The sequence below is a fragment of the Lycorma delicatula genome, chromosome 3 (genome assembly GCF_047948215.1).
Source record: "Lycorma delicatula isolate Av1 chromosome 3, ASM4794821v1, whole genome shotgun sequence".
Taxonomy (NCBI): Eukaryota; Metazoa; Arthropoda; class Insecta; order Hemiptera; family Fulgoridae; genus Lycorma; species Lycorma delicatula.
Window position 1 is genome coordinate 16,154,480 of NC_134457.1, and position 72,089 is coordinate 16,226,568.

General features: G+C 30.7%; 1 protein-coding gene across 1 annotated transcript; it reads right to left on the bottom strand.

Moving 5' to 3' along the window:
* Nucleotides 1-2,044: 2,044 nt before the first annotated feature.
* LOC142320807 (tripeptidyl-peptidase 2-like) lies at nt 2,045-52,194 on the bottom strand (the record flags this gene model as incomplete). The annotated part of the gene is made up of 10 exons (XM_075358786.1): nt 2,045-2,212; nt 11,479-11,584; nt 22,700-22,917; nt 26,985-27,151; nt 29,033-29,217; nt 30,929-30,933; nt 36,707-36,837; nt 47,139-47,269; nt 50,366-50,504; nt 52,083-52,194. Coding segments are annotated over 10 exons (1,362 nt in total), but the record flags the coding sequence as incomplete, so codon positions are not given.
* Between the last annotated feature and the right edge of the window lie 19,895 nt (nt 52,195-72,089).

Sequence of the window (72,089 nt, forward strand, 5' to 3'; positions counted from 1 at the left end):
AATAAAGTAATGAAAAAAAATCGCATTGTCGAAGCATTGCAGAGAGCTACACTACTGGCTACAGCCAGAATTGTATTTAAGGTAGTCGCCAGAGATGTATATACATAATCTACAGCCTTGGTCACAGAAGTATATCCACTGTAGATAAAATCCTGCCTGTTACCAGGGTGTGCAATGGGGAAATAATAATAATACAAGTTTACTGCCTTGAGACATTTAAAATTCTACAACTGAGGTTACTATGGTTTTTTATAGTGTTATTTTAATAACTCTTCTTACAATTAATCATGAAAGAACAGAGTAAGATATACTTTTGTTAGGTCTAATGTAAAGAAGGAATGCTTAGAAAGAATTTAAAAAAAATAATTTGCTTAAGATTTTTAATTATTATACTTATCTATCATTAAAATTTAAAAAAAAAAGATGATCCCATTTGACATAATTGAATGTTTTCTGTAAATCTTTAAATTCCAAGCAGGCAAACTACATTTTCTTTAGCCCCCCTTCCAAGATTAATCACAGTTAACTTATTTCCCTTGTACTATGATTTTTCAAAACTCAAATTAGTTTTCAACTAGTATAATTTCCATTTCATAATCTATTTCTTTATAAATTAATATTTTGGATATATTAGACATCAAAGTTAGACTGCAGTAACTTTTGCAAATGTCTTTCTGCTTTCGTTAGGATTGCAATAACGTCATCTTTTTTTTAAATTTGAGATCACTTCTACAATTAATACATTTTGATATTTTGAATACTAACTTTTAAGCTTGTTTTATCCTGTTTTACCTAAACTGCACTAAATACAGCCAATAAAGAATTGTAATTAAAATAATCTGCATATACTACTTTATTTAAATTCATTCAATCATTCATCAAATTCAGACCTTGCAACTGAATCTCTTTTCAATTATCAATTGTTTTTTTTTCTTCCTTTAACAAGTTATCAAGTAGCTTTTACATTCTGCATAATTCTTCTATCTATTCTAAACACCTTTAGCTCCTTTACTTTCTAATAACAGTGGCTTTCTCTCTGCACTTACGATACGACTTCCTTATGTTTCACTTCTCTGTGGAATGTTCACTAACTTTCTTTAACCCACGTCAAACTTTTTTGAAAGAACTTTTTCATTTACATAAAACATTTCAAACTATGCTTTTCAGCTTTTATAACTTATCACTAACCATCAGTAATTTTTTTCCTGCTTTGATAATTTCCTTGTTTAGTTTGACCCATTCATTTTCTATAAAACCTGTTTTTGCAGTAATTAAAGTTACGTAAAATGAAATTTTCATTTTACAAATATTATGGATTATCTCAATGACATTTAACAAATCTGATTTACGTTTAAAAAATAATTTTTTTAATTATTATGAATGTAAACCTTATCTTAAAAAAATTACAAAAATAAATCTAGGTAACTGCAGTTTACTAATAATACCACCATGCAAATAAAAAGAAGTTTTGTTTATGTTGTACATATTATTATGTATGATTTTTCTAAAGTCAATCTTTTCAAGACCCATATCCCACTGTACTAATATACTGTACATATAATCCAATTTGATCCATATATATATAGAAAGTAAAAAGTAAATAAGATGCCACTTACCTTATTTTTTTATAACTTTACAATAGCGTTTTTGTGGCAACCCACATCTTCAGTTGTAATTTTTGTTTTTTTAATTTTTATACAAAAATACATATTAAACTCAAAGACATTTAAAATATATATAAAATTTTTTTGATAATATATGTAATTTCATTTTTTTATAAAATTAAAATTGTAAGTTAAAAATTAAAATATAAACATTTTTTTCTTATTTTCATTTAAAAAAATCACATTTAGAACTTTTTTTAATAAAAATTAAATGTGTCATGGCTAGCCAATATTACAGTACTGTATGGATTTATGTATTACCATTGTTTTTATTTGAATAGGTGCTGCCATCTGCTGCAGACTTTTTAAGTGTCATCTTCATATTCTGTATGCAAGTTGATAAAGTTGAATTTTCTCTTATATTTATACATATAATATTTCTAAAAATAAAAGAAAAAAAAGTTAATGTATATGCTCACAGATATCTGAGAGGGTAGTTTCTGGCTCAGCAACATAGGAAGATCATTCAGTTTTTCTAGTAGGTCTTTCCTTTCATGTCGTATTTGTAACTTTAATGTATAATCACCTTTCTCCAATTTTACATTATACTGAAAAATAAAAAAATAGAAGCATTACTTATTTATAAATTTAATAATATAAAATATAATAAATAATAATTATATAGTATAATAAAACAGTTTATTATACTAAATAATTTAGTATAATTATATACTAGAAAATAACTATGTAATAATGTATATATAAGTATTATTATAAAACCAGCAACAATATCATACAATGTTAAAATTGGACAAATTTTTCTACATAATTTTATAAAACAGTTATAACTATATAACTATAAAAACTAAAACATTAGCTTTCAACATATCAAATCCAGTCCCCAAAGATTCCATGCTGAATATGAAAAGAATTTCTTGTACCAACATTAGAAGAAAAAGAAATGACTTACAGTGATGAGTATAATATGAAAATTATTAACACATCATCTGAATTATTTATTTACTTTGTAGCAACATGACAATATTTAGGTGAAATGAAAACAATATTGATTAAATATAATATGTCAAATTAAATCGAATCTACATAAAGAGAAAAGTCTCTTCTGTTGAAGATATATTTATCAAAAAGGAGCTAGGAAAAGCAATAATGAAGAATTGTGTGGGCTGATCTTTTGGAAGTGAAACTTAACTTTTATAACGGATCCAAAGAGCATTGAAGCTTTTGATAACGGCTGTTAGACAAAGTAGTTGATATTGACAAGGTAACAAACTAAATGTTCTATGAAGAATAGAAAAGAAGGTTTAACATGTTTTGTGCTATGGATGTTAATTAACAATCACTATTCCTATTAATAATGATTATCGACATTAACAGCCACTGACTAACTTGATATATACGGAATGGTCCAAAAAAAATGTACTCAAGTGTTTGTAATAACATAATATCTAAATAAAATGAATTACACTCATTCATCTAATGTGTAGTGTAGTGTAAGGTATTAGATTCGTCATGGTAGATAAAGCTGGCAATTTATGCCACGCATGTGTGGGTGGTGGGTGGTAGAACGAGCCAGTGCAGCAGAAGACAGTTGAGTAGCAACAATGGCTGAGGTTTGCTTATCGTACCGCCACCAACATGTTGAACAATTGCTCGCATTCGTGATAAATTTGAAGCCGTCGGAACTGTTAAAGATGTGCACAAGGAAAGATCCGGCCGACCACAAACAGCTACAAGTTCAACGTCCATTGCTGTGGTGTCTGATCACTGCAAAAATCAGAGAACCAGGGAGCTTGTGTAAGTGGGGTGAGCCGGTCAAGTGTAAGAGAATTATGAAGAGTGCAAAGTAGAAAGTGTACATTCCAAGACTGCTACATGCAATGAATGAGAACGACCCAGATCGAAGGATGGAGTGGTTTCAGCACATGGTTGGCAGGGATGAGGAATTTACAGGGAAGTTTGTGTGGACTAATGAGGCGCAATTCAAACGTAACAGTACTGTGAACCGCCACAATTGTGTCTACTGGGCTCCTCAAAATCCTCACACTCATGTGGACAAGGCAGTGATTCTACTGGGAGGTTGTTTATCATCAGTGTGTGGTTTGACTGGTCCCTTTTTCTGTGAAGGTACCATAGTAACTGGTGAGGCACATCTTGATATGCTTCAGACAAGGATTTTACCTGCCATCCAAAACCTGTACGGTGATTAACTATTTTAGTGTAATAAGACAGAGTCCCATCTCACTACCAGCAAGATGTCAGGTTTCACCTTGATAAAACTCTACCTGGATGACGGGTGGACCACAGAGGTGTTGTTGAGTACCCACCTCACCACCTGATTAGACACCTTTGGACTTCTACCTCTGTGGGATTGTCAAGAATGATGTGTACCGAAAAAAAAAGTAACAATTGACAAGCTACATTAAAAAATCGTAGTCATGTGCTGCCATTACGCCAGATACACTAACAGCCGTAGTTCAGTGTGCAGTTCGGCACAATGGGCGTTGTATGGAAGCTGCTGGTGGTCATTTCAAAAACGTACCATAACCCCTCTCTCAGTGCCAAAAATTGTTACATCAAGTCAAATTTGACATGAGATATGTACTAGCAACTACATTTTTTTGGACTAATCTGTATATGTTTTTGTTAGTTTATCATCAATTTTAAAGCGATATAAACTTTTCTTAGTAATTCTAAAGGGCACATTTTGTTACACAGCACATTCAGGTTTTGTTAACAAAGACAGCTCTTGCTGACCTGTCTTTCTTGAAATTCACCCTTTTCATATATTGTATTGGCACAAGTCTTTTAAGAAAATAAAAATTTCTTATTTCACCTACATTTTTTATTTGTAATAGGATGGTAGAAGTGTCATTAGTGTTATAAATGACATATATTTCTTTTTTAATCATAAAATAATTAATACTGTAATATTTAGTTTTTATTCAGTTAATCAATTACATGATTTTCTTTATTTGATTTTTCTTAATGTGTAATCATGGTATATTTTGTACAGTAGCAGTTCTAAAAAATTATTTTATTTCTGCATTTATTCAGAAACTAAATTTTATGATGCATGTTTTTATTACGGAGTTTTGTCAATAATTCTCTGCATTTGAAAGTTTTTCCCTTCAGAAATATAAAAAAAATTTTTCTTTACATTATTTAAGTGTATTATTTTAATTTTATTTTGGATATATTTTTCAATTCTTATGTAAGAATTATGTAATAAAAAAATACTGCATTTGAAAATTTAGGTGTAATTTATTCAGTAGTTTTTGCTTATTATTTTCTTTATTTATTATAATGTACATAAACTTTGCTTGTATACAGTATCATTAACAAACTTATTAAAAAAATAAATAAATAAACATTAACAACTAAATTCATAGAAAAATCTGAAAAGTTGCCTTTAGAGAAGTACAACAGAAAAAAAAAATTATTCATATAGTACAAGGTATGGCAGCATAATTTGCTAATTTGAATTAGGTGCCAGGAAGCAAGGTTTGGCCATTAGAGGGTGTGGATGGTCTCATTTGAACACGTGGGTCGGAAGCTTTTTCTCCCTTCCACTTCAGTACCAAGAATGCGGTGACGCATTTACCACAGAGGCTTACTTTTCTAATGGTTGCTCAATCGTTGCCACCTGCAAGCATTCTGCGCACACATTCTGCTCGGATTGCCATCTGAGCTTGTGTTCCTGGTTGGCAATCAATTGTTACATGGGCAAACACATTCAGGAGAAATGGGAGTGTTGAAAAGAGAAGATCAGGGGAATGGTCCGTGAGATCAACCCAAAGCATCAAGGCAGTCTTTTTTGCAATCTCCTCAGCACTCGGCATGCAAGCATGCAGCTGCCCTTTTTTTTCCAAAGCTTGATGAAATGGATGTTGGGGGATGTGTGGTTTCAGCAGGATGGAGCCACAGCTTACATGGTGTCAACTGCAATGCAAGTTTTACAGGAAAACTTACCTGAGCGCCTGATCTTTTTGAGGGGCGATCTTCAGTGGCCCGTGTGATCAACTGATTTAGCCTCTTATGACTATTTTTATGGGAGTATCTGAAATCCCTCGTGTACACTGATCGTCCAAGGACCCTTGATGAACTGAAGGTTTGCCAAGAAATAGCCAACATATCCTTGCTATACTGGAAAGTCGACCGATGCTTCCGAATTATGGTAAATCTGTATATCGCCAATGGGGGGAGCCACTTGTTGGTTACAATTTTTAAAACAGTGTAAAGTAGCAGCATATAGTGAAAAAATAATTACATCTTTGGTTTTATTGACCCTTCATCAGAAAATTATGCTGCCGCACCTGTTTATAAGCAGTAAGCACACAAACTAATCCAAAAATGTATCTTACCTACCACGTGCATACACAGACAAGTTATGTACATTTGTTTAGTACTCTAGTTTATTTAAAAATTTATATTTAGTGTATTTCTATTCAATATTATGATGCAATATTTGTGCAATGTACAATTTGGTTAAACATAATAAGCTACAGATTTTGTTCTTATGATGAAGTAACTCTTGTAGAAAATTCTAAGTGTTACAACATTTTGTTATGAATTTTATTACATACAAAGTAAAATAATAAATAGTTAATAAAGAGTAGATAGGGTGTAATGTTTAGGATCAGACTTTGCAACTTTTCTCCTAATTAACTTTAACAAATGTCGATTGAGCCTCCACAAGGTGCACCTGGATGTAAAAAAGTTTGTCCAGAACAAATAAAAGTTTGTCTGGTGAACTGTATCTAAACAAACTTCACAGCTTCATTTATCATCAAATCACATCACACTAGACCACATCTAGAGTTGTAACTCAGGACCTAGTCCCACCACAGGTGACTCCTTGACAATCATGAAAGGTCTTGTAAGGAATACTCTACCATCTGAACCAAGCAACACTAGATTTTAGAGAAGGCAGCATTCGGATATAGTGGGCTGCCACTTTAAAAAATAACACGCAATTGAAAGCATTGGAATGCCCCAACACTACATACACGAACAAGAAAAATTCAAAGTCCTAAATCAAATCAAAGCAAATCACCTACATTTTCACACAATGTAATTTGCTCATGCAGATTTCTCATCATGAGTCTGCAGAAAATAAGAAACACTGACCAGGACACCATGGAATCTCAAGGCTCTACAAAGGTACACCTGGGAAGAGAGTGATGGAAAATGCCCACAGTTTGGAACAGGCCTTTTTAATATAACAAGCCTCAAGATAATAAACTCCATGCAAGAATTCAAGTCACAATCCCCAAGAATCTCAACACTCATCCTAAAACCATCTAATAAAATCTACACTACAATAAATGCCCATGCACTGACTAGTTTTATAACTCTGCAAAAGACTGTACAAAATAGAAAAGTCTGGGATGTACTCGATTTGACCATAAATAACATCCCCAAAAACCTTGTTAAACAACTAATCGGAGACTTTAATACTCAACTAGGCAGAGAAAGAAGATATTGCAACATCATCAATAAATGGCCTGCCCAAAAGAAAACAAATAAAAACAGATAAGAGACTCACTAAAGGAGAATGGCAATCAGACCATGTCTTCATGGATATACACCACCACGAGACCTACAATGTAAAAGTCCTCCAAGAAGTAGCCACAGGCTCAGACGACTTTGTAGTCAAACCTAAAATTAAATTTACTTCCCAAAGTAACGCAACAATACCAAACCCCTAAAAAATTAAAAGAATAATGGACCCTACCCAACTAATCAAGAACGAAAATTACCAAAAAATAACAATCACAGATAAACTTGAAGATGTCAACTACCTTAAACAAATTTAGAAGAATTAACCCCAATAAAATCCTGTAAAAAAAACACCAATGGTGGAACAGCATATGTAATGAAACAGTGCAACAAAGACATCAAAAGTATGGCTATTTCACCAATCCTAAAAATCAGAAACATTCTTCCAAAATCTAGTAAAACAAAGAAAAGAAACCACCTAAACCTTAAGGAGAATAAAAAGACAACACCATAAAGACAAACCTGAAGTCAATGATTCAATAAAACACATTTGAAAAATTATTACAAAACCTTCAAAAATCAGTTCCAGAAATACAAACCCCCAACCCTAATAATAAAGAATGAAAACAGTAAACTGGCCCATAACAATAAAGTCAATGCAGAAATCCTAGCTAAATATTTCAACAAACTGCTAAATTGCAAAAATCCAACAAAACTCCTACACTTCAACACCAACACTCAATAACTACACCATCATAAAAAGAAAACATCAACTCTCCTACAATAAAAGAAATCTACCAAGCAGTGGGTGAGATAAAGAATTACAAAGCAGCAGGAGATCAGACATTTGTAGAGATCTGGAAACATGCAGGAAGATCAGCAAAAATTGTCCTTAATCAACAGCTTGTCAATATCTGGATCAAAGAAAAACTACCAGAGCATTGGACAACAACCCCATCCGCTGTACAAAAAAGGGGACAAAACACACCCAAATAATGACAGGTGAATCACAATCCTACACACAACATACAAAATTCTTTCCTGTATCATCTTCAACAGAATCAGTTCACAACTAAAGTAATAACTAGAATACCGTGGAGGTTTCAGACCAGATCATGAGTCTCAAGCTAATAATGGATTACAACAGGAGAAGAAACAGAGATCCTCACAAAATATGATAAAACTGACCCTCACATACTAAGTTGAAGGTAAAATTCAGAGGTGAGCTCTCTGAACCATTTGAGATCAAAACAGGACTGTACTAAGACGATGGGCTCTAATTGTTATTATTCAATTGAGCTCTAGAAATGGTAATGAAAGAGTGGCTCAAAAGGTGCCCCCCAAAAGTAAAAATACATCGAAAAATCAAAACAAACTATCTTGGTTTTGCCAACGACTTGGCACTGCTAGCAAACAACATCAACAAAGCTAAATCACAGATATTAAAACTTCAAAACATGCAAATAAAATTGGTCTCAAAATATCATTTGAAAAAACTGAAATTATGTCCCAAAAACCAACTCAATTAAAAGAAATAAACATAAAGGGTAATAAAATCAAAATAGTAACCCAAATTAAATACCTCAGAGAAATAATAACAAACAACCTAAACAAAAAAAATCCTTGATCCAAATAAGAAGAAACAAACAAGCTAAACCTCAAAATTAACCTGGTACACTTACAATAAAAAATACCCATCAATAAATGAAAAAATGAGATACTGCAACACAGTTATATAAAACCAGAAGCCACTTATGCAGCAGAAACATTCTTCCACCTGAACAAAAAATGAAAAACAGACAGACTCCAGAAAACTGAAAGAAGAATTGGAAGAACCTGCATCAATAAAAAGAACCAGAAAGTCGGGCAGTGGTGAACTGGGCCCAACAAAGTCTTGTACAAAGAGTAAGACCCTTACTCCAAGCATAAGAGAAGACTAGGATTCTTTGAACATATCATGAGGATGCAAGATTCAAGACTTCTAAAACAGCTAATACAGTATAATCTCGACTCAAAAAACAACAAAACAGGTTGCAGATGGATCAGAGAAATAAGATCTGAGGGAAACTGGCCTTACACAAGAAGACACCAGAGATAAGATAAAATTAAACAACAAAAACAATTGCTTCACACTCACAAGAACATTTTCAAGATTAGAAAAGGCACACAGATTGGAAAAATGAAAAATATTGGAAGGACCGCAAAGTTCAACCAGTCCCATCGAAGAGACTTAGATAATTGGACTGACTAAAGGTAGTTAGAAGTAAAATAGGGCACAGAATGTTAAAAATTTTGTTTTATCTGAAAGTATTTTTAAATTTATGTTCAACAAACATTTTTTACTTGATAGGCACAAAGGTATTTGGTTACCAACTCAAATACATTAATATTCACTATGATACTCATTTAAAGTGTTTTAGTGGGATTAAAATATATAAAAGTATTGAGACATTTTTTAATATTCATTGAGATGCCTTTTTTCTACTTTATCATTCTTTGCTTGTTACATATTTATTCTTATACATTATTTGCTTTTTTAGAGCAGACCTAATAACATTTTTATAATGAAGGTTATTTTCATTTCTTTTTTTATCTGTAAATTTAGGTTTTATAAATATAGTTGTAATAATAAAGTTTTTGTGAAGAATTGATTCATTTCCAAACTCATTGTTTGGAAATGCAAACATTTTATTATCAAACATGCTTCAAATAGAAAAATTACAGATTTATACTCTAAATCAAAGTATACATTCAAGCATAATAGAAAGGGACTCATACTTAAAATAAAAAGGTATTTATACTTAAAATTATTATTAAACTTAATAAATTATTTAAAAAAAATAATAATAGTAATGCAACTTGTAAGATAGTACGTATAAAACTAAGAGTAAAAACAAGGAAGCAATCATCATAACAAAAAAATTTTTATTTTTTTTTAAGAGTACAATAATAAATGCACAAAACATACAACAAATAAGAAAAAATTAGAACTAATTTTATTCAAAAATAAATAAATATAAAAAAATTATATATATACACACACGAGGGAGGGTAAGTCAATTATTATCCGCAATTTAGTTATATTTTTGTTTATGTTGGTAGTACTGTCGTGTTGCATAGATGACGCATGAGTGGTTTAATTGTTGTTATGTCTGTGCAGGTTTGATGCTGCTAGGTTACTTCCATTATCGCTGCCCTGCCGTTAACCATGACTGTTCCGCTTTCTGTTTGCACCAAAGAAGAGCAACGTTCAGTGATCCGTTTTTTGTGGTCGAAGGTGTATCAGGGGCCGAAATTCATCAAAGACTTTCAGTACAGTATGGGAACAGTGTGTTACTGCAACAGAGTGTCTAAGAATTAATTGAAAAATTAAAAAAATTATCGCACAAGTGTTACGCACGACGAAGGAGTTGGACGACCGTTTACCGCCACAAATGAGGAAAACATTGAGAGTGCACATGACATGGTTTCTTAAGGTAGACGAATAACTATTGATGAAGTGGCACATCATCTACAAATTAGTCACAGTTCTGCCTACGAAATCATCCACTACAGACTTGAGTTTCATAAAGTCTGTGCAAGATGGGTCCCAAAACAACTCACACAGTTGCATAAACAAACACGCTTGGACATCTGTCAAAAACATTTGGATCGCTACGGTCTTCTTAGAGAGAATCATCACTGGTGATGAAACACGGATCCATCATTACGAGCCGGAGAGTAAACAGCAGAGTTTGGAATGGAAATATCCAAATTCGCCCTGCAAAAAAAAGTTCAAGACCAACCATCTGCAGGAAAACTGATGCTTATGGTTTTTTGGGACATAAGGCCCAGTACTGCAGCATTATGAGAAAGGGGCATGACAATAAACAGTGCGTGTTACAGTGAGATGCTTACTGCCAAGAGGAAGCCTGCAATTTGAAGCAAACACCAAGGACAGCTGTCAAAAGGTATTGTGTTGTTGCATGACAATGCCCATCCACATCCTGCTGCCCACACTGCTGAAATGCTCCAAAAACTCAACTTTGAAGTACTGGCTCATCCTCCGTAGTCCTGATCTTGCCCCTTCTGACTACCACTTGTTTGGTCCACTCAAAGAGGCATTAAGGGACCATCGATTTACCTCGGACGAAACAGTGAAAGAAGCGGAGCATTCCTGGCTTGCAGCTCAATCGAAAACCTTCTTTTATGAGGGCATCAGGAAGCTTGTGCAACGATGGACCAAGTGCGTTCAAATGCAAGGGGACTATGTTGAAAAATGATTACATGTAAGTTTCCTATTTGTATTGCAATAAAATTTATAACTACATAGTGGGTAATAATTGACTTACCCTTTTATATATATATAAAGTACCTTGGAAGGATAGGCATCTCCAGCTGCCAGAAATTGTTTATTGCTGTCATATAGTAGCCAAAGTTGTGATTCATACTCAGATTCATAAAGGAATGGACTAAGAGGACTAATGTTATACAGGTACCAGCATTAGAAAAAACTGGACTAAGAGAACATGCTAGGAGATGTATTATTTTATAGCAAATTCACACTATGAATTACTATGGATTGGCAAAAATGATTAACAGAAAAAATACACACAACTTTCATTATGTTTCAATAATTAGTAATAACCAGGATTATATGAGCAAAAGAAAATGATCATCATATCATTCACCAATTTACTGATAATTCGAGGTTAACTTATCATTTCCTACTAGGCCTTAACTGACATGTGAGAAGACTAGTTGATTACAGTCAATGTATCTGTGTATTAATACATAATTTTAGTAGGTAAGGTGAAGATCATTCATTAGTCATCAATAACGAGGGAAGATCATTCATGTAGAAGCAAGCACCTGTAAGGTTAGTTTGAGTAGCCTGCATCCCTCAAGAATGATTTTTCATTAATATAGTACAGTCCTGTTAAAACAAACTTCGTTAAGGTTATCTGTAGACAATCTTTGCAGTCCTTTTATTACATTTTTTTATATCTATCAAATCTACATAAAATTAACAACTCCTTTAGTAGAACTTTCATGAAAATAATAAATCTCATCACCGCAACATTTTCCATAAAATTTAATACTTTAGTCCTGTATTTTACCAAATTGATCACTCCTTTAAAATTATGCAGTGCTGATTTATTACAATGCTTCCCACTGTCTTTTTTGCAGAGAGTAAGGTGGCAAGTTCTTACTTCTGCAGTTACTACTTTGTCTTAGATATCACAGATTTAAAAAAATTTTGTTTTAGCATGTCTTGTTGGGAAATCTTTTTCGCATATCTAGTATAAAAATCAGTCAACAGATTTAAATATTTGGAACATATATGTTAAAATAGTTTGTTAACATTTATAAATAAATGTTACCAAATTCTATTTAAGAATTTATACTGATCATGTTTATGGATTATACAACAGTGCTGTTACAGGGCCAGATAATGAACTGTTTACACGTCCAATCTGGTGAATAGGATATTGGTGTTGTGAATGAATGGTTTCAAGTAACAATGGATTACTACTTAATATCCACAAAATGCACAAATTAAATTTTATTAAACCACAAAACTGATGTATTTATTGCAAATTTTTCATTCACAAGTAATTATAATTTATCAACTACTGTAACATTCTTAAGACTTGTACTGACACTAACATGGAAGGTTCTTGTAAACACTTGTAATAAACAGGGCATACTGATACAGTTCTGAATAATGGAGAGGAAAACTGTGAATAAGTGATGTATTATGTCTCTGTATATCCACTGATGAATTCCAGAATTACTTATCTTTTGTTGAGATTTTGTAGAGCAAAAAATATTTATTATGCGAAAGAAAATTATTCATGTTAATTTTCCTACATTAAAAATACAGCATTAGTAGCATAATAATTAGTCTTTTAATTGAGGTCTGGAATGAATGGTTTGACGAAAATTATACTTTATTTTTGAAATCTGTTCTTTTTTCAACATGGAGGTCCACTTCATTATTTCAAATCTAAACTCATGTTTTTACTGCATTTTTGGATACGAAATAATATTTTAAGGCTTTTTTATTGTTTGTATTTTTCTCTAAACATAGTGGTTATAAAGCTACATGGGCTGACAATTATAAATTTACAAAAACAATAAATATAGTTTTAATGCTAAATAATTTTATCAGCTGTTTTTTTTTTTAATTGTTGAAAATTTCTTGAATTTAACAGTACATTCAGTAATGTATTGGAAAAATGTGTATGCATGAAATTAATTTTTAACAAAAATTCAACAATAGTGAGAAAAACATAAGTATAATGATAACGTGATTCTACCTCTCACTGTAAACTAACATGCGTTCAGAGAGTTGCTGTGCATTTAATTGTGGAAGTGTAATGACAAAACTTTTCTAATTATTACTTGTATTTTTACTTCATTACTTTATAAAAATGGATGGATATTAACTAGTAATATTAACTCCAACATCAATACAACACAGCACATTTTTCAATTTGTTTCCAAAAACTTTAACCAGCTGATGTACAGGAATGTCTCTTACATATGCCATTATTGTGGTTTTTAGTTTATCAATCACATGTGATCTATTGCAATACACTGCTTGTTTCGCTGCCCCCCCACAGAAAGCAATCTGGAGGAATCAAATCAGGCAATTATAAAGGCCACAAACCCCTCAAAATGATTTGTTCACAAAGACATTTTGTAATCATTGACCTGTTAGCCGTGTGCAATGTGGAACAATCTTGTTAAAACCAACGGTGATTGATTTTCATTTCTGTTAACTGACTAATGAAGTTTGTTAAAACAGCATAATAACAATCACTATTAATTGTATTTTTAAAAAAAACTAAACCGTAACATGCGTCCTACTCACACCAACCCAGACTCCAATTTTAGCTTTATGTAAAGATTGTGCAATTCATGGGGATTAGTGTCAACTACAGTATTGTATTTTGTTAATTAATATACCATCTTAGATGAAATCACGCTTTATCTGCAAAAAAATGTAATGTCAATGATATATACAGAATTATGGTCAATAAAATGTTTAAACCATTGACAATAATTTAGTTTTTGGGCATGATCTGTAGGTTTCAGTTCTTGGACACAAATTACTTTGTACAGGAAAATTTTTAGTTCTTTTCTTATAGTTTTATATGCGGTAGCAAGTTCAATATCTTGTTGCTGTGCTATCTTATGCATTGACTTTGGTGGGTTTTTGGCCTCAGCATCCGAAATATCAGGCGCTTCTGTTTGTTTACTTTAGGTGCTCTTCTACTTCGATCAGGGTCTTCAACAGAACCTGTTGCCTGAAATTTTTCAATAAGAGTTCAAACTGCAAGGTGGTGAGAAACAGGAATATTTGGAAACTTTTCAGAAAATTTGTGCTTCATTAAATCAATATACTAGTCACCTTCACGAAAGATGTGTTCCTGTACCGAAAGAACCATTATGTTTCTCGCAACTACCGATTCTAATAAACAAAACAAAGCAGGTTCAATCACATCTCAATAACTGACGTCTTGGTTTATTAATGAGCAATGACCAAAGAATCCACACGGCAACCGACCTAATGCTGAAAGAACTCAATGCACCACATAATTCTAAAGCATGTTGCACAGTGACTTTCCCAATGTATTATTGCAAGATTAGTTGGAAATATGTGGAATAATGAATGGGTCATTTCAGAAAAAAATACATTGCCAGAACCGATGTGTTATTAAAAATATTGAGACCGATATTTTGGCCTTATTACACAGCTTCCATAAAGGAAGCAGTGCAATTGCTACTCTACCTTATGACTCCATAGCAAATGTATATTGCAAAAGCACAGTTACCAGGATTAAAACTTCACATGATGCCTGGTGATGAAAGAAGAAGGCTTGAATTCAGTAGCTGGATTGCAGAACTGGTTGTAAATTATACTAATTTTTTGTCTAATATTATTTGGTGAAATGAAACCAATTTCTCCAATAATGGAATGCACAACTGAAAAAACAACCTAATCGTCAAGAGAAAATCCATTAATTGTCAGAGAAGGACACAATCAAGTGAAATTTTCCATAAACTTCTGGTGTGCCATCACCAACAATCAAATTTTGGCAGTGAATTTCTACGAGAGAAATCTTATAGGAACTTGATAATGTCAATTGCTGGATGAGGTTCTACTGCCATCTATTGATGACTTGCCACTTGTCTATTGACTTGCCTCATCATCTAGTGATGATCCACCAAAGCCAAGTTGGCCACCATATTGGAAAAAGGGCAAAGATTTAAAAAATGGTAATGCTATATTTTTCATGTATGAAAAATCTAGGGGAAAATCTCCATTTAAAATTTTTCATAAAATTTATAATGACTAAAATTCCAATGATGGGCATCTTGAGTAGATCACCTGTAACTATGGAGTGTTCATAAAAACCATTTTAAAAATTCAGGAGTCCCCATTGAAATAAAGAAAAAAAATTTATATCAACAAATGTCTGCTGGAAACACTTAGTTTACACTTTCCACCATTTTGTATTTTTAACAAAAAATATATTTCTCAGGAATGGTTAATTATATCAAGCTGAAATTTTGTACACTGCTAGGGTACCTACAGATTTACTTATATAAAAATAATGAACCTAAACTTTCAACCCACTTTAAAATGGCTGCCATGTAAACTTTCTAATTGTTAATATCTTTGCAACCATTAGTTTTTTTAAATGTAATGTTAAATATAAATGTTATAGAAAAAGTTAAACATTATGTGACAAAGAAAGTGACACCTTATTTATTGAAATCCATTTATAAATAACAAAGTTTCAGCAAAAATTCTTTAAGTGAGTCACTTTAGATTAAAAAACCAGTTTTCATTTCCTCCTAAATAAAATTAAATAACTTGAAACCACCTGAACTGGAATAATTTTATTAATGTTATCATGTAATAACTTATAATATTGAAAATATTAAAATAAAATAAAATATTACTGAAATCAAAATATTATAATATTAATATAGAAAAACTTAAATTGCTTAATAACAATTATTGTAATTAACAAGTCAATATTGTAAATGTAAACTAGTACCCAGTTTTTCTTTTGCTATTGACCAAGTGAATAACCTGTGCTGTACGAGTTAATTAATTATCTTTTTTGCCATTATCTTATTCACCATGGCAGGTAATGTGAATCGTATTTATACTAACTTAGAAATGGCTGATATGCATTTAATATAAGGTCTTGCAAGTTGCAACACCCTTGAGGCTGTATCAGGAACACTTTTTCAATCAAGTGTTACCTTCTCACACAATGTTTTCATCAATTTATAGACACGGTTATTAAACAAACTGTTGTTTATTTTTAAGATTTATTTAATAATAGATTATCATATCAGATAATAAAATATTAACAAAAGAAATACAGTCGCTGTTTAAATTGGTGGTCCTCCTTCAAAATACATGCATCCAGACATTTTTCATTGACTGCCAAACTCTTCAAAGGCCAGGTGTCTGAAGAATCCACTCAATTCCATTTAGAATTCTTGTCTGCAATTCTTCTATGGAATCCAGAGTGGTGTCATAAACAAGTGTTTATACACTTGTATTACACTAATATTACTAATACTATAATATTAATATATTATAATAGTATTAGTGTAATACTAATATTAATTATATTAATCATTGTGTAAATTCTGTTTTCTGCTTTAATTGTTAGGGTTGCTGTTCTTGCGGAGTTTGATGAGAAATCCTTAACTGAGTTTATTACATTGTTATGAACCAGGAATCCCATTCCAAATTGAGCACATTTTTCATTGCTTTTTTCTGAAGGTTCTTTGCAGATATGATACCCTCCCCAATTCCACTGGGTCTTGATCCATGTTCCATAGTTCTTAGGGCTCTGTTATTAGAATTTTGTGTTGGTCAAGCATGTCTGTTAGGTGTTTTAGTTTGCCGATTTTCTTTAGCGAGTTTATAGTGTTTGTTGCAAATTGCAAAAACTTATTTGGTTTGTTGAATTTTAGTCTTTTATTTGTCCATTGTTTGTCATGTATCTTCTGTTGGGCTTCCAAGGCTCTGATTTGCTGTGATCTTCTAAGTGATACCTCGCATCCAAGTGCTGTCTTTCCTTGAATCTTTGGTGTTGTGTGTCCAAGTTGGTGGATTCTATTGTTAGAAGACTTTCCATGTTTGGTTAATTGTCTGTTCTGATGATCAAAATGTTTCTGGCTGAAGCCAGATTTTACAATTTCAAATTTGATTTGTTCAGATGACTGATGAGGTATGAATTGAATTTCAATTTAGTTCATCAAATGAGATTCTCCATACTTCATTTGACTATCCAGAGCACCACTGGATGCTAAATCCAAATTTATGATTTTAATTTTGGAGAAAAATTTTAATTTAGATCCGAAATCAATTGAGGTAACCGTCTGTAATTAAAAATTTTTTTCTTGATTGTTTTTTTGTGGTATTTTTCATATGAAAAATGCCACGCCTGACTGGGATTCAAACCCGGTACCTCCAGATGAAAGGCCGAGATGCTACCACAAGTGCCACAGAAGCCAGCAATTCTGATGTTAATCAAAATATTATGTTATAATAAGATTGTTTACTGAAAAAAACAAGCAGGATACATTTTTTAATACTTGTTCTTTCTTATGATAAAATTATTCTGACTGAACATATAAAACTATAATTAAGGAAATAAAAATCAAATGTAAGTTCAGTTTTAAAGATTTGTAATTAAAATATGAAAATATACTTGGTTTGAGGCAATAGTCACCAGTTTACCATACCGCATAGCCATAGTTAATTTAGAAAATCATAAAATAATAAGCGGCTTTTAATAATGAAATAACAAAATTTTGTAAAAGGTTTTTTGAAAGTATATCTTATCGAAAACTTACATGGAAATTATAACAGCAATTTTGATCAGTTAAGAGTGGGGAAATTTCATAGTTTGATGAAGAAGCACAGGAATGCCTGATAATCAAAACTAGCACATTTAAGAAGTTTAAACACACAAATGTGTATGAATATAAAAACTGTATGAATATTATACTTTTCAGTACTGCAAACTTGAGAAAATATCTCATTTAAATACTGTAAAATACTGTTTAATATATGTGTTTATTTTTATAATTATAAATACAATTACACTATGCTTTTATTACAATTTGACTATATAAAATTCCACTCATACTGAAAAAGCACTATAAAACCATAAAAGATGTTTTGATTAAATATTAAAATTGAGAAAAACTGCACTTAAATTAGTTCCATACATAAATAATTAAAAAATATTTTAATTATGGTCATGTTAAAATTCATCTGCTAAATTAGCAGAATAGTATTGATGCTGCATACAATACATAAAAAAAAAAGAATTAGAAAAGATAGCTGTGATAGAATTAAATTTACTCTTCTGCTAGGATTAGCGACTAAATAATAATGTATTTGGATACAACAGAACAATTTTATATGATTATTTTCTATGCTTGATAATTTTCATAGTACAACATAACAGTACTTACTGAAAACAAGACATTAAAAATTAAAAAAAAATATTTTGCATTAGTCAATCTTTTATAAAATTATGCTAATATGTGTTATAATAATTTTTATTAAGAAAGATGATGAAGAAAACCAATTGATTTATGATGGTGGGATTTTGTAGCAAGGTAATGATTATGGGAATTTCATGAATACACATTACATTTTTAAAATTTACAGACTTTAATCAATATCCATATCATATTTTTTTAATTTTATTTATAACATCAAATAATTTTTTTGGTTTTTTCAGTAAAAATTTTAAACTATTTCTTTAAAATGATCTAGAAATTCAATGTAAATTATCTCATGTTTATATTAGTTTTCATAAACATTAATTTATTTAATGATGTAAAAACTCATATTTATGTTAATAAACTCATGATTAATTTGTAATAAATTTATAAATATTAGCTTTTATAATATTTTTCATACAAAATGTAACAAAACCTACTAAGATACCACAATCATAAATAATAAGGTAAAACGCTAATAAAAAGGGGATTTACATGTACATCCTCTTTTTAACCACTTTCTTATTTGGAAAACAAAATTTATCACTCTCCTACTGGTGTATTCTGGTAAAAAAAATAAATAAATAAAAAACAAGTTATGATGGGTAAACTCAAAATTGCTTTGTTCAAAATACAGTAAGAACAAACATACTTCCTGCTTTAAAACTGTACTATGACAGGTTGCTGTAATGTAATAATGCACAGTCACTCATTACTTGTAAATGAAATGGATTGTAAAATGAAACAATATGGCATATAAGTACATTTTATTTACTTCAAAAACATATTATATATTTTTCCAAGTAGTCACCATTTACAGCTACACATTTCTCCCAACGGTGAACCAGTTTTGTCATTGTCAATAAAAAATGTTGTTAAGTCTTTCCTTGATCCATGATCTCTACTATCCTTAATTCAACATTCATCATGAAATGATTATCCTTAATATCTCTTTTTAATTCCGGAAAGAGGTGAAAATCCCAGGGCACCAAATCTGGTGATTATAGAGGGTGTGGAATGGGTTCAAATTGCAACTTCACAAAAGCCTCCAGTTGTATGCGACGTTAGTAACTAGAGCACTGCTATCATCCAGAATTATCAGCTCTGTAGATTGTCAAATAAACATGTGTCTCTTAAGGTGTATTAACACATCTATGTATACATAGAATTTAGAGTTAACCCAGCTTCAAGGCAATCAATCACATACACATTTGGAATCCCAAAAAACTGTCAAGAGAATTTTTTACTGAAGGATGTGTTTTGAATTTTTTGATTGTGGCAAATCATAATGCAAATATTCCATCTTCTGATGTTTTCCTTCTGAATTGTAATGATGCATCATAGTTTCACCTTCCATCGCAATTTTGAAAAGGAAGTCATCTCCCTCGTCATGATACATTTCAGAAGTTGTTTCCAATAGCCCTTTGTTGTTTGTTCTTTTCTGTGAGTCGCATGGCACCCGATACTAACAAATTTTACAGTAGCCTAATTGTAAAATAATGTGTATTACTCTTTTTTCAATATATATTTTATGCGGATGGCGACGCATTGTTGTATATGTGAACTAATTTTGAATCAATTCATCCATTTTTGATGCTTCTCATCGGTCACAAAAATTAACAGATTCACTCAGAGACAGAACTGTAAGATTCATCCTCATTATTTGCTTAATCAGCTTCTGATGCACAAAGTTCTACTGACTACCCGCTCACAGTGCTTTGATAAACAGTTTCATCACCATTAACAGCTTTTAGAGAACAATGAGAATGTCACTAGCATTCACTTTTTCTGCTGTTAAATATAAATGCTGAATGTCGTTTCAGATGCGTTAACATAACAGCTGTATTCAACTCCATAACAATGGCAACTGACAGAAATCAGGAATCAATGGGTTTTTAGAACAATAGTAAAAAAGGGATGAAATTTCAATATGGCAGTACCTGTCACTTTGTGCGACATTTTATTCTCCTATTATAGTCCAGTGTGCATTAAAATTCAGCTACTCTTGTAGAAATGATCTATTTATGATGTATATCTGTAAAACAACTGCCATTAGGGTATTCAAATAAAAAATGAATTTATTATTAATCTTCATGCTTTTCTCTGCGAGACATATTTTAAAGCTACTTTAGCTTCCAATATTAGAGACATTAACAGTAGTTGTACCATTTCTTATACTCCCATCATATAAAAAAATTGACTGTAAAAATCAATTCTGTACAACTGACTTAACATTAACATTGTCATTGAAAATTCTAACCAGAAAGGAATCTCTAAAGATTCAAAAACAGATGAAAATCACTTGGTACTATGTCTGAGTTGTACAGAGGACAATATACTTTTACTTGGACAAATGAGTTGTAGGATTCATGCAGCCTTACGTGGCAAAGCATTATTTCAAAACAATATAAATCTTGTTTGTTTTGTTCTCAATCATGCGATGCCATACTTCAAGGTCTCACAGTAGGAGATAACATTTAGAACTGAGCATTAACAAAATTATGTAAAAAGCATAACTCTTATCCATCCCAAAAAATAATAGGCACTACATTATGAATAACACTGTCTGCTTGAATTTGTACTTCTTTGGCAACACCAGTGTGCCTCCATAGGCTGTTTTGACTCATGTCATGTTAAGACACTCAGAACTCAATACCAATGACAATATGGCCTAAAACATCTTAACTTTCTCCTTATACTGTATCACAATGTTGGTCAAGTACTATCAGCTCATTCAGTTTTGATTTCCTCAGAAAGTATCTTTGGGATCTAGTATGATCACGAATTTCTAGTTTAGATGAACTGAAAAATTTGATAAAGAACTGGCATTTGTGAACAATTTACTCATACAAAGTTTAGAATGCATTACAAGAATTAAATCCTCACTTATCACAGACAGCTGCCCATAACAAATATAATTATCATGTCATAAGTGTTTAAATCAACTCCTAGACCAAATATTACACTATTCATCAATCACACATTTCGACTAAACACTTATCCGATGATAAATTTCAACTACCTTCATATTTCCTTCATTTAAAAAAAAAAAGTAGACACACTTTATTTTATAGTCGTCAAGCTACCAAACTGACCTCAATCAAGCACAAAATGAGATGTAAAAAGGACTTATTCTTCTCATAACGATTCAGCAGTTTGATAAAACACGAGGGTCATCAACATAAAATAATGACTGCAGAGGAAATGTTCTCAAATAATGCCTTCTGAATTTGCCTTGTAAAAACAAAATACATTAAGTGCAATGATCACATGTTCAAAATACTAAAATTAATAACAGTTATCTATTTTTTTTCTTAATGAAGAAAAACCTTACGTAATTGTATTAATCTAGCCGATACAACCTGTACAAGCTTGAGTACTTTAGATGGAATCTGTCTTATACAAGTCAGAAGTACTCTAGCTATATGATACTATTTCAGTTATTAGCCAAAAAAGGATTTTATAACAAATCACCTCACTTACTTAAATTTTATTACTTTAAGCAATATTATCATTAAAATGAATAAATCTGAACATATAGAATAAATGTAGAATATGAATGTGAAGAATTAATCTCAAGCACAGCTAGTAAAAGAACACATATAACAGTGAATATCACATCCGGTTGTAAACCATCAATCAATAGAGGAAGTAAAACCAATAATCATTAAAAATATATATAATTTTATACTAGAGTGCAGTTTCATTACTTCTAATAAAAAACAGGTTGCAAACACAAAATAGTGCATGAAGTGGGTAAAACTAAAGGCAGTGATACACAACGTAGTGCTTTTATGATTTTCAATATAATTATTAAATTGGAAAAGATGATAACATTAATAACTTTTCTTCAGTTATTTTCTCCTTTTAACAACAGGAAAATATAAAACCCCCAAAATGTACATTTTTATTCGGTTAACATTAAAGGTATAAAAAATGTAATAACTATAGCGGAAATAAATTGCCAATAAAAAACAGCTAAAAAAGATGTTATGTTAAAATTCAGTATTAAATATATTAGCTGTGAGCTACATTACCTTAAGATCTGAACGTTGTTCTTCAACTGAATTGAAGGGAAAACTTCTTCAGGATGTATTCCGCTATACAACTCAATTATATGAACACCATCTGCATGATGCATCGTAACAGATGGACAATTAGGTCTAACTCCATGGAATGTCAGATCATAGTCTAATTTAATATCACCAAGATTAGCCCAGTACTTAGCAACAACAAATTCTAATACTAAACCTCCCTGATAATAAAAACATAAGAGAAATGTAAATAAGTACGGATAAAATACTAATAATATCAAATGTATTCAAAAAGGCTGATTTAGCACAGACAAAAATATTCTTGTAGAAAAAATCAATCTATTAAATCTAAATGACTGCGTAAACAAGCTAAATAAACTTATGTGCATAAAAACTTTTATTCAGATTTGAATGCTAGATCATGGATAGTGGTGTTCTTTGGTAGTTGGGTTTCAATTAACCACACATCTCAGGAATGGTTGATCTGAGACTGTACAAGACTACACTTCATTTACATTCATTCATATCATCCTCTGAAGTAATACCTTATGGTGGTTCCAGAAGCTAAATAGACAAAGAAAGTGCTAAAAGGGACAAAACTGTTTTATTCTTCCAGCATCACAGTCAAATCAATGTTAATGAGAAAATGGAAAGATGTTTATCCTCCTAGCTATATTGTTTCATCCTACAACCTAATACCTATAATACCTCCTGGTCTGGCTTACTCAGGATGTAGACAATGGGAATGCAGAATAAATTCATACAACCAAAGCTATTTAAATTAAAAAATGTTATACTAACTCTTCAACAAAACATCGGGAGAAATTTTCCTTACGACGGGTAAATGCTAGATTTTGATGTACTGGTGACAATTGTGAAAGCAGTCATGCATTGTATAAACAGTAATACAACTAGAAAAACAAAATCAAGAAAAACTACAAAAAATCAAATATGAAACATCGGTTAAAAATAGGTAAAAGCGCAGACGACAGTACAGTGCAATATTTAATATGTACAAATATAAACACCAGGGTTCTAACTAAATATTAATATAGTACATAATGACAATACACAACATCGTCCAAATAGGTTTTAACATAAAACTGCACAAGTAGGCAGGTAATTAATAATTACCTACCCTATGGATTGGAATCCTTAGCTGTGGGCATCAGATGCATCCTCAGGTTATGGATAGAGACAACTCATCGGTATGACGGTTAGCTGTGAATATGGGGCAACCTGAATAAGCAGTCACAGACAGGCAGTGGCAAGGCCTGAGATGTGGTGGGATACTGTCAAGAAGGACAGTGCACCTAAAAAATGCCACTAAGCTGAGGGAGAATCTTTTAACGTGGCGAGTATCAGCCACCAGTAAATAAGCTGACTCAGCCCTCATGTATAGTGGCGGAAGACTTGGGCAATGGCAGAGTGAAGGAAAACAGCTGCCAGTAGCTTAAAAATGGCTTTGAGACGAGGCAATCTTATTGTAAGAATAGCCTACAATGGAAAATTTGATTAGGAAATAAACAAATAGAGCATTCCTCTGAGGCAACACTTGTACTTCAAGGGATGCTATGAGAAGAAGGTTACTAGGAGAAATAAAAGTTGGGATACAGACAGGAAGAGCTACAAACTGGAATAGTGAATATGTAGGGACATTGACTGGGAAGTTGAAGGAAGCAATGGACACAGTAATGGCTGAAGTCTTGGAATCCTAGGGCTGAGCAAGACAAATGGCATGGGAAAGGGAGTAAGGAAGAAAGAGGCTATAAGTTGCTGTGGAGTGGAGGTAAAGAGTGTAAAAATGTGTAAACAGTGTAGATGTGGAATATTTCAATGATGGGTAATTAAATTAAGCTTACATATGGGAGGAGAGATTATCCAAGTCTGTGCCCCTCAACAGATAAATAAAGAGGAAGATCAAGAAAACTTTTTGGAGGTTGTGGAACGTCTAATAAGAAAGAATAAGTTATGCGTCATGGGAGATATGAATGCACAGATTGGTAAAGAGAGGATTTTAAAGGAGGAGTTAGTTGGTCCATATGGTTACAGAAAACAGAACGAGAAAGGAGAAGTTACTTGCCTTCTGTAAAGACTGAATAGAGGTGTAAGTCATTGACTATTTCCTGATAGAGAAAGGATCAAGGATACAGATCAATACAAGGATACAGATCAAGGATCAATGGATACAGAGGCTGCCGCAGGAGAAGCCTTTGGTGTTGATCATAGATTAATGGAAATAAAAGTGAGGAAAAGAGAGTTGTGAGAGTGATGGAATGTGAAGTCAAGAGATTAATATGGAAACTGGGGTTCTGAAAGAAGTGAATAAGTTTAAGGAAAATATGAAACACATTATTCCAAGGAGTGTGGAAGAAGTGGAGGAGTGGAAACAGTTTAAAGATACTATAGTACAACTATACTAGTAAAACAGGCTACGTGGTAGAACAGGGGGAAAAGGGAGAGTTAAGGAGACATCTTGGTGAAATGGTAAACTTAAGGAAAAGGTGAGGGAAAAGAAAAGTTTGTTTCTAGACTGGAAGTGATGGCCTGCTGAAGAAACAAGGTATCAATAAGTAAAGAAGAACTGTAAGAGGTTAGTAAAGGAAGAGAAGGAGAGATGTAGGAAAGATCTTGTAAATGAACGTGAAGAGAAAGTTTTAGTAGCAAGAAAGAATTGTATGTCCAAGTGAAGAAAAGGTGAAATGAAAATGAGATTGCAATGTTGATAAAAAAACAAGGATGGTGAAGTGGTGGTGAACAAGGAGAATATTAGTAGAGATGGATGGAGAGAGTATTTCTATAAATTGTTGAATGTTGACTGGGGAAGCCCAAAGAGGAACACAATGGAAAGATGGATCAAGAGGGGAAGGGGTTGGAGGAATGATGGCTGAAGTTCAAAAAGCTGAATTAGGGATGAAATTGGGAAAAGTTCTGGCTATGATGGGATAGAGGTAGAAATGATAAAGAGTGGGTGGTGCCTTAACAGTGCATTGACTGCACAGAGTATTTAGAGTAATACTGAATTAAAGAAGAGCACTGGAAGACTGGTGTAGAAGAGTGAGAACCAAAGTGGCAACATCTGTGTGGTTCAGTATTAAAACTGGGCTCAGACAAAGGAGCACTTCTATTTATAATAATCATGAAATTCACAAGAAGGTAAAGAAGGTGCTGACAGAAAGAAAGAAGGAGGAAATGTGGTTATTTGCAGATGATATTGTAGTATTGGTGGAAAGGGAACAGGAAATCCAAGAACAAATAAATGTGTCTAGCATGGAAATTAAAAAGAGGGGAATGAGGTTAAGTAGGAAGAAAAGTAAGACTACGGATATGAGTCAAGGGGAAAAAGTGGGAAGAGGCATTATTGAAACAGACAGAGAAAAGCTTGAAGCTGTCAAGAGTTTTGTGTATTTGGGGAGTGAGGATCTTGATATGGAATAAAGACATCCCCAAGAAATCTAAAGTGATGTTTAAAATATATTATAAACCAATCCTAACAAGTGGAACAAACACATGGGTGTTGGCAAGTAGGGAGGAATTGAGAATCGAGGATGTTGAGATGAAATTTTTAAGAAGTATGATTAGAATTAAGGAAGGATAGAGTAAGGAATGAAGTAATTAGGTCAATTACTTCAAGGCAAAGAAAGAGAGTGTGTGAAACTGCAACATGGGAAGGGCAGAGAGAAAGACTACAAAAAAATGGATGGATAAGGTGAAGGAAGATATAGGGAAGATAGCAAATGTGCAAAGTTGGTGTTGCGAGAGGAAGTTTGGAACGATAGAGAAAAATGGAGGTTGTTTCTGAGAGGCCTTACCCAACTTGGAGTTGGATAAAGGGAAGAAGAATAATTAACTGCAAGAGACAGTACAGAATACACTTCTGTACATTGCTGTTTTTAAAGTCATTAATTTTCTATTACATTTCCAGTTCTAACAAGATAAATACCAAGTAGTTATAAAAAGATTTAAAAGGATTGAATGGATGTAATTATTAGTGATAAAAAATTACACCCATGCATTATGTGCATGCATCTCACACACACACACTCTCTCTCTCACTCACTCACTCACTCTCTCTCTCTCTCTCTCTCTCACACACACACACACACACAGTTTACAAAAAAATACATCTACTCTAGGAAAGGTTACTTTAACTTTAGGATAATTTCAGGATAACATGACAAGGATCAATTTTAATGGATAAAATTTTAATATACAAAGGACTAAAAAAATTGGAAATGACAGAAATATTGTTGTAAAATAATAATTTAAACTAATAAATTAAATTTACCTGAACTTGAAAACCCAATGAACATTCTGCTTGTGAACTAACATTGATCATCTTATGAAATTCTAAAGCCTTGCAAATTGTTTTAGGCTTTAATTGGATACAGTGAATTACAAAACGCCCATTTTTATCTACCTCAGTCCTTTTAACGATAATACTGAGAAAAAAAACTAGATAAAAAAAAATATTCAGAATATTAATATATTTTAGCAAATGTTAGTTGTTCTATTCATAAGGTAGAGTAAAAAAAATTACACAAAACTATAATGAAAATCTAACAGAAGAAAGCTACTGGTATACAAAATCTAAAATGTGAAATGAATTAAAGTGCTACCTCCATTAAGAATAATAGCAAAAACCTTACTTTTTTTGAAAGCTTATTAGTAACAAGTAATAGCTAATCTGATTTGATTAACTTCTTTTTCATAAAATTCTAGGTTCAAATTGAGTTTTGCTTTATCCCTCCCACACACATCATATAAATACGCATATATCTATGCAAGAATGCTTGCAACTTTAATTGAGTTACCTATCACTATTTGAAAATATGATATTCTATTGATTATTCCAAACTGAATAAACATATTTCCAAATACTACCTAAGTGCTTTCTAATTACAATTAGATATCTGATTGTAAACACTTTTTAAGTCAATAACACTAAAAAATTAATACTGAACATGTTTATTCGACATCATATCAATGTTAGGTACGCACGCACATGACACAATTAATGATTTATAGCTTTGGAATAATCTTTCATTACATTATATTTTTATCTCTTATTTCCCTTTATTTTCATTATTACTAGAAAGTTTTTCTCAATGATTCCATTCTCTACATTGTTTTACTTCATAAATGAATTATCTTATACCAGTTTACAATTAGAATTTAAATAACTAAAAAGAAAACTATTGGTTCAATTGCAAGAAGACTATAAATAACAGTGGAGATTCATACCAACCAAACTACAATGTAATTTAAATATTAATAAGATAAAGTCTTCATAAAATTTTGAGCCGATATTAGCATACAAATTTAACAATCATGACTTCATTCGAGTTAGTGTTAAAATCAATGCTCATCACTGATTTTGCCTGAAGGTTTGAATGGAATATTTATAATTCTACAACAGCTTTCATCCCTTCTTCTTTGAACAGCTATTATGAGAATTGCACAAGCTATTGCTGTGGAGTCAGTTCTGACTGTGCATTGACAGCTTCTTGTAGCTATAGGGACAGTCCCATTACTTTATTGGAGCTCTTTCTATCTAGAGAATTGACCAAAAGCCAAATTAGACAATATGGCTCAGTAGGCTGTGCTTATCACATAAATTTTGAGTCTACTAATTTTATAAACTCTCGTATTACAGTTATTACATGAAATTTGCATTTTAAATTGCCTGTCTCACCACATTTGATTCAAAACCCAAGAATAAGGTCAATTATATATATTTAACTTACTTTTAAATGATTGAGACTGTCTTTACTTGAAGAGTCTACGCAATTTCTTTAATGCTAGATCTATCATTTTACACACTAATTCAATATTTTCTCGTTGAAAAATAATTAGAGAAAAAAGAGTTCAGTTTTATTTTTAAGGAAACTTCCTTCCAAATAACAGATAATATTATTATTTTTAAAGTAATATTAAAAATCTAACAAAAAACATCATCGATACAAATTTTTATTTTAAATTTATTTACCAGTATATCATTTATGAAGGTTTTTGTCTTCATTTTCATTGAACCTCTGCTGACGCTAAGTTTGAATCTTTATTGAACAAATCTTTCACATTTTAAATATCTTAATATGTCATCATGAAAAAAAATTATTAGCAATATTTTCATTTAGAAAATAAGCCTGATGTTGCTATTTTTTCTTGATATTTTTAAAATATTTATAAATTTGTATTGTTCCCCTCAGAAAGCCTGAATGTATAAAAAGTAAGAAAATACTGAAACCCCCACCCCTACTATTAATGTTGGAAATTATTAACTCAAGATAATAATAATTCACTAACTGAATAATAAAATAATATGGTCAGATTTACCTGCCCAAGTTACATTCTCAGGAACAATAACAAAATGCCTTTTAATTGTATTTGGCTTAAACTCAACATTTTTGAATGACAACTGTCCACGAAACACTTCAGGAACTGATGCAGGTTTTATCACAGTTACTTCTACTTGAAACACTGGTCCTTTTTCCACACAAGATACATCAAAACCACGAACACTGAACATAAATAACCGATTATGTAAAACTTATTTATAAATTATAAAACATTAAGTTACACAAGCAGGGTAAACATCCTAAAAATAGTATCTTGTTTAAATTAATAACTGATTAATCCATTTTAAGGAAAAGTTCATTACAATGAATTAGCAACTAGTTACTATATTACTCAACTAGTTACTAAATTTTATGCTCATTATAAGGATGAGCTATTCAAAAAAATACTACGTTTTAAATGTAGTATGTGAATAGTGGAGGCTAACTGTTGTGAATTAGTTGAAAAGACTGGCGTGTGGTTGATGCAGATGGTGATCCACTTTTTAGTGGTTTATTTCCTCAGTTCTCTTGCTAAATTGTTTGTGAACTGATCTAGTTACTAGACTATTGTATGTTACATGTCCTGTGGTTCCTCAACTTCTTTCACACCACAAGACATTGTGTCTTGTGTTATGAACCCATCTGTTGTAGGTGGGGTCGATGTTAAACTTTCTTGACTATTACAACATTAACGACAATGTGCATAAAACTGAATAAAATTGTTATTAGTAAAGGAGTTTTGTAAGCAAATGTGGGGAAAAACATTATCACTCAATAGAGTGAAACCGTACTCGCTCATCAACAAAATAAAGAAATTGCCAGCAGATGTTTTCTTCCAGAAAAATTGTAATACCTGCCTCAGGAAAGGAAATTTGTTGGTCAACTGCACAGAATGTGGCATCGTAATCAATTGAGAAGTAAATTGTAAGCAATTAAAAAATTACAAAGGGCCAGTAAAACTAATGCAGTGGCATGTTCTTAAATTGCATTTAAGATTATTCCATGGAGGATTACAGTTAATTCATTCTTCACTTAGGCAGAAATATTGGATGATTTTCAATTCCAAAATCATAATTTGCTCTGTCATACATAAATGTTTAACTTGTTTTCATTTTAGAGCTCAGAGCTCAGTCTCAGAGTCCGTTAACTGGTCAACTGCCTAAGAAAGTCACAATTTCCAGATAATTCCAGTCAACTGGTGTTGATTATGCTGATCCAATACTTATCTGACATGGTGGGCGGCATACTCGACCTATCAATCCTTCGACTATTAAGGCATACACTGCATTGTTTGTATGTCTCAAATTCAAAGCAGTACACCTTGAATTTGTGACTGAATTATCTACAGAAAGTTTTATAGCTTCCCTACGAAAATTTGTAGGACACCAAGGATTGCCCTCATAATTTTTCAGATAATGGAAAAAACTTCTGCAGTGCAAATAGTTATCTTCAAGAAATGTATGATTTTCTTAAAACTGATACCACTAGTTTGCAAAATTAAATCTTTCTGCACCTCAAATAATATAAAATGGTCTTTCATTCCTCTGTACTCTCCTAGTTGGGGTAGTTTATGGGAAGTCACTGTAAAGAGCATGAAGTTTCACCTGCGAAGAGTCATGGGAAATTCTGTTCTAAATTAAGAAGAGTTATCCAGATATTAATCCAGATAGAAGCATGTTTAAACTCCAGACTATATTTACCTTCATCTGATACATCTGATCCAGCTCCACTTACTCCTGGACATTTTTTAATTTTCGCTTCCTGACTTACCTAATTTTAATTTCCCTACCTGATCCTGATTTCTCAGGTATTAATGTAAATAAGCTCGCTAGGTGGCAGCTAATACAAAAATTACTAAAGGATTTTTGGAAAGCATGGTCTAATGATTACTTACATTCTCTGCAACAGAGAGATAAGTGCAAAATTTCAAATACTAACATTTGTGTTGGTAATGTAGTTATAATTAAGGAAAATAACCTTCCTCCACTGATGTGGAAATTAGGACTAATTGTTCAAGAACATCCAAGTAAGGATGGACTCGTTAGATTAGCAGATGTTAAAACCAATATTACCATAACAAAAAGAATCATTAACAAATGGATTGTTCTTCCAAATTTAAATGATTGTGATGACATGAGTCATTCTCAATACAATCAATAATGCTTATTTAACTCATCATAATGTAATTGTCCATTCGTTAATTTATTTTACTTTCAATGTTTGCTCTTATCAACATTGTATTGTTGAATTAACTTTAATTTAAAACTTATATGTAACTAATTTTACGCATCACGCTTTATTTGTATGTTAATTTATAATGTTATAAAATTATAATTGGTGGGCAGTGTGTTACATTCCACTTATGCCATCGGGTGCTGCGCTCCTAGCAAGGGCTAGAGCTCCCCAGCAAGCTATGGTCATACGATGATCATACAATGTCCTACATCACAACACTGCAAGGAGTGGTCATTATGATTTAGCGACTTCTATTCATTGAGTGTCAGAATCTGACCCAGAGCAGTCGTGTTGTATGTTCAGTCCGGATGGATGCGCATAATAATGTTTGGATGAACGCTTATTTTATTTGTATACTTATATGTTAAGTTCAATTATATGTCTTACGTTATATGTTAGATGTTCAATTAAACTTTATCGAAATGTCAAAATGACAAGAAATTAAATAACAATTCAATAAGCAACAAGGCATTTTTTCAATTCATTACCTATGCATCTACAGTTCATACTCACTCTGAAATCTACCATAAAGGTTTTATGGTCCTCAACATCGCAAGGGATCTAACAACTACAAAAACTCAAAGCTTGGGCATAAGAATATGAAGTGTAATTTTTGTAGCTTATGAAAAATGCATTTTAAAAATTCATTGTGTTAACATCAAATTTCAAAAGTTTTACACTATTATATAAAACAATAATAAATAAATATTATCCAAGACAACTAATAACATAAAAAAGTGCACAGAAAAAACAAATGTATATATATTAAATGCGACCAATTACCATTATAAATTGTATAAAGGTAAAACTAATTGAAGTCTTTTTGTAATTTTTAAAGAAAAAGAAACATTCCAAAAGAATTATGCATAGATTTCCAACCATCCTTAAAATGTAAAAAGAGAAGAAATAATGAATTTATCGACAAAAAATAAACAAAAATTAAAAAATAAAACAAAAAATCAAGCAAAAGTTTTAAATCTTTCATATACACGTAAATTACACTTATATAAGGATATTATTAATGAACAAATCAATTTCAAAGATGATAATTTGATCAAGCTTGCTGCTGCTATCTGTAGCAATTCAATAAAATTTAATTGAACTAAATTTGTTTTTATATAACTAACTAAAAGTAATAACTTTAAAAAATAAAGAACAATACTGGTGTGTATTTTTAACTAAATAATAAGTAAATAGATCTGAAGAAGATAATAACCACCACAATGAATATGCGTTGAGTAAAAAGTAAATCAGCAATATAATGAAGCTAAAATTTCTTTACTATTATCAATTATACATCTTTCCGTTTCAAGGATTTATTTTTTACAAAAAACAGGACAGGAGAAAATTATTTTAGAGACAAAAAAACCAGGTATAATATGATTAGTTATTTGTTAATATAAAGGCAAGTTAAAAAAGATAAAAAAAATTTTATATAAAATAGATGGAAAATATTTTTATGTAAAAGATTACATCCACTGAACAGAAAAAGATAATAAATAGAATCAAATTACTGAGATGATTAATGGCAAAAAAAGAAGAAAAGAAAAGCCCCCTTTCACTACTGAAATTAAGAGGCTAACATTATTTATCTTTTTCAGAATATTCCTAGAAATAGTTAACAAAATGTAGCTCTAAGAATGAATATTATCAGCATAGTCCATATCAAATACAAACAAATTGGCAAGAGTGATTTTTTTTTTCTTCAGTCATTTGACTGGTTTGATGCAGCTCTCCAAGATTCCCTATCTAGTGCTAGTCGTTTCATTTCAATATACCCTCTACATCCTACATCCCTAACAATTTGTTTTACATATTCCAAACGTGGCCTGCCTACACAATTTTTCCCTTCTACCTGTCCATCCAATATTAAAGCAACTACTCCAGGATGCCTTAGTATGTGGCCTATAAGTCTGTCTCTTCTTTTAACTATATTTTTCCAAATGCTTTTTTCTTCATCTATTTGCCGCAATACCTCTTCATTTGTCACTCCACTCGTCTGATTTTTAACATTCTCGTATAGCACCACATTTCAAAAGCTTCGAATCTTTTCTTCTCAGATACTCCGTTCGTCCAAGTTTCACTTCCATATAAAGCGACACTCCAAACATACACTTTCAAAAATCTTTTCCTGACATTTAAATTAATTTTTGATGTAAACAAATTATATTTCTTACTGAAGGCTCGTTTAGCTTGTGCTATTCGGCATTTTATATCGCTCCTGCTTCGTCCATCTTCCCAAATAACAAAATTCTTCTACCTCCATAATCTTTTCTCCTCCTATTTTCACATTCAGTGGTCCATCTTTGTTATTTCTACTACATTTCATTACTTTTGTTTTGTTCTTGTTTATTTTCATGCGATAGTTCTTACGTAGGACTTCATCTATGCCGTTCATTGTTTCTTCTAAATCCTTTTTACTCTCGGCTAGAATTACTATATCATCGGCAAATCGTAGCATCTTTATCTTTTCACCTTGTACTGTTACTCCGAATCTAAATTGTTCTTTAACATCATTAACTGCTAGTTCCATGTAAAGATTAAAAAGTAACGGAGACAGGGAACATCCTTGTCGGACTCCCTTTCTTATTACGGCTTCTTTCTTATGTTCTTCAATTGTTACTGTTACTGTTTGGTTCCTGTAAATGTTAGCAATTGTTCTTCTATCTCTGTATTTGAACCCTAATTTTTTTAAAATGCTGAACATTTTATTCCAGTCTACGTTATCAAATCAAATCACTGTGGAGACATTGATTCAATGGCCACGATGAAATTAATGCGCAAAAGTTCTGCAGAATTAGACATTCCAAGATCGACAATGTGAGACCAAACGCAGAAGAACTTGAAAGTTAAATGATTTCATCCAGCCGCAGTTAATGAGTTAAGTGACAATGACCTTGATGCATGATGTGTTTATGCATGTCAGTTATTGCTTGAACGATTTCCAAGAGCAAATGATAAAAAGAATGTCATGTTCTCAAACGAGTGTGCGATTTATCAAAGCTCTCGTAACTGAATTTTTTTCTGGGCGAAAGATAATCTTCACTTTTTTTAAGAAATCGAACACAATCAGCCTCGTGTTATGATTTGGGCTGGGATGACAAATGTACATCTAGGTCCTTATTTTTTCAATGGAGAAGTTATCTAAAAATGATTGATGAGCGATTGCTTCCACAATTAATGGCAAAAGGGATTGATGAAATCATTGTGGTTCAGCAAGATGGTGCTCCAGCGCATTTTTCTTTGAATGTCCACAGACGCCTCAATGAAGTTTTTTCAAATCACTGGATCAGATGTAAGTCAGAAGAATTACCGGTTCCATTGTCTTGGCCAGCAAGAAACCCTGACCTCATCGCACCTGGCAATCCACTTTGGGATTTTGTGAAAGAAAAGATCTGAAAATGCAGATACATTAACAAGAGGCTCCAAGATGCTGTTTGGTCAGCAATTGAAATGATCACCTCTGATATGCTGTTTCAGATGAACAACTGGCCGTGGAAGCATATACAGCTGGGCTTTGAAGAAGAGGGAACCCAAACTGCACCTATTCTAATAATTTCATAACTAGCGTAAAGGGACTTTCCGTCGCCCACCCCATACCGTAGGTTATATAGCGTAAGCAAATGAGATCAAAGAAAAATCCACATATTATTTGGTAATTGTGTCATTACAATCGGACAATTTAATCAGAAGATAATATGGATTGAAACTTTCCAGTGACATTTACTTCCAATCCCCTTTTTTTAAAAACAAACCCTTTGAAAAGGGAAATTAACAAAATTGAGAATTTTTGAACTCTCTAGGGTTTTTAAAGCAATGAATTTTTTCCACCGGATAGTAAGTTTGAAATTACTAGAAAGACTAGAAGTCCTGTTAGAATTTTTGAAAAGCTGTATGCAGCTTTTTAATAATCCTTTTTTATTAGAATATCCTCTGCAATAATTATATGTTAAAAATGAATTTTCATGAAATAAAGGAGATTAATAGCAAGAAAAACAAATCTATGGAATCTACAAAGGTCATCCAAAGGATAAAAAAATCTGGATATAATAAAATTAATATTTCAAAAAGTTAAAATATTTTATTTGGTATTGAAATTTACTTCAGTTTTTTTTTTTTTTAATTTACAACCTCATACGGATATACTAATTTTTCTATATAAATTTTATTCAAGAAGTCTTCTGTTGGTTCTGTGAGCTATGCAATAACAGCTTTTATAGCTACCACTTTTAAAATAACTGTCATCTAGAAGTTATTTCACCTGTTTTATTAGAAAGCTTTCCCAGCCAAATTTATGAAGCTGAGCTTGAACTATTTTGAAGCTTAGTGCAGCAAACATTATGAACAAAAACTGCTGCTGATCAATAGCGTGCACTGTCTGTTTTGCATAATGGAATGGAACCAGTTAAACATTTCACAATATACCTGAAAATTTATTTTTTTCCACTAAGTTTGAAATAACCAGTAATAGAAAACACTTACCACTACTTTCCAAGTGCTCAAAAGTTTCTGGAATTTCATCAATTTGCTTGACAGATTTCCTCCTGAACAATGCTACTTCACTGATTACAATTTCTTTACTTTTAGTAGTTTTATAAAAGAACCAATAAGTATAATTTATAAATTTAAAACTGACTGGTAAATGTTAAAGTCACAAGCATTTGCTTTTCCTTATTTTTTGGATGATCCAGAAACCCTCTGAAAGAAGTTTTCTACATCCAAGTTGTTCACTGATAATTTTGTATCCTTGAATCTCAAGAAATTAATTACCAATAATGAATTGGCGTCAATTAATTAAAATTTCATTGTCAACTTTTCACTTCAGTTCTTATGTCACAAGAGGTGATGTCATCAAGAATGATCTATTCATCAACACCTGGTTCTTCCTCCACCGAACATGATGCACTAACTTTCAAAGAATTCTATTTAATAAGTATCTTCCCCTTCATTTTCTTTCATAGTTTTCCCAATATTTTCTCATACTTTTTAACCATACCTCATCTCTACATTCTTGCCTTATCTATTTACTTTAAATGACATATTTAGGGATTTTCTCACTCATTTTAAAAGCTTAGAAAACAGTGAAAAACTTGTCTTAAACTGAGCTTATGCAATAGGGAAATAATACACAGTTGGTGGGGGGGGGGGGGTAACTTACACACCAATGTTCTTTATTTTCTGGATACCCTGTGGATTAATTCATAATAAAATATTACAATCAAATCTTAAAATGCCACACCTTCTGATAGCTTTTAAAAGGAATCTTATCACAGTAAATCCGATTGGGAATGAACTAAAAAAAATAAACAATTATTTCATCTGATGTAATTAATGTAAATAGTAAATATTAAGGAAATTTTGTAAGAAATTTACTTATAAGGTAATAATTTATTTATAAGTATACTTATTTAACACAAAGAACAAAAAAAGTATTTACCTGTAAAAGGCCACAACCTTGAGCAAAAACATCTAATGTGTCAAAAAACTGAGCTGTGTTTTCTAATGCACGTTTAATAGAATATGGTGAATAAGGCAGTTTACGAGCTAACATCCCTGAGATAAGTAATGCTACAACAAAAAATAAATTTAAAAACTTTTAATTTTTCACTAAAATCAAACAACTAAGAAAAAAATGATAAAATCCTATTAATAGTAATTAAGACTAACATTATACAACTGTATTGTAAATAATATTAAAGATGAGCATGTTATATCAAAACCACTACATACATTTAAAAATAAAAGAGCCTAGATTTTTGGAGCTTAACAAGTTAATAATGTGTTGAACTAACAAAATATGAGTCCAACATGAAGGTCTGAAAGAAATATCCTTATATCTTTTAATCGTCTTTAATCATATTTTTAGTAAGAACTTACTAAATTGTTAATGTATGTAGTAATAATAACATTTGGTGTATGTGTGTTTGTGTATGTGCACATATATATATATGTGTGTGTGTGTTTATTTTACTAAAAAGATTCATATTATCTTTCTGCACTGTTAAATTACATTTAAATTCTATTAAATAAACCACCTAGCACAGAATATTGAGGAAACATATCTTAACTTGATTTTTCATTGAAGTACTTTCACATTACAATAGTTATGATTGAAATAACTACTATCGCATCCTCACTCATGAATGAAATAATTCTGTTATTACACAATAATCTAAAATATCCAGAAAATTTTCTGGAGATTGCCTGCACAGTTTGGGGACCAAACACTGTCAAGGACTCGATTTGTTTGCCTGGCATAGAGTTCAAGGAAGGGCAAGAATGAGTAGAAAATCACGAAAATGATTGCCATTCTCAATCCAGCATTACAGACGAAAACATTCACGCGGTTCAAAACATTCTTAAAGAAGCTCTAGGAGGGCAATGATTTGAAGATGATGAGGGCTTGGAGGGATTGGTGCGCAATTGGCTCCTGATGCAACCAGCTTCATTCTACAATGCTATGATAAAAAACCTTCCTTCTTGCTGGGAAAAATGTATTTCTAAAGCAGGAATCTATGTAGAAAAATAAATTATATTTGCCTTTTATTTTTCAATAATTTTTTTTTTTTTTTTTTAAATCCCGTTTACATTTTATTTTCCCTTGTATTTTACCACAAATTCAACCAATGCAACATGGAAATAAGCAGACACAATGGCTCTATCATATCTTAAATACTATAATAGTTTTGAAAAAGCTAAACAGTAGAGGTTATGATTTCCTACTGCTTCTAGTGTATATGTTTTTACCAATTTTTATCTTTAAAAATAAAGACAAGAATATAGTTTAGATAAATAAACCATAAATAATATGAATAACCTACACAAACTAAGAAAAATTTGGCTAGAAGAATAAAAGGTCAACCAAAATTTGGAAAAGCTCAACAATTTCTATTTTCTTTTTTATAAAGAACTTCAACAAAGTTTCAAGTAGGGGGACTGAAATATACGGCATATCCATAAAGTAAGGGCCATCGGCTTATATTTAAATATTAGTGGGTCTGAAAATAGTTTCATGGATACAGGCTCATCTATCGGCTATTTACGAAGCCACTGCAGTTGTTTTGATTCAGTAGTCATTTGCCTGTCAGTGAGTGCAGATCACAATGTCCATGACAATTGTTTCTCCCACCAGTTGTGAAGTACACACTTGATTCGATTTTTGTGTGCAAAATGATCTTCAGCTACTGAAATTCATCGGGAGTTGTGCCTAGTGTATTGGACCTGCAGTAATGTGAAGGAAAGGTTAGACAATGGTGTCGAGACTTTAAAAATGGCCGCACAAATGTGTATGATGAAGAACGGAGTGACAAGCCCAATATTCAGACTGATGAAATCGTTGAACAAGTGAACTGAAAACTATGATGTGATCGGCAATTGATGATTAGTACTCTGGCTGATGAATTTCTGCATGTTGGACACACCTCTATCTACACAACTGTCACAGAATAGCTTGGATATCAAAAATTGTGTGCAAGGTACGTACCAAAAATGCTCATCGACCAACACAGAGCAAAAGAATGTGCAGTGGACGAACATTTTTGGACTGCTACCAACAAGATGGAGATAATTTGTTTTCCCACATTGTTACGGGTGAAGAGACGTGGATATCCTACACCAATGCAAAATCAAAACAGTCAATGCACTGGCGACATTCAAGTTCCCCAAAACCAAAAACATTTAAGTAATCTCCGTACTCAAGTTGAAAAATGTTGGCTACTGTTTTTTTGGGACAAAAAGGGCATCATATTGGTTGATTTCATAGAATGTGGATCAACAATTACAGCTGATGTGTACTGTGAATCGCTCACCAAACTGAGATATGTGATCCAAAATCAACGATGCGGGAAATTATTGTCTGGCATAATCCTCCACGACAATGCGCGTCCTCAAACCAGTGCCTTAAAGAAGAGTCAAGATTTTCGTTGGGAACTTTTTGACCACTCTCAATATAGTCCCAACCTTGCACCTAGCGACTACTTCCTCTTCTTGCATTTGAAAAATGCATTTGGAGGACAACGGTTTGAAAATGACAAGGAGCTCAATGTCATTGTCAACTGGTTCAATTCCCAAGCAGCGAAATTCTATGCACAGGGGTTAAAGAAGCTGGTGCAACGTTAAGAAAAATGCTTAGAACAGAATGGCAATTACGTGAAAAAGTGAAGTAGATATGTAGTAAACTAAAGTCCTTTCCTCACAAGTTAATTTTTCTTAATGACTAAATGGCTCTTACTTTATGAATATGCTTTGTACTTACCAATTCAAAACAAAAAAGGTAAAGATGTGTACTAAACCATATGAAATGTATTTTGAATATTAACACTGTACTCTGTAGTTTCAAACATATATCTTACAGACTTCAAAGATTAATTTAAGGGCTTTCCAAACAATTTTTTCAGATTATTACATGAATGTACGGATTATCATAAAAGTAACTAACTGTATTAAAAGAAATATTTTATTAGGCTTTTCTTATAATTAACTGAAAATAAATAAAATTAAAGAGATAAAATATGAAAGTTATGTAATAAACAAACACCACTCATGCAGTATACAAACACCATTATTCATGTATAAAATAAATTGCACCGATAGCATTTGACAAAATTAATTCTATTGCAACAGATGTGAAATACAGGGTCATTGAAAAAGGTTGCTGCAATAAATAAATTAGAAAAAATCATGTATCCCTGTGTAATTGAGAAAAATATCAGGATATCAAGTTTTTTTAAACATGACCAGCCGTGACCTTGAGCTGATGCAAACAACGGCACAATGGCTCTGTGCTGTCAGTCAGTGCAATGGCAACAGTTCAGCAGAAAGCACAGTGCATTTTGTGGTTTGCAGAGCATAAAGTTATAACTTTTCAATGGACTTTCCAGTATGACATATCATCCTCTGAAGAATTATCTAAACGGTAGTTACCGCAGGCTAAACAGGAAAAAGAAAGGCAACATGGAAATGAAACATTTCCGTGGACGGCTCAAAACAAGTGATGAAGCAGTTGAGCATACACATGAAAGTTGTTTAAGAGGCCCTAAAAAACCAATTTCTAGATAAAGTTTACAGTTAGGAATTCTAAAGACAACTATTCAAAATGTGTTGCACAAGTGTTTACATCTTCATTCTTAAAAAATTCAGCTTAAACATCAAATTAAACCTACAGATCATCCTAAACATGTTGAATTCACAAGTAAAAATGCTTAATTAATAACACTGATGATGATGAAACATTTTTAAAACATGTTATGTTTATGGATGAAGCGACTTTCCATATCAGTGGTTGTGTCAACCAGCATAATTATAGGATATATGGATCTCAGCAACCCAATGAAATTATTGAGTATGTCAGAGACTCCCAAAAAATAAACATTTGGTGCAATTTGATGTACAACTGTGTGACTGGCTCATTCTTTTTTCATGAGCCTACTATCACAGGGAATGTTTATTTAGAAATGCTACAGCTGTACATTTTCCTGCAAGTTGACCAAATTGAACAAGAACGTAATGTTGCTATAATGTTTCAACAAGATGGTGTGCCTCCACACTTTAGCCTAGGCGTTTGACGCACTCTCAATGAAAGATTCCCTAATTGTTGGATTGGTAGGGCCAGTCCTGTGTTTTGGCCTCTGAGAAGCGCATATTTGACACCCCTAGATTTTTTTCTATGAGGATATGTTAACCTTTTCAGATCATGTAGCCTTGGAACTGGGTATGTGCGGCATCAGTTTTAAAACGCTGTTACAAAATCATTTTATATGGGATCTAAGTCGGTTATTTTTTTTTATATTCACAAAGGAATCAGTTTTATTACACAATTTGAACGACATTTATACGATGTAAAATGTTTTATTTAGACTAGAAAGAATATGACCATTTTTTTCTCAGAAATGTGCTGGTGTGTGTGTGTGACTTGTATATTACAATTGCTATGAGGATTACGGATTTATTTATTATTTACAAAAATAGTTTATCTTACTAGCAACATATCGATGTATTGAAACACATAATAAATACGTCACTTTTACTTGAGGTCTATAAATATCTTTTCTGACAAATGATATCGGTAAATATGTAACACACATCGATTCGTAATGAATAAGAGTACACAGTAAAAATGGTTTTTTGTCAATCTGAATAGCCTTGACTGGTGGAGATTTTTATAAAACGTAGTTTTCTGAATCTATTTTCACTTATACTAACATGTTACTAATATGTGATTTATGACATGGGTTTTTCATCATATTTTGCCCAATTTTCACCCGATTTGCTTGAAAGAATTATTTTTAAAATCAGCAAACCATGTTTCATAAACACAAAGCAAAAAAAAAAAATTTTCGCTAATAAAAAACACGGTAGAAATGCACAAAAAAATTCTGCAATTAAATTATCGTAATTTTTGTACTGTTTCAATTTTTTTATTGTTAAAGGCATAAAAAATATCCAATCGTAACGGTTCTTTTTTGTCAGAATCTGTTAAATCTCTTTAATATACTGTAATTTTTTGAAATTTTTTCATAAGAGGGTAGCATAAGACTATGAAGGGAGGCAATCAGATACCAACAGTATTCGCGGAGCGCTAATCAACCGCGGATCATTGTGATGGGAAAAGGTTAAATACATTGTCTACAGTGAAAAGATCAGGGATGTACAACATTTAAGACAACAGATCACCGCTGCTATTGCCACAGTTATGCCTGTGACAAACCAGCAGACCTGGGCAGAAGTCAATTATCGGCTGAATGTTTGCACAGCAACCAACAGAGCTCATATTGAAACATTCTAAGGTATGTAAAGAAACTTTTTGAGTTTGTAAATTTAAGAAAAAAATACTTGTTTGATAAGCTCTAGTAGTTTCTGAAATACGATTTATTTAAATTGCTGCAAACCTTTTTGATGACGTATATAAAAGTAATGAAAGATATTACTATTACTTTTCTATTCTTACAGATACAATATCTTCACTTTTCTTGATAAAATCTGAATGCTTCCATAGCAACTATAACCCACCTTAACTGCATTTCTTCATAATAAAAATAGTTATGCAGATACTTTCACTGGTGTTCTAAGGCAAGAGATTGATATGGTAATAATGGTAGTACAAAATAATTTGATAAATAATTTGTTCAACCACTATTGTTTGATGCAAAGTTTCAATGTAAGGAATCCCAGTTTTTTACAAGGCCCTTTAATAAAGAATCTGTCAAACAGATTTATAAGTACATACATGTGCTTCATCACCAAAATTATCAAATTAACCAACGGAATCTCATTCACAAAACAAGGTAATTTCTACATAAATTGTCAAACCAAAGATTAAATTATTATTAATAATACCCCAACTTATTTCATTGAAGAACACTTACATTTACCTTGCAAAAAAAAATCACTTATCTGTACCATTGAAAGAAATCGGATTAGAGACCATGTTTGGAAAGTATAAATTAGATACCATAATCGGTCAAAGGCAAATTGACATCAACTGCTCCCAAAAATGACATACCATTCTCAGAATAACCAGATCCACTTGCAGCTTACCAGAGAAAGTGGTTTTCTATTGTTTTGTTCAATAAGCTAAGTATATTACTGATACATGTTACTATGTAAAGCCCATCAAAATAAAACTGATATTTACCCCCACAAGTAACATTTTTACTCTGTTTACCAACGGGACTGGTAGTGTAGTAAGTTCTTCGTAAAAGAGAAAGTGCATTATATACACTGTCACCAATCAAAAGAAGACATGATTTATTAGTAATTTAAAACCTTGGTTAAAGAAAAGCCAAGGCCCTCTAAAGTTTGTCTACTAATTTATATAAATATTTCCAAGTAGGGAACCAAAAGTGCCCAAAACAAAATGCTTTACACTTTTGAACCGGTACACTGAGCAAGAGTGTTATTTGGATATTTTTTTTAAGCAAGTGATGATATGTCACAATAAAACAATCTAAACAAGAGAACTAAGTATTAGTTTAACAATTAGTTTTTCAGTCAATCCTTTGGAAAATTAATATCAATAAAAGAATAATATATTTAATATGCAATTATCAGAGGTTGATAAAAAGTCCATAAATGAAGAAAAGGAATTCCTGATGCTTTATTAGAATAAAAAAAGGTTATGAACTAGCCATTAGATGAAACACTGGTAATAAATATCATAGGTCTTATTACATTTAGTGTGATTAAAACGTTTTTCTTTTGGAAGAAATGTCATTGATTCAATTGAAGAAATTCAACTGAGTCAATTCGTTTTAATGAAAATTTCACTTTAGGAAACAGATAGAAGTTGGCAGGGGCTAAATCAGGGGAATAGGAGGGTTGAAGAAGCACAGGAATTTGGCCAAAAATTCTGCTATTGGAAAGTACAGTGAGCTAGTGCATTGTGGTGGTTGAAGATCTAATGCTTGTTTTGCCGCAGTGCAGGCATTTTCTTTTCGCACAAATGCTGAACGACACTTTTATAGTATTTCTGGTAAACTGTCTGCTTCTTAGAAACAAATTTGTGATAAACATTGACTGCAGAATCGAAGAAGACCCCTAACATTATCTTCACATTTGAACAACTTTTTTATGCATTTTTTGGTCATAGCAAACTTGGATCCTTCGACTGCAGTGATTGTACCTTTGTTTCTGAGTTATATTGAGAAACTCATGACTTGTTGCCATGTAATTATCTTATTTAACAAATCTGGGTCATTTTCGACCTGATTAATCAATTCTTAGGGCAGTTCAACTCTGTGCTGTTTCTGCTGGTCTGATAAAAATTCAAAATGAATTTTGTGGACAATTGATGCATGTTCAAATCTTCAGTTGAAATTGACTGAACTGCATAGACTTAAATTTAGTTCATCAGCCATCTCCCTAATTCTAAGTCTATAGTCAGAGCACATTAAATTATGAATTTCCACAATGTTTTTGTTGGTTTTTGAAGTAAAAGGCCAACTAAACCGAGGGTCATCTTCAAATGGTTCATGGCCATCTTTGAATCTTTTGAACCAGATTAAAACATTTGGTCAGTTCAGAATTTATCCCCAAAAGCTGTTTTTAAGAGTTCATAAATCTCCAAATCTGATTTCCCAATTTTCAAATAAAATTTGTTGCAAACCCATCGTTCTGTTTTTTTATGCAATTTGTGAAATCAATTCACTGAGAACTGGAAACATGTCTTCACTGAACTAGGATGCCAATCTCTATTGAACAGAGATATTGTGGTGATCTTTTCATGATGATTTAAAGACAAAACAATTTCGCTGATGATACCTGTCTTAAAACTTTCCATCACACCTCATACACTAGCACATGGAAAAAACAAGCTTTTCTGATAACAATGCATATCCATGAACTACTTGATCAATTGTCCATCATCACTTACAGATATGATATCACTTCCCCATATGATTTGTTCATTCTCTTATAATCAAATAATTTATTTTTAATGATTCCTTTAATCTGTTAGTTAATAATAACTGAATATTTTCCCACAAAAATGTAATCAAAATTTACATTTACATAATACTATGAACACAGAGGGATGATGGACAAAGGTAAAAAACTCTTGACATATTAAGTGTTTACTGTGTACAATGTAAGATATGAAAATGTACAGGACAGACCAGAAGCAAGTATTGTGGAAACATGTGTAATTCAGTTTTACAGGCTTACATTTTAGGCTATATTCACTACTTTTCATTGTACTGCCAAAACAACATGCACCTTTTCTATAAACAATTTTACCTTGTGAAAATACAGTGTTACATAATTACCAGGAAAACAAATTATGACGTTAACTTTTGTAAAGGTGTTGGTGAACATTCATTTTTTATTCAATATAATTTTTTTTTTATAAAAGCAAAAAATGTTATCGACAATGTTGCAGATTTTACACAAATGAAATGTAAAGAAAGAACTAATAAATCAGTGAATTTATTTAAACCAATAACTGAGATATTTAATGAATATGAAAATAAAATTTGATTATACGTCTAAATTTTACTAATGACAAAAAAGCTTAAACTCTTAAAGCTATATATATAGAACAACTGAATAAATGGAATTACTGTAACTGCATAGAAAAAAAATTAGTCATAGTTATGAAAAAAAATTAATATTAACCTCATACCTCATCATTTCAATCATAATGACAAATCAAGCTTTTGGAGTCAAAAATCAATTTAAAAAAGCTAGTTTATTACCTGATTGTAAACATCTGCATGCAAATTAATCCTAACATCAAAAACATAGGAAATGTTTTTGTTTCTCTATATATTGTAGCTACACCCACTGACCACACTATGTAGTCAGAGTAATGTGAAATTACAGTCCTTTGATTTAGTAATTAGTGAGTATTAAATAGTGTTTTGTCAAAATTTATTCAGGGCATTGTTATTAATCACAGTTTTAAATTTTCTATAGCTTGTGCATGTGCAAGGATGCAATTTTCAAAGTTTTGGGAAAAACGCAAAGTTTTGGTTTTCTTTAACAGTAAACCAGAATAATACATAAATAGTTTTTAATTGTGATTTTGGTACAGCAAATGCTATTTAAAAGCAATTTAATGAAGCTGATTCCTTTTTTCCTAAAAGAAAAAAGTGTGATCAAAGAAAAAAACTTCTTCATAGGTTATTAAAAAGAAAAAGTAAAATTGACTTTACTGTGAGGAAATAAATCAAGAATTAGTAGCCAATGGAGAAAAATGTACATGTGACAACTATTCACTGCAGACTGCATGAACAGATCACCAAGCACCTAGAACGTAGCTCTTAATGCTGTAATGTACAAATAAGCTTATGTGATCCACACATCACTAATAACACGAAAGAAGGTGACTGCAAAGATAATGTTTTCCAATGAGTGACTATCAACCCTTATCCAACAATCCAAGGAAAAAAACATTTGAAGATATTTTACATTCTACAGGCCAATTCATTAGCACCAGAGGATGTTATATTGAAAAATGATGAATACATCATAATTCAGTGCACAAAGGTACAGAAACAAATCCAACAAGATTCAGCATTATGCTACACTCACAAAAAATAAAAACATATTTTAAAGAACAAAAAATTTTATATGCAATTGCAATTTATTGACCTCAGTAATTACATGATTAATCAAATATTTATTTTTAATAAAAGGATTCTGATCTAGCTCAGGTATTGTTTTGACGTTTTTTAATTTACCTTTAATGTTTTTTGATGACTTAAAGTATACCTAGATGTTTAACAACTTTCTTTATACTTCCCTTTTCACTTGCTCAACATAAAATAATTCACACTTACTTTATATTAGTACGTAGCCACCTATAAACCTCATAACTAATCAGAATATTAAGATTTTAAAAATTACTACGGTTCCAATTATTTTCACAATGAGCTAAGATGACAAACACTTTTAACTAAGCAAGACATAAACTTTGGCTCAAGTTTAAGAATAACAGATGATAAAGTCAAGATCCCAAATTGCAAAAGATTTGCTGAACATCATTTAGAATATATTATTTCAAAATTGTTTGAAATATATTTTTATCAAAATATATTATCTTACAGACAGAAAATAAAAAGTTACAGGAGGACAACTGAATGATATTACTCTGAGAAATTCACAGGGAACAAACTTGCAAGTTTTTGAAACTCAACCAATAAACCAGCCTGAAAAGAGTTTTTCCCAGCAATAGACTGTATACAGAAGCGACAGATCTTTTTTTATAAACAGTTAAAACAAAAGAATATGTAGGTTATACTTAAAAGTAGTGTTTTATGATGTTTAATAAGATATTCAAATTCATTTTTTTTTTTAAATTAAGAGCTATTGATACCCAACATTTTACAAAAACAAAAATCAGTAAACATAAGAAAAGCAAAAATACAGCTAACCTATTATGTTGTGTGCATTGATGAATGGAGGGCTGCTAATAGTACTAAGGGCAGGTCCATGATTACCAGCAGAAGCTACCCAAACAGTACCGTATTTATCAATTACTTCATTCATCAGTTCTCCCAGTCTCCTGTAAATAAGAAATTAACCAGTTACTGAAAAAAAATACTTGTCCAATAATGATTACATTCTTTTAGCTTGGTACAGTTAAAGCAAACTAGCAGTTATAACAAACTTTATCTTAAATAAACTATTGTTCTGTTTTGTATATGTCTAAATCTAATTCATTAATTCTCAGTAAAATTTTTGAGTAAATGGTACAAAAATCCTTATCTTAAGTATTAATGAAATTAAGCAACTATAGTGGACTTACAATACAGAAATGAAATATTCTTAGTTGCAGTAAATATTGGCTAAGAAACATAAAAAAAGCGCAATAACAACTTTGTTACAAGATTAAAAAAAAAAAATTCAATTCAGCTGAATTTTCTTACTATTAATAATAAGCCTTTCTTAAATTAAAGCCTTTAAAAATTAAAAACCTAATTAATGCTTTTATTAAGACAAAAAATTTAAATTGTTTTCCTAAAAAAAAAAGAAAATTAATAAATATTTATATATTCCACCAACAGTTAAGTTTTAATGAAATGCAAATTTTTAAAGTTGAATTTGAATAAAAAAATTGGAAATGTTCTATTTTTTACTTGTTTTAGAGGTCTAGAAAAAAAATTTACACGTAATAAAAAAAAAAATGTTCTTGTGACACTGAATTACACATTTTCACTTCATATTTTGCATTATCAATGATCACATTAATTTTAAAGCTTATAAATCAACACCGTCATTTTGGATTCAAGGAATCTTGCGTTAACTTTTGGAAAATGTAGATAAAATGGATGGAGTATATTAGTTCTTCAAATCAATAGATTCTATTTGTATATATTGGATCAGAAGTCATATTTTTGCTCAAATCACAATTATACTTTACAGCTAGTGAAAGATTAAAGAGAGGTTACCACAGGCAGATGAATAACAATGACTTCAAAAAATGACTAATGGACAAAATTTTTCTAATTCTTCCACTGAATTTGAACATAATGATGGATAACACTCACTTACCATGTAGGTGGATGTCAAGCCACCTTCAAAATCAACAGTAAAATAGACAATAAATGATAGGCACTTACAGTGATAGACATGGATCCATGTATAAGAAAATGGAAATAGTTTCCCGGTTTGGGGTGCACCGGCTTTATTGGATAAATTGGATTTCTCAACTGAAGTGAAACACCAATTAAGTGATCCAAAATCATCAGCTGGCTGAATGAAAAATTGCAAATGACATTTGGAATTAGTGATAGTTCTGTATACATGATTTTATAATGCAATTTAGCTATGTATATAGAACAACCACAAAATGTGTGGCAAATGCCCCTTCACTTGAACAAAAAGAAATTAATATTGACATATGTAGGGCAAAATGGAGTGAAGCAGCAATGATGATCCTAATTTAACACCATGATAACTGGTGTTGAATTTTGGATGTATGGGTTTGGCCCAGAAACCAACGTTAAGTTGTTCCGGAGGATGTTCCCAAGATCTAGGTAAAAGTAATAATAGTTTTTTTTTTTTATTACTGGGGTTGTGCATCACTAATGCACACCAGAAGCCAACTTTCAACAAACAGTACTATCTAGAGGTTCAGCGCAAAACTAAACCTGTAGTATCACACAAGTTACAATTGCATCATGATGACATACCCAGCATTTGTCATATCTGATCTAGGATTTCTTGGTCAGGGAGAGAGTTCCTTAGATCTCCAGGCTCCTTACTAACCAGATTTCTGAAAGGCTCCCTATGATTTCTGAATGTTCTACACACTCACAAAATCACAGATAATACCATTTGTCAGCCGGCAGGATATAGTGATGAACTTAACAGAAGGCTAGTAACAATTCCAAAAGAGGACCACAAAAGATGTTTTCAGCAAGTAAAGTGTTTGTAGTCATAAGGGGACTACATCAAAGAGGACTAGGATTGGAGATGCAATAAGAAAGATATGAAGAGGCAATAACAGAAGAAAAAAAATAAGTTGTTAAACTGGCATAGTCTGAAATCAAGCATCATGAACAGTCACGTAATATATTAGTTAATGGAATTTGTAGGGACTGGTTAATGAAGCCATGAACTAAACACAGGAATTATGGCAAGGATTTATTCAATATGTAATATCACTGGAAAAGAATTACTGGCATAAAAACTATATAATAAAACGTACAATGGATAGTTTTCCAATTGTTTGGGAAGGTGAAGGTGATCTTGGTAATAGTTCCAATTTTAACAAAGAGGATAATTTTGATTATGATTTATCTGTGCCATTAAAGTTGAAGGCTGATAAATAACTTTACAATGCAACTAACATGCAGCAAATAAGTAAAGTATTTTTATTTTTATGAACAATGAAAAATTATTTATTTGTGTTTTAAAGATTTAAATGATAAATCACAAGCACTTGGATAATATTTTTATTTATCTATTTATTTTTAAATAATATCAGCTGATGTGGATTGTGTTTTACAACAAATAGTTGTTAAAATCATCAAACAAAATATTCAACAAAAAAAATAATCAAAATTGTAAAAATACATATGCAGCCAAGTTAATAATAGCTTCCAGAGAAGTATGGATAGGCTAAGTTCCAAGGCTACTTTTGTTCCTCTTGGACATCATATTTCAATTGAAAATTTTATTGATATTAGTCTATTTAAGTTTCTTTTATGTTGAAATTTAAATCTTCCTCATGGATTTAAAATTTAAAATTAATTTTTAAATTTTATTAACTAAATACAACCAAAACAAGTTAACTACTGACATAAGTTGACTACTGACTAATAATTAGAGAAGCTATTAAAAAACATTCTGTGATTAAAAAGGATGCTATTCAAAATTTACTAGAAATTAAATTATACAGCATTAATATACAAATGAAGAAACTTTTACAATGTTTATTTTTTTTTTTAGTATCAAACTATGCTAATGAACAAATACCTCAACATAAAAAAAAATCATAAATAATACTTTCTTCCCGAAGGAAAAGTAACAAGTTGCAGAGAATAAAGAAATGTTTAAAGTAATTTAACAATAAAGGTTTTATTCATGAGAATTAATTTAGTATTATTATTTTTAACTGTAAAATAAACAATAATAATAATAATAATTATATTACCCTGAATTAGAAAAATTTGACAGTTCTCCATAACTCATGTTGATGACATGTATTTTATTTTGGGAATGATTTTTCATCAAATGAATCATGGCTCTAACAACTGCTGTTCCAGTCTCCATTGTGTCCAAACGATTATCACCTGAAAAAATGTAACAAATTAAAAAGCCAGTTTTTAATACAAAAAAAAATAATAATCTACACCAACTCAATCAAATTATATAAGCAAAAAAAATCCTGTGATAACAAATTGAAGTCACAAAGCCTTCATTACAGAAATTGGCAAATTCTTTATAAAATAATTATAATGAAAATACAAAACTAAGAAATAAGATTAATGTTCACATCTACAATCTATACATTATTCATAAATACATAAAATTTCTATTTGTTAACTTTATAAGTAGATATAATCAACACAGCGTGAAAATAATTGAGTTATAAACTGAAGAGAACTCTTTTGTCTTCCAATTAATTTTACTTGAAATATTCATTCTAATCAATATTTTTCAATCTTAATAAAGAATGCATATTAAACAAAGTCTTGAAGAAGTAAGTGCTATTTTCAGATACAAAGTTGAAATTGATTTCTATAGTATAAAGAGTATAGAATAGTATAGTACATAGTTTTAGTAGTCCTATAAAAAGACCTTAAAATGAACATGCATTTGTGTTTTTTGAAAGTGAATGTGATGTGACCTCCTACTTACAGTTCAATACCACATGCTAATATCATCTAAGCACAAATGAGGAGAATGGTGTATAGGAGTCTTGAACATTTTACCACATCACTGTTCATACTGACTAGTGATCTTTGATTTTATTCAGGGCTACAGATAGTGCTGATTTTTAGCTACCATTGTTACTATCATTACTTTTTTAATTATAATTCTGTCTAGCTCCTGTTATTCAATAGAGGATATTGTTACAAAATCCACTATAGGTGGTAAACAAACATAGCTGAAAAGGTAAAGAATACGGTTTAAACAAAAAAAATTACACACATTTTTTATTAACAATTTTAAAGGTTTGCCGACTAAAATCTTTGATGGTACGCTTAAAATTATGGCTAGTGAGGTGGAAATAATCCGTAAGTTTTAAAAGTAAGACAATAATTGCATTCTACAAAATTTGTTAATAAATAATACTTGTTAAATACATATGGAGAAAAATAATACAGATCGGTTCAAAAAGAACAAAGGAATGACTGAAAAATTATAGAAATACACTCAAGGACATTCATAAAGTCGTGTTAGTTACATTAGTAATTTTTACTCTAATGTTATAGCTATCTGCACTCTGCATACCTAACAGAACATTCTAATTTTGTTGTCTTAAGTTAATGAATCTGTATTTGGTTACAGGATCTGTCTACAACTATATTGTCTTTACATTACAAATAGAATCTAAGATGACTACTGTTATAACTACTAGATATGGTAGAGTCGGTTGGGGTACTGCATTCAACATTCAACTGCAAAATAAATAACAGATTTTTTCATGTAACATTTTTTTGTTATTAGCATTTTAGATTAACTAGGCAATACGAAATAAAACCATTTTGCTATCTTACAATATTTGATCATAATTCTATATGAAAAATATTAATTCGCTTATTACCAAAGTAATAATTTATTCCAGTACAGACTGCTCACTTTAAAATTGTTAAATATAATAATAAAATAAAAGAAGGAAATGGATGTTCAGACATTTTACTCACCAATACACAATGATACTATTTGTGCCCCAGGAGCAACACCATTTTTTTCAGGTAGATCTGGAAAATTTGCGGCTGCTATTGCTGCTACATGTGTTCCATGGCTAGCTGAAAAGAAAAACAAATTTTTTCATTTTAAATTTAAGATTTTTGAAAACATTTTCTGTAAAAGGGAACTTCATATTAACCTGGGAACAGGTAGATAGTTGCATTCTCCTTATGAAACGATATCTTAAAACCACCTCAAATGTTTCACAAAGAAGCAACTTAGAAGATTAAAGTAAAACTAAAACTTATAAGATTAAAATTCCTAGGCTATATTTAATAAATCAGTTTTCAAATATCTAAAATTTAACAATATTTGGTGAAGTAACACCTTGCAAAGGTAGATCCATGCTGTTAGAATTTGGTTACTGAAAATTAAAGTTAATGCCACTTATAAATTAAAATAAAATTGTAAACACACACCTAACTATAGAAAAAATACATAGAAAATAGTAATGTAAAGAAAAGATGATAAAAATCAACGGTACTTATGCATAAGTCTATTGACCAATAAATAGCAAACTTTTGGGTAGTAACCCAAAAGTTTGCTATTTATTAACCATGAAATAACCATTATACTAACATTTTTATAACCATTTATATTTATTTATTTTATAAATTTATCCAAACTTAATCTATGCTCGCTTCGCTCGCTAGCCTTGCTTAATTAACACAGTAATGTTTTGAGTATTTAAATAATAAATTCAGTAATTATTGCAATTATTTATTATTTAAATAATAAAAACATTACTGTTAATTAGTCGAGGTTAGCGAATGAAGCAAGCTTAGGTTAAATTTGGTTAATTTATAAGCAATAATGTTATATATTTAATACGTAAAATATGTTAATGATCCCGTAAACTTTGAACTATTTTCAAAGTTACAGGATCATTATAGTTATGGTCAATGGGCTAATACGTAAGTACCCATTATACGTAAGTAATTACTCTACATCTTTGTAATCTGTTGCAATAAAACTAATAAACTTCTTGTTGAATGATTTCTTATTAAGCTACATTTATCATTACTCATTCTTAATATAAGTAAATTTTTTATATTCAAATATTACTAATAACATCATATTTTTTAAAAAATTACAATTAAAATTAAAATTTTGCCTTTCATTTCCTTTATACATGACAAAAGTAATAAATAAAACAATAATTGTATATTTTATTACACAAAAAAAATGTTTGTTTCTAAAAGCAAAAAGTATGAATTTCATCTGCATCATCTCCTAGAAGCTGGGATTTTAGACTTTTAAATTAAAATGAGTTCCAACAGAATTAACATTCAGCATTAACAGATCAGAAAATAACCAATTATGTAAGTCTTTATCCAACTAATGGTTCCCCATAGTCCACCAAAATGGGTTCCTTTTAGATGGATTTTGAACCATGTTGAACAACATAAATACAAGTCTAACTCACAAGTATTATAGAAGAAGAAATTGTATGTCTCTATGCAAAATTTCTTCAGATAATGTATGTAAAAGATCAGTTTTTCAGAAAACAATTGGTTGTGACAAAGAAAATACATACTTGTTGACATAAGGAGAATAAAATATATTTATTATGCAGTAACCACAGTTGTTAACTTATGCGATCTGTTTCATATGTTACTTTTTCTATAGTATATTCAGTTGTCAGGAGTGACAACTCCTTTATTACAATCAATAATAATTTTATTACGGTTTATTATTTCTTGTTTTATACAATACAAAAAGAATATACTACTTTTCAAAACTTTTCAATTTTTCTTGAAAAATAAACTAGTTTTTATAATTGGGTTCTTTAAATGTTCTATAAACCAAGGACTAAAATGAAATAATTTCACTTTCATAAAAAAAATACAATTTATATATACAAATAAATAGGTTATCCATACAGATCATTGCAAAGGACAATGCCTGTGTTACTACTCGCCATTCCTGTGTTACAGAGGGACGGCACCTTGAACACCCAAAGAGTTAAATTCGGTCACCATTTCCGTCTACCTAGTATTCAAATCCATATAACAGTAACTGCCTTTACTAGAATTTGAACGTTAGAAAGATCGACTTCCAAATCAGCTGAAGAGTTAACCACTAGACCGACCCCCGGTGGGTTAGAATAACAATAGCTAAAGTAACTAAAGTACACACACTTTTGACAGAAAAATTCATAACTTATTTCTTTGCCATAATAATGAAGTAAAAGAATTAATCTTTTTTTTTTCCGTAAAGAATATCTTTAATTTACAACTTCACGCTCCTTGGGGGTGAAGAAATAATACATATATTAATGTTCAAGGGAGCAAGAGCCTCGGTCTGTGGCTTAAAACCTTCCCTGGTGTAATACAAATGTATCCTGAAAATGTGAAAGCAATCGATCAGTTGGTTCTTCAGAGATTTTTTTAAATGAAATACATCAAAAAACCTTCTCAGTTATGCCCAAAAACCATGGGTAAAAATCTGGTTGCGTTTGATCAAGTGGTTTTTTGTTTATCCTGAACAAACAAAACCCCTTTTCATCTTTATGTAATAGATATAAGAGATCTAAAATAACGAGACAATTTTTTTTGACAACCACTTTAAAGTTACTAGTAAACATACGGTTATTAAATGACCAGCTGATTTATATTGGGTATTAATATTTTTAGAATATTGTTGCTACGTGAGACGTAAACAAACTTTTCGTGAAACGAGTTTTTATTGTGCGTTACAAAAATGAGTGATACTAATTATGAGCAACGTTTTGTGTTAAACTCGGTTAGAATGCTATTGAAACTTTTTCAAAATTGAAAAGGGCAAAACAAAACGCCATACGAAGGAGTGGCACACTTCAAATTCACTGCGTCCCAAAAAAGCAATAATGAGCAAATTAAAACAATGCACATTTGTTTCTTCGATAGTAATGAAATTTTCCATAACGATTGTTGCCTACAGGATAGACTGTAAATCAATATGTTTATCTAGAAATTCTTAAAAGACTCCGTAAAACAGTTGCCAGTGTAAGACCAGCCATTGAAGACAACTGGATGCTGCATCATGGCAATGCACTTTGTCACACTGCACTCTCAACAGTGCTGTAGTTCCTCAATCCCCTTATTCACCTGATTTGAATCCCTCCGACTTTTTCCTGTTCCCGACTTTAAGAAAACACCTCAAAGGACACCATTTTGGAACGGTAGAAAATATTTTTAAAAAATATAACCGACATCTGAAGGATATTACGGTTCTGAGTTCCAACACTGCTATGAAGAGTAGGAAAACTGTTTGATGCGTTGTATAATATACCAAATAAACTATTTTGAAGATGATACGAGTCCATGTACGTAGAATTGGATTGTGAATAAAAAGTTTTTCTGAACCGGTCTCATTACTTTATTTACAGATCTCATAGATATCAACGGAAACACACATAACTGCAAATAATATTATTATACACAATTCATAATATATTTATTTATAAGTAGCAATATTTAATAGGCTAATGTAGAATTTTCAAGTCTATATAATGATTATTTTCAGATATAGATACAAATGTCATCTGTGAAAACAATAACAGTGAACAGAAAACATCAACCCTACCACAATAAAAGAAGTTTACCGAGCACTCAGTGAGATGAAGAATTAGAAAGCAGCAGGAGAAGATCAGACTTTTGTAGATATCTGGAAACATGCAGGAAGATCAGCAAAATTTGCCCTTCATCAACAGCTTTTCAACATCTTATGACTGTCTGCAGAGAATCCCTACTAAAAATTCTAAGACACCTTGGACTACATACCAAATTAATAAGCATGATAAAATCGATCGTCACAAATACTAAGTTGAAAGTAAAATTCAGAGCTGAGCTCTCAGAACCATTTCAGATCAAAACAGGACTGGACCAAGCCATTGGGTTCTCACTACCATAATTCAACTGTGCTCTAGAAGAAGTAATGAGGGAATGGCTCAAAAAATGCCCCCAAAAGTAAAAATCTGATGCGGTCACCACACGACTTCCTTGCATACCTAATTACATATACACATTTTTACTGCACTTCATTTAAACTTATTTCATTTGAAAGTGATATACGATCCTCCACTTCCTTAATAAAAGTGGACAGTTACACAGTCACGGAAATATTACTTATTAGCATCAAATATTTATACAAATATTAATTTATGAAATATTAGGGCAGAATTAAAGTCCCTTTATTACTTGTATTACTACTAGATCAGTATTATTCGCATCTTCATGAGTTGCTGATTAATAAAAATTTCAGATTTCTGGTGTGTCATATAAATAAAAATTAATAATAATTAAAGTATTCCGTTTAGTGAACTCCTGTATACTGGTTATAAATGTTAATTTTTACAGGGTAAAATATTCAGTTTTTATTATTGGATTAGTCGGTGAATAATCAAAAATGAAAAAGTAACAATCGTACAGAAACAAAAAAGATAACATGAAGAAATATATCTCAGAAAAATGACAAGAAGATGAATACGAGTTATTAGTCTCTAAACATGAAGAAGCAATAGATTGGATTGTATCACCATATCAGTAATTAAAAATTACACAAATTCATAATGAACCCTTATATTTAATAAATATTTCCTTTAGTCTGGAGAAATATTTTATAACAGTATATTGAAATTTACTGAATTTCATGAAAATGTACTTAAAATAAAAATTGAATTCTTACATTAGTTAATGTAGGAAATCAAAGGTACTGGACTAAAACTTCAAATTAAGAAAAGACACCATCATTTTTACTGGGCTGAATAAATTAACTGCAATTATTTACTCACGAGTATAAGTTGGAATAAGATTTTGTAAAAAAAAAAAAAACTAGCTGGTCAGGGCTCACTTTTCTTACCCAACCGTCTAGCCAGGACCCCCAATGTGCTTCGATATCCTCATGCTTGTGAGAATAATACTGATAAATAAAACTTAAACCTCGTTCAGTTTACAAAAAAATATCATTATATGGTTGGTAGGTAAATTTCTTCAAAGCACAGTTTAGTCAGTACAGGACCCAAACTCTGAGCGATTTGAAGAGTGTGAGTTTCAAAATAGTCAGCCTTCATCTTAAAAATAGTAGTTATATCCATCCATATTTAGTCTGGTTCTTAGTATTACCCTACAAACACCAGTAGGAGGTTATCATATTTTGTTTCTTATTTTTCTTATGAGGCAGGTGCAGCCAGCTGGGTCGCACTACAGTAACCGTGGCTATTGGTTGAGCTACCAATAGGGTCCCAATAGTACACGAACAAATCCCTTAAAAAATCGAAAATAAAAAAAACAAAAAATAGTCTTTAGAAATTAACTGAAGAATAATTGCAAGCCCAAATCTACTTAATATACTGTCCATTCAGGAATGGGAAAAATTTGCAATCATTTTTCAAAATTTTTTAACTTTCTTCATCCCTTTGCAAAAAATATAAAAATTGTTTTTTAGATATTCAGATTATTACACACACACATAAGTGCACGTGCCAAAAATCAAGTTGATATCTTCATTTGTTACTGAGAAATGAAAAAAATAGTAATTTCATTGTACTCCATTTTAACCCTTTAAACCCAGAATTTAAAAAAATCCTTTCTTAATGTGCATTTACACAGTATAAAAAAAAACTTAAATACAATTTCTCATTAATTTACCTTCACTAGTTTTTGTTGGGCACTGGTAAATCAGTTATCAGTCAATCACGACAAGTTGCTTTATAGGTACAGATTTTCAAAATTTATAGCTAGCTTAGACATGAACCCCAAACCTATGGCACATATGGAGAGTTCAAATAGAAACATACACTGCCTAGAAATACCTCTTTTCCAAAGAAATTTAACAAGGCAGCAAAATACACCGGTTTAAAGTATAAAGATGATTTCATAAAAGGTTCAGATCCTAATTTATCCCCACCAGCAAACAGTTTTATCGAGTAAACACTATCAATTATACAAAATGGTTAGCCAAAATCAGCAGAAATCATAAGTCAGTGCACGCATAGGAAGTTTTATAAATGTAAAATGATTTAACATTAGTAAAACGTAGAATGCATTTTACTAGTGTTAAACTGACTATCTCCTAAAATGGTCACAAACTGACCACCAAAAACCGAACTTTAATGTACTTTGTGGATGACTTCTAGTATATGTTTATTTTTTATAAAGAATAATTTTAAAAATAAAATATTTAAAAATCACAAAATATATCCTTTGAAAATAACTAAGATTTATAGCGCTATATAATTCATTTGATGAACTTGATTTTTATTAAATGACTTCTTAATTTACAAGATTTGTTCTGTCTTAATATCTTTTAAATATGATGATTATTAATCTGTCTATTGTTTTTATATTTCAGATCGACAATCTGAATAATGTAACTTGCTTGGGAGGAAAATCTACATCAGAATTAACAGTAAATGAAATTTGTCCCATATCTACAGCAGGCGTAATAATTATTATTAGCATTCTTTTGGCTGTTCTTGGGCTCATAGTAGGTCTTCTTATAGCTCTCTACTATCGATATAATCAAGAAATAAAAGTTTGGCTTTATGCACATCAGATGTTTCTTTGGCTTGTTACTGAAGATGAACTAGATCGTGATAAGCTGTATGATGCTTTCATAAGTTATTCTCACAGAGATGAAGATTTTGCGATAAAACATTTGGTTCCAGGGCTGGAGAATGGCACCCCGAAATTTAAGTTACATTTACATTATAGAGATTGGATTATAGGTGATTATATACCAAGTCAAATAGCAGTCAGTTGAATATTCACGTAGAACTATTGTTGTGTACAATATTAAAATAAAAAAAGAATTTTAAGTTATCTGTAAGTGTAGCTACTATATTAAAGTTTATAATAAGGCTTCATGTTTTTGTTTGAAAAGTTATTTCCAGATTTAATAAATTATTATTATCCTTTTTTATTTTTCACTTAATGTTTCGTGTAGAATTTGCTGTCTTGCAAATTCTGAAAGGAATAACGCAAAAACAGATAGCTGCCTGATATGAAAAAAAACCCATAAAATCTTTACTTGTGCAGAATTTCATAAAATGTCTCTGCAAGCACGAAACAGTCAAGTCATGAAATTAAAATTGTGTCTGAATTGTTTATAAGACAAGGACATAGGGTTAAAGAATGTAAGGTTACTAGTCATTGTAAAGTATGTTCTAAAAATCATAACACTCTATTGCATAACCCACAGGATATTCAAGAAATATCAAACCAATCATCAAGTACGACAATTCCTACATCAGTTTCATGCACTTCTCAAATCAAAAACCATAATTTGTCTCAAATTATTTTAGCTACTGCTCTAATTGAAATATCAGACTCTTGTGGCACACCTTGTAGATGTAGAGTGTTACTTGCTCCTGGTTCATCTGTTAACATTATGACAGAAGCGCTTTGCCAAAAGCTGAAACTCCATCGAACGCATATCGAAGCTCATGTTAGCGGAATCAATAATGTGAGTACAGTTGCTAATTCACGTGTTAGTACTACAATTAAGTTACAATTCTCTAACTTTCAAAATCAGCTAGACTTTATAGTGCTGCCTAAAGTTACTCAAATGCTACCTAGTTCAACAATTGATACTTCAAAATTGTTTATTCCGCCTAACATATATTTAGCTGACCCATTTTTCTACCAGCCGAACAAGGTTGATGCTCTCATTGGAGCAGCATTTATCACCTTCTTTGCGTCGGACAAATACGATTGGCAGATGGGAATCCTATCCTGCAAAAAACTTCCTTAGGTTGGATAATATCCGGAAAGATACCAGAGTCTTCACATTCGGATGTTCCATCCCTACACTGCTGTCTTGCATCATCAGAAGATGTTCAACAACAAATTGAAAAATTTTGGTCTGTTGAAGAATTGCATTTCAACATGTCCGAATTCAAGTTTCATGATGCCATGAAATGCTGCAAACGGTTGAAAAATGCTGAATACTCTTTGATTATAAAGAAAGGCCAAAATTACAACCAAAGAGTTAGTTATTTACAACTCTTCTTTTGTTTTAAAATAAAAAATTTCTATTTCTCAAAACTATTACTCAGCATTTTCGACATTTATGCGTTAATAGATACTTTCAAGATAATGATTCTGCTTTTGCTATTTTTGCTGTTGAATTCAAAGATTATTCATCCCTATAAGTCTGTTGGTATAATTGTGTTGAGTTAGAATCCAATTTAATCCTTTAAAAAAGGGATTATTTATTATAACTATAATGTAATAGATTTGGATATGATTTCATTGTTCATATGTCATTTAATTTTGTTTTATCACATGGATTTCTTGAACATTTTTAACTTTATTATAAAGTTTATTATAAAGAATGTAAAAACATATCTCTTTCACTACAATAGAAGTTATAATTGAAAAACTGAGAAAAGTGAATCAGTGACTATTGTTGGGCAAAATTTGCACTAACAAAATGAAAATAATAAAAATATTAAGAAATAAAGGAAATTAATTAACTATTTAGCTATAGATTAAATACTACATAAAAAGGGCACTTTTAATTAAATCCACCCATGTATGAATTTCACGGCATGGACTATAACATGACTAATATGACATGGACATGTAGATGCACAATATGTAATATGTAACATGTAATATGTAACTTAGATCATCTAAAATGATAATGTTTACTTTTAACTCTTTTCATACAACAAAAAATGATCAAAATAAAACAGGGAACATTTCCGCCATTTTAAATATATGATATAAACAACACTGTCTATTCTATTCTAAATAGAGTAACCAAAATTAATTTACAGTAGTATTAAATGATGTCTATTTTAAGTTGCAGTAACTCATGTTTCATAGACGTGTCATGAAAAAAAAATGTAAAGACAGCAAATTCTACACGAAACATTAAGTGAAAAATAAAAAAGTATAATAATAATTTATTAAATCTGGAAATAACTTTTCAAACAAAAACATGAAGCCTTATTATAAACTTTAATATAGTAGCTACACTTACAGATAACTTAAAATTCTTTTTTTATTAAGCACATACTGAAAAAAGTAACAGGAATTGATAATTAATTTAGAAAAGTTATTTTGTAAAGTTAATAAACTAGATACAACTATGAAATTAAATATTTTAAATTACTTTTTTTCTGGGTGGCATGGAGTTAGCCCAAAATATTGCCCAGAAAATAAAACATGTAAAAAACAATAATAAACGATACACTAATTGCACACTTACAGTTTGTGAAATCAAAAACTGTAATTCATTAAGAATTTAATCTCCTAAACAGAGTAGAATAATACAGATTTTAATAAATATTCAAACAGCTAGATCAACAAAAAAATTCAAAATAAAAACCCACTAATTAAAAAACAAAAAAAATAGTGTTAAATTAAAAAAACACAAAAAAAACAAAATGCAAGATTGATAAAAAAATTCTAATTATCATGTAAATAAAACTCATTATAATAATTCTTACTTAAATCTTACAACAACTTGTCTTTTGGATAATGAAGTGGAGGCATCTTGTAAAGTAGACAATTTAAAGCGCTTATTAGTTGTTATACTAAATTCATATCAGATGCCCAATTTTATTAAGTAAACCATAAAACAGAAAGAAATTTAAAGTTACTTCTGGCTTATTAAAAATGAAATAATAAAGTCATGTAAAAATTTTTAATTTCACTTATTACATTTAAATTTTATTGACATATATTACCTGAGAAACACAAACATTTTGACAACATTGCATAACTAGAAGATATATGTAAAAATGATATTATTTTGTAAAAAAAAATTAACTATAACTAAAATAAGAACTTTTATAACCCACATTATATAACCAAGCAATTAAGTACGTTTTCCTAAAGTAAATGCAAATAAAATAACATAACTGACAGTGAAGGTATATTACTTAGCGATAAAAGAATCAACAATTACCATAATAAAAAAAGAAATATATTCAGTTCTAAGTAACTGGTTTATAAAAATTTATTAAAAAAAATTATTTGAATCACATATGATTATTGTAATGTATTATTGTAATTAGAAGACAATAGTTCAAAATTCAGACAGAAAGAAAAAAATTCTATTCTGATGATCATATTGTGTTATGATAATTATGTTTTTTCTACCTCCTTTTCATAATTTTTAAGTTGCGACTGCATCAATTGCTTAACAATGCTACTTGACAACAACCTGCTTTGATACTGTTACCCATATATTTGAAATTCTGACTGAAAGCAGTAATGATTTCTAGTTAATTAAGAAAATTATTTTAATGATAATCTGCAAGGTGAATTTAAGCAATTTAGAAAAAAATTGGGAGTGGGTATAATAATGTAGAATTCTAATTAACTATTAAAAAGGAATAAGTAAATTAAACAAAACAACCTAAAAAAACTAATAAAAAGAATGATACTTACTCAATTTTTCTATAATTTCCATTTTTAGAAGTCAACACCAAATTATAAAAAAATTAACTTATATAATTTAGTTACTAGCTTCAAAAATTTTAATTTAAATGATTAGAAAAAGATAAATTTTATATCTTAGAACCTTCTTTATGTCGATTTTATTTATTTTTTAAATTATATAAGCCTACAAAATCTGTTACCTGTAACCAAGCCACAGGCAAGAAAAACTAAACTCAGAAACATAATATTAACAATAATAATAAATATGCAGAAAATAATGTACAAAGTCTGTTAGCAAGTGCTAAGACTATCTAAAATAGAAGACTATGAAGATCTTTTTTGGAATATTTAGGATAAAAGTACTTCTAATTTTTTCAGATTACCTCAGGCAATACGTACGTAGAATATAACAATCCAGTATTTTGCAATAATAAAACAATAAAAAACATTTTTAAATGTTTTATAGTCAGTATAATTTCTTGTTTAAAAAATTTTCAATTTAAATTATCTAGAAAAATAAAAAGGATAACTGATATTGTTCTGTTTCATTGTGAGTAGGGTTTGATGAAGCAGAATAAAAATATGTATGGGCTGAATTAAGAATGTAGGTTTTTTTAAAGTTAATAAGATTAAATTATGTATGTGTAAATAAATATTTGTAACAAAATTTGTGGTAATAACACTACTGATAAAATTAAATGCCTTTCAAGGATTCCTGCTGAAAAAATTAAAAGCAGCTAGGTACAACCCCAAATCCCCTATTTCTCTGTTAACCCATATAAAACAGCCAGACAAAATTATCAATTGTTTAATTTAAAATTACTGGTAATTATAAAACAATAACAGGAAACATCCAAAATGAAAAGATTTATGGCTTACTACAATAATAAATAATAACTGAAAAATCTAAACATCAGTATTGTAATTGGTTTTATTATATTATATAAATTTTTTACTTCCCTAGATGTAACCTCTCTCTCTCTCTTTTTCCTGTTTAGCCTCCGGTAACTACCGTTTAGATAATTCTTCAGAGGATGAATGAGGATGATATGTATGAGTGTAAATGAAGTGTAGTCTTGTACATTCTCAGTTCGACCGTTCCTGAGATGTGTGGTTAATTGAAACCCAACCACCAAAGAACACCGGTATCCACGATCTAGTATTCAAATCCGTGTAAAATCCCTAGATGTAACCTAACATCATATGAACATTTAAAAAGTTATTTCTTATACGCACATACACTTGCATATGAACATACTTGCACACATGTGACTTTGTTAATTAGTTTTAAAGTAAGGATTTATTTTATCATAATTTTGGAATAAAAAAATTATTTGTAAGTAACCCAAAATTGATTGGAACAAGAATATTGTTCAAGTAGGATCCTAAAAGTAAAAACATTACCATATTTCAAATTTCTAAATGGTATCTACATTAAATGTATGAAGTAATTATAGTTAAATAATTATTATTTCAAAGCAGTTAGTGAATTTGGTGCACGGTAGCTTTTTTTTGTAAACTGAAAGCATATTAAGGAGAGGCTAATAACTAATTATGTTTAAATTACACAAAAAAAAAAACAGGTAGTATTCATGAGAGAAGTGAAACATAAAAATTAATACTACAGAGCAGGGCCCTAATTTTTATTTATAACGGTCCTTAACGTGATCTAAAATACTGAATTATATTAATGAGAGAAGTGAATTTAAAAAGGTTTGTGCCTCCAAAAGAAGATATCTTTAGTTGTAATTAAATAATACAAAACACTATTAAAAAAAAAAAAACTTAAAAAAAAAAAGTAGTAACCAAATAATAAGAAGCAAAAACATAGAACAATATTTCTAAAGGTAAACATACTTAAAAATTGCAGCTTCTTGGATCACAAGGTTGCATTCTTTGGCTTAGACAACTAGCAGTTTTTGATAAAGGGAAATTTTATATATATATCTTATTAAATTAAATTTTAACCACCAAAACAAAGTTAATAGATAGATAAATTGAAGTTATATAAATTTCAAAAATCAATATTTGCAGGATCCTGCATCTTCAGTCGGTATTAAATTCTATTATCTATTTAATTAAATAAATGTAATTATCAATTATATTAAAACATATTTTTTTAAATCTTTTGTCATTTATTTGAAATTATGTTTTATATTTTGAATAATATGAAGCGCGGTTTTTCAGTAAAGGCCATTTTCAATTTGCTCCCACTACATGTAGTGGAAAATGGTGCTAGTATAGCATGTTAATTTATATCAACAATCATCTGTTTGCAACAACAGGTTAACATTACTCCGGTTAGTTGCTGAGTTTAGCCGTGCTGAAATGAGTGCTACAATAAATAATCATGTGAGTTGTGAAGTACGATCAGTAATTTGTGATCTATTGGTGAAAAAAAATCTGCTACTGATATTCATACAGAAATTGTTGATGTTTACAGACTCGGTGTTATGTGTAAACGTAAAGTTCGCCACTGGTGTCATTTGTTTTGTGGAAGAAGAACAAATGTTCATGATGGAGAACATAATGGATGCCTCTGATTGTCATCACCGATGAATCGACTGAAAATGTGAATGCAAAAATCCATGAAATCAGAAAGCTTACTGCTTCTCAATTATCAACTGAATTTCCTTTTGTTTTTGATCAGTAATTTATGACATTTTAACTGAAAAACTGGGTTACAGAAAGTTGCGTTCCAGATTGATACCAAAAATGTTGACAGAAACACACAAACAAAGACATCTTACTGTACCTCAAATATTTTTGAGACACTACGAAAATGAAGATGGTGATTTATGGAAACACATTGCGACCAGTGATGAAACACACCTTATTCAAATGTTGAAACAAAGCAGCAATCATCATTCCCAAAGCCCAAAAAGTTTATGCAAGAAAGTTCAATGAAAAAGCTTCTGTTGATTTTTTAGGGATATTGCTTGATTGAATTTCTTGAACGTGGAAGAGCTGTTAATGGCAATATATACTGTGAAACGCTTACAAAACTTAAGATGTTCAATTGAAAATAAAAGGCGCAGGAAACTAACCGACAGGATTTTGTTTCTCCATGATAACGCAAAATCTCACACGGCAAACAAAATCACTGAACTGTGACAATTTAATTGGGAAATCTGTGAACATCCACCTTAGAATTCACATCTTGCACCAAGTGATTATTACCTTTTTCTCCATTTAAAGCAATAGCTTGCATTGCAGAAATTTGAAGTTGTGAAGAATTCCAAAACAAAGTAATTAATTGGTTTAAATCACAAGCAGGAAAATTCTTGAATAATAAAGTTGGTAAGCCAAAATCAAAAATGTATTGTGATTATGTAGCAAAATATTACATATGTGTAAATTTATTTTGTTATAAAAGTTTTTTTTTAATTTCCCTTATTTTAATTTTTATATCAAAACAGCCCTTACTTAAAAAAAACATGCCTCATGTAACAAGCATATATGTAAATTTTGCTGTCCAGTACTGTTATGATGTTATCTTTAAAACATATATTTTACTTTATTCTAATGTCATTATTTCCAAGTTTTAGACTGCATTTTTATTATGTTTTTAATTAAATCATCATGTTCAAAAGCTGATCTGGTGATTCATCATTTTATATTTTTATTTTAAATTTATAAATATAAAATTGTTCAAGTATTTCATTTTTTTATCATTATTACATAAATCTAAAATTTCTCAATTATTTTAATCAGTACGTATGTATTTCATATTTGTATATATTTCTATATTTGTATTCTAACAAACGGTCAACTACATTAAATATACTTCTCTTTTGGTTTTGTATGCTGTGTATGTTCTGTAAATCTTTTTTAAATAAGTATTGGTTTTGCCAATACTGGTACTACAGAAGGATGATGAAGATAAATCGGATGGAAAAAGTGTCAAATGAAGTATTTAAGAAATACTTCATTACACCCTCTTAATGTGTATTAGCTGAGCTAATACACATTAAGAGGGTGTTACAAATACAGATAGAAGGGAGAAATTGTAGGGAAGGTCTCGGTTGGAGTTCATAAAACAGATAATGCACGATATGAACTGTGATTCTTACTGGGAGCTAATGATAAAGGCTGATAAGCGAAGAGTGGAGAGCTGCTGCCAACCAGCCTAATGGCTGTTAACCAAAGAAAAAGAAGTATTATTACATTTTTTGGATATACCTCTCAATTTCTCTCTATTACTTTTATTATTGTTATTTTTTTAATATATTTTATAATGTGATTATTTGGATTATATGCTTTTTCTATAATTATTTTTATCATGTACATTAATATTTTTTCTATTATATTTTTGTGTAATTGTATTTTAGGTTTAAGTTATTATTAATCTTTGTGTTAGTTTTTTGTTGTTGAATTTTGGTATTTTTATTCTATGTTTTATAGATTTTTTCTATAATTTCACCATCAAAACCAGTAAACATTGCTGCTATTTGTTTAATTTCATATATTTCTTTCACGAATTTATTACTGTTTTTTTGTATAATTAATTGTTCTAAATATCATGTTTTCATATGTATTAATTTTTTTGACCATGGGTGGTTAGAATTTAATGTATTGTAATATTATTTTTGCTGTGGATCTTCAGTAAACTGATGTTTCTACTATATTATTTTGATTTCAATATCTAAAGAATATATTTTTTTGTTACCTTCCATTTAGTACGTAAATTTTAATTGTAATTATTAAGTTTATTTAAAATGATTAAATGTTCATTGTTTAGGGTCGGGTTATATAAGATTATAATATCATCTACATACCTTATCAACAATAATATTTGGTGTATATTTAATATGCCATGAATTGTGTTCAGTTTGAATTATGCCTAATTTTAATTATGAACTACTTTATTTTCAAAATTTTATATAAATACGAGGTGTGTGAGAAAAGTAATGAGTGTTATCAACACTGTGAGTGATCTGGAAACGCTGCGTCTACCGGTCTGTGCTAGAACCAGGCATTGGCAAAATAAAAAGTTGTTTTGTAGAGCAACTTTCAGGGCAACTACTTAATCAATGGATGATCTACCCTGATAAAAAATGCATTGTTCTGGGGCAATTAGGGCATTTCTCTCAAGGTGTCACACTAGGCCATCGTGGTAAACCATCGTTTACCACTTGTTCCATCACCTTGCACAGGGTACTGGTCAAGGATATACAACGAAAACTGGAAGGCATGATTTACCTTTACCAGGTTTCAGTATGGGGATAACCAATGCCTCTAATCAAGAATTTGGAAACACCTGGTCAGAGAAAATGTTGTTATAGATACACAAAAGATGTCATAGTACAATATCGGAGAGGTGTGATAACATACTGAGCCTAATATTATCATTTCCAGGGGAAGTTTCATGAAAATTATTCAGAGCATACTTATTTCATTATAAGAAAAGGATGTAATTCATTTTGCGAGTTTCCGGTTTCCAATTGTATATTTTCTACCTGCAACTTTATATCTCACAAACTCAGGGCAGTACGATGATGTAAGTGAAACTGCTCTAAATGACCTTCCAAATATGGTTGGTACATCAAATGGTGCAGTAACAAGGTTATCGCCACTTTGCAGTCCAATCGACTGCAATGACTACCGATCCAAACATGGTTCGAACCTTTCTCCATGCAACAGATGATGATGGTGTTATACGAGAAATGAATTTGACGTATTTCAACCAAGATTTTAGCTTAGCACACCTAAACACTCTATGAAAAACGCCTCTCATGATGCAGAAGGCGCAAAGAAATTTAATTGTCGGTCTTCGATTAAAATTACATAAAGCCCTAAGCCAGTCCCTTAGTGCAGGACTGCAGTCATCATCCCATCAAGGAACAGCAGGTTGCCTTGGCTTTCCAGATGTTAATGAGATGAATTCATTGGCACTATCGATATTTGGGTGTGTAAACTTCACAAATTGGTGAATCGCACTACTGTTCTTGTCATAATCGCTAAAGGAATCCTTGAATCAGAGCCAGTTCACTTTCTAAACTACCCATCAGCATGGCTGAATCTGAGGCAATTCACTATTACTGACCGAGATTACAATCGGTCTATGATCACTTTCAAATAAGATTTTAGAAACGCACCATGTAAGACATGGGAGCAAGATTGCTGAACTCACTGATAGATCGATGCAAGAAAATGCACCTGATGAAGATGACATAAACTTCCATGATCAATTGTTCAATAAACAGAGATCTAAGTTCTGCCTCAGTCGATCAACAATAATACCTGCAGGAGAACATGCCAATGAGCCCCATGAATGGTGTTGGGAACTCAAATAACCAATTATTAGGGATAAAGAAATCTGGGGAACAGACTAGAAAGATCATTCTCACTAATATCAAAATTTGGAGGAATACATAAGTTGAAGATATTCATTTTGAATATCTGCAGTGAATATCTTCACTGTGATTGCAGGAATGTTTGACACTAGAAGAATACGGGTGCTATTATGATTTTAGATACAGTTTTACTGTATTGTATTACCATTTATTAATAATATATTCTATGATAAAAGAATTGTGGTTAGCAAAAAAACCATGTTTTTTATCTACCATGTTTCTTGTTTCAATGAAAAATGTAGTAAACTAAACCATATCTTTAATGACCAATATGATTAATAAATAGAAAATTTTTAAAATAAACTATTTTTAAGGTAAATGGTTTGAAAAAGATATCAACCTGCATAATTTGTGATATAAACAGACACATTAAAACATAATACATTTAATGCAAATAAAAAAACTAGTTTAAACTGTATGATTAAGTTTATTTTTAAACCGATTATCAGTGAAAAGTCTAGAAAGACTTTTCCGAACAAACATTCTTATTATTATTACTGTTCTCTCGATTATTAATTAATTTATAACAAGGTTATTATCTCTAACTTCTGCTTATACTACATATGGAAAGTTAATATAATTTATCTTACGGTTAGGCAGTTTTATGTCTTTTTTTTCAATTAATAAAAAGTTAGTTTTCCATCACTTAGAGGTCTAACACTTGACTTACAAAATTGATATTTATACATTTTATGCATTTCAGTAAACCTAACAGTAGAGTGTTTGAACCAACTTGACAGCTTACACCATTATTGAGCAATGATTATTACAAAATTTTAATTTTGACAGCTATTATGAGTAGAACCCAACGGCCGAATGCAACCATTCGTATTTTTGTAATTCCCTAACTATGCTTAATAGAATGCTGAAATCAAATCAAAATCAGAGACAAACGTGTTCACACACATACTTATTTTATTCAATAATTAACTGTTCATTTGTTGAAAGTCTAATTAATAAAACCAAAAATTCAAGATGATATAATTAATTATATAAGCTTGAAGGTTACGTTTTGGTGAAATTTTGAAGTATATTGAAAATACAAAGTACAGGTGTTTTTAAATCTAAAATATTCTGGTTGAAAAGCAAAGTTGGTCGTATTCTAAAAAAAGAAAATTTCTGATTAAATCGCTTTATTGTTCTATTTAGAATCAAAAAAATTTAACTATAAAATCCCTTTTAAATCGGTTACACTATTAATGTTATACAAAAATGAGTCAACCAGTTAACATGATACAACAAACATCAATAAAGTTTATACAATTTGGGTATTCATGATGGAAGTACGAAGAGTATCTGGTGCGTAAAGATGACATGGACATAGAATCAAAAGGTGGGATGGCGTTTACTTAAGTATATTTTAAAAAAAAAAATTAAAGCTCCAGTTAATGAACTATGCTTATGATCTCATTCTTGCCAGAGACATAATCAAAGTATTAAACTTGTTCTCCTGCTAAAACACTACTTGGTTCATCACCAGTCATAAAAAATATTAAAATATTGTTCTGATTTTTAGTACCAGAAGATATATATATATATATTTATATGATTTAGAAGTTGGGGTGTCAAGTATAAATTGAAAATTCTGCAAAGATTATATGCTGACATAGTCTACTACATCACTTGATAGAAAACTGTATTTAAAAAAATGAAAGATTTACTGTTAACAGAATGAATAAATCAGAATCTCCATTGCTTCAAGCTGTTGCAGACAGAAAGATATGGAAAGTAGGAAAGTAAACTGGTTGAGAAGCCGTGAAATAAAAATAGTTAAAGATGAAGGCAGCACAACTTTTTTTCAGAATGATCTGTCAAATGATTTTCAAAAAGTAAACGTTTGTAAAATAGTTAAAAAATAATTGACAGAACTTGTTTGTATTAAATGAACTTTGCCTGATGCCTAATGTCAAAAGTGAAAATTATACTTTTATTAAAATCAACGAGACTCATTCCTACTGATACAAAATAATTTTAAAAGTTTTTTTGACATCAAAAGACGGGCAAACTTTTACAGATGATTTAGAAGAATTTGTTCAAGATATTGATCTTCAAGTGGAAAATTAAGATCAATTACAAATTTGTTACTCAAGACTATTCCTATTTTGAATGAAAATATTTTAGTTTCAAGAGTGAAATTTTTCCATCTATTATTAACAATCTAATATTATTTTCTTTAAAATGTTTTAAAAGATAATTCTAGTTCTTATAAATATTGTGTTTATCTTCTATAAAAATTTAATTTTTTTAATATCATTATTATATTCAAACTAAAATTATAATTTTATAATCTTGGTGTTTGTTAAGAAATATTTCAATACTGTTTAGTTTCAATTTCAATAGTTTAACTAAAAATAATTTGTTTTTCTGTAAATTATTTGTACATTTGAACTCTTGAACTTTTACATTTTTAATTCATTATCATCATTTCATAATGTAATAAAACTCGCAGACCTATTCCGACATTCCAAAGATTCCTCTTTCTGTCTCTCTCACCACCCTCTCTCACAATATCACTCTCATTCACTCTCTCTCCCTCCTTCCAAATGGCGCACAGTTTGGGAATTCTTCTTACACGTCCCTTCCATCACTCTATAATTAGTTATTACATCAATTATGGAAATAATATTAATTCTTGTAAAATCCTCATCTTTACTGGGTATTCCATTCCATTTCTTAAGGCCTCTTAAGAAATTCTTTTCAGAGGCTTGTAGCTTAAAATTCATTTCTCATGAAAACCCAATCCTTGCATTCATAAAACAGAAAAGATAAAGCAATGGTCTCGTACAACATAACAAAGTTTCTTTCAGCGCATTTTTTATTATAATCCCACAAACACTTCTAAATTGTTAGTTTTATTGTGAGTGTTCTTACTCATAACAAAGGAGAGACTACAGCCCAAACAGTGTTATTAAGTATGTATTTAAATCTTACTGGTTTTGCTCCTTTTTTTATTGACTAATGCACATATACCATTTTTTAACTTATTAAATTTTCTAGCCAAACCATGATTTAGTTGATAGAAACATATTAAAAAATATGATATTTTTATTTTTACAAACTGTTATCGTAAAAATTAATATAAATACATATTAACTTAAATTAATTTAACAATAAAAAAAAAAAACAAAATATTTTTTCTTAATCTATTAGTGTAAAATGCCTAGAAATAATTCTCATAATAAAAACTCTGTTTTTTATTATTTTTGAGTAATAATAGAGTTTTTATTAT